This window comes from Mercurialis annua, linkage group LG2 (assembly GCF_937616625.2).
Source record: "Mercurialis annua linkage group LG2, ddMerAnnu1.2, whole genome shotgun sequence".
Lineage (NCBI taxonomy): Eukaryota > Viridiplantae > Streptophyta > Magnoliopsida > Malpighiales > Euphorbiaceae > Mercurialis > Mercurialis annua.
The window spans coordinates 6,027,001-6,095,017 of record NC_065571.1 but is presented as its reverse complement, the minus strand read 5'-3'; the positions used below and the strand labels follow the sequence as shown (position 1 = coordinate 6,095,017).

Genomic DNA, 68,017 nt, shown 5'->3' with positions numbered 1-68,017 from the left:
AAACAAAAAAATCTCCCTAAAGCGACAACTAATTCAGAATGGAGGGAGTATATAGTACCCATTTGCAAGTTTTGGTATAGTTGCCATTAATGTTGAAGAAGAAGATGTTAATCTATGGTCAAAATCCACGTGTCTAATCAAGTCCATATTGCCCTATTAAAGCATAACAATATAAGGTCCTATTATCTTATCTCGAGAGCAAAGTGTATCAAAGATAAGATCTTTCATTTGAAGATAATTCCAAATGTGGACCTCTTAACTAAAACTTTGATTGAAACTTTGATTTAATTTCTTCTTTCTACTAAACACTTTCTTTTTCCATGCACTTAAATGACAAACAATTTGGTCCATTAAAAATATACTCCCTCCGTCCCAAATTGATAGGCAGTTTAGGACAAACACAAATCTTAAGAAATTGTACTTATCAAGATAAAGTGAGTAAATTTATAAACAAATACCACACTTACCCTCATTTATTATAGTAGCAATTTTGTCTTTTAACATCTTTTGTGTTATTTTCAATGCATTCAACTGTAATTAATGAGGGTATATATGACAATTTTAAACATTCAAACAATAAATTACTGCCTATAATTTGGGACAAAGAAAATGCAAATAGTGCCTATTAATTTGAGACGGAGGGAGTAATTAATTAACAGTTGAGACCAATAGAGTACATACACATGGATATCATGTTTTTGTTAACCAATTGCATGCAATCAACAAGGACAACTCAAGTAACTTAGCTTTTAGCTAGAGACAGCTAAATTGAATTATTGGAATTTTGTGGTTAATTATTTGATTAATATCTAACATACCGAAGGCAGTGGCGGATCTAACTATTTTTAAGTTGAAAAAAAATTAAAGAATAATACATGTGGCAGCGAATGAATTTTTTTACGATGAGTAAAATTATAATATAAAATTCATATTCATAGCATTGTTGAAAATTTAAATTTATAAAGTGAATAAGTACCGATCATATGTTCTGTGTAGGTCTGCTCATGACTAATGCGAGATATTGAAAAGTAGAAAATTCCAAGCAGGTGGGGAGTGTTTGATCTGTTGCAGCACCTGCTTGAAAGAAAAAAAAGGTGCAATAATTTAAGATGTTGATATGCAGTTCAAGATAACGACCATCTGAAACACCACAATCACAAACATTCCCTTTTAATAAGAAACATCTATAAATATTATATAATATTTTTAAATTCTTTGGCTACTATATTCGAAACAAGAAATTAAAATGCAGCTAGATTTTGTAAATAAAGCAAATATACATAAACAATAGTACAGCATTATAATAATATTATTCCATGTTCATTTCAAAAAATAAATAAATATACTATTCCATGCAAACTGTTATAGTAATTTATTAATTTTACGTTTGATGAGAAACAAAATTAAATTAGATTAAAGTGGTGGACTTGTAAACAGCTATGATTTTGTATTTCACAAAAAAGACAGTGTTAATTAAATGGATGGGTTGAGTGTAATGTGTCAAATATTGGTCCATTCATTTGGGTAATCAAGTGATAGATATTTTGGGTTAATTTTGAAATATTTTGTGGATGTTAAAAGAACTAAAAAAGGGAAATGAAATGGTAGTTAGAAAGTGAGTTACATATGGGCAGGTTCTAAAACAAAAAACATAGATAGGGTTATCTCGTAAATTTGATGATAATGATAGTGATGGTGATAAGAAGCTGTTTATATGTCTTTATCACCAACTTTTTCTTTTTGTCAATCACTAGTCTAACCTACAAATTTTATCAAGAATAACCTAGTTTAAACAATGGTTTATTTTTCAGCTTGCAAACCGCTTTTACACCAGCACCATCTTCAGATTAAAGACGAGATTATAACCGTTTTTCTTTAATTAATGAACTTGAAATAGAAATCATGACACACTAAACATTATGTTCAAATTAATGTGGCAGTAAGTTGGCTGTGAGAGGCAGCATATGAGATGAGGAGTAGCATTAGCAATAGCTGTGTTACAAACATAATATGTGCGCATGCATTAGCCGTGTTACATAATGATAGTTATTAGTATAAGAGTCTTAGTTTAAATCATTGTATTGATATAGCACTTGTGTTGCGAGACCATGATGGTAGATGTCTTGGGATAAGAGCTCGTTCGTTGTAAGAATTGCAAGAGCTTTCTGCAGAGGAAGCCATTAGTTTTAAAGAATTTGTGTTCTGGGATAAGGAATTGGCTTCGTATAATGTTCGGTTTGAAACGAATGTGTTGCTTCTTGATCAGGATCGTTCTTATGTTGGTGTGATCATCGCCGAGCGTAGAATCTTTTTAGGGACTATTCTGTTAGTTTATTATGTTATACCAGTACAAAATAAATTATACTCCCTCCGTCCCAATAGAGTTGTCCACTTACCTTTATCACACAGTTTAAGAAAAGCAATTATTACTTGTGGATTTTGTGAACTTTTCCTTACTTTTCTTATCATACCCCTATTTAATATAGGGTCCACTTACAAGTTACTTTCAATTCAATCATTAGTGGATTTTAAATAGGGTTAATAAAGGAAAATTTAGTGGAAAAATTAGTTACTTTTTGGAAGTGGACAAGAGTTTTGGGACAAAAATATATCTCAAAGTGGACAACTCTATTGGGACGGAGGGAGTAGTATTTATCTGCAAAAATAATTAAGCATAACTAATTAGTTGTTTTTTCTAAAAAAAGATTGTTTGTTTTAAAAACAAGTACCTCTAATTTTGTATTTCTTTTACACATAAAATCGATACAAAAAAAAAAAGCAATCTCAAAGTTGTTTTTTTTTTCAATCTCCAGGATTGATTTAATTTAAAAGTAATTTTATCAATATTGTGTGAATCTTTTAACTTATAAATTAATTATATATATCTAAGTGTCGTTTAATTTATCAACCAGTTTTTGTACTTTTTAGAAATGTGAAATTTAAAATTCAAAATCTAAGTTCATATATCCAAACGTACTCTTAACATATACTAGAGAGTGAATTTTACTTTTAACATGCGGAAAGTAAAAAAAGGACAAGTAGTTTGGAGATCATAATAACTTTTGCATGTAATCAATTATCGACATAAAAGTTAGCTTAGAACCCAGTGGGCGAGATGAGGTCTAATAGTCTGCTGAAAGATGATAGGAGCAGACTGTGGATTCTTTCGGTAAGTGGTTGGCTCAAAGCAAATGTTGATGCGGCCATGTTTTTTGGTTCCATTCTTCCAGAGGTTTAGGCATTGGCATTGTTGTTACGGACAACGTTGAGAGAGTCATTAGAGCCTGACAAGTTAAACTGGTTGGCAATTATTCTCCAAGGATAGCTGAAGCGCTTGGAATCCGGAAGTGTTAAGTTGGCTTAAGGGTTGTCGAATCAAATGCGACGAAGGTGGTGGTTAAAATTAGAAATCCGAGTCTTGAGGATTGTGCTAAAAAGTAGTATAGTGATGTCTTATTTTTTTCGTGAGGTAGTGCAAAATGCCTTTTATTTCAAATTATTATGAGTGGTATTGTCACTTTATTGAATATTTCACGTCTGTAAATACTTTGAATTATTAATAAGATTTCGCTATTTAAAAAAAAATAACCAACTTGTGTAGCCAATAATTGATTATGTTTTGAACAAAATAGCAAAAAAGCCAGACCAAAATGGATTTGGCTCAGACTCAAATGTTCAACAGCCCAACTCTAATTTTCATATCCAGGCCCAGACTAGAGAATAAGCCCAAATCAGCTATGAACTCCACTGCAATGCAACAGTAACAAATCAAGGGACCAAAAGTACATGATTAAATTACCCAAGGACTAAAATTGACCATTCTCAAATAACGTACACCTCTCAGCTACCAGTGTTTCTTTGCTCCCATCACCTCCTCGTCGTCGTCTTCTTCTTCTTCCTTCCTATTCAGTACATACTCGAATTCTAGAGAGAGAAACAAACTAGAGAGAGAAACATGTCGTGCTTAGCTTGTTTCGCATCATGCTGTGCAACGATGACTTGCGGACTCTGCACATCAGTAGCTTCAGGCGTCTCCAAGAAATCCGCAAGACTCGCTTACTGTGGACTTTTTGGTCTCTCGTTGATCGTTTCTTGGATTCTCAGAGAATTCGGAGCTCCTATTTTGGAGAAGTTACCTTGTCAGTACCTCTAATTTATTCGTATATCTTTATATTTTATTGTATTTTGCTTATTGTGCCTGTGATCTTTGTTCAAGTTTTGAATTGAGTATGATTAATAGGAGTTGTGTCAATTTTGAAATTGTTTCTTAGGTCTAATTTTTGGATAATTAGTTAATTTTATGAAAAATTATTGCACACAACCGTTGCGCCATGTCATTCGTGCAACAAACCAATTGTGCGTTAGCCATGTGGAAAATTGAATGATAAAAAAAATAAATAATAATTAAAAGATTCCCTATCGCAAATGCTCATTGGCTCGATGTAAAAATGACGTGGCGCAACGGTTGCATGGGATAAACACTCTAATTTTATTCATAATCGAGATTTTTAAATATTTTGATAAACACTCTGCTAATATTGTGATAAATGCGTATTAGTTGTTTGATATTACCAAACATTGATTACTCGAATAATTTCATAATGTTGATCACGTTATTTAGTTCATGAAGTTTTGACTGTTGTTTGATTATTGTTGTGAGACTTTAGAGTTTAGTTTGAAGAATCTTATGTGATGTATGTTTGCAGGGATAAATACTACCGAAACTCATTCCAAGGAGTGGTTTCAGATGCAAGCAGTACTTCGCGTGAGCTTAGGAAATTTCTTGTTTTTTGCTATATTTGCTCTAATAATGATTGGTGTGAAGTACCAAAATGATAGACGTGATCCATGGCACCATGGTGGATGGTATTTAAAGATGGTGATTTGGCTTCTGCTTGTTGTCCTCATGTTTTTCATGCCCAATATTATCATCACAATCTATGGTCAGTTGAGCTCCCTTGAAAAGTAGTAGTGCTTTTGATACTGTAGAAAATGTTTTCGTTCTTTACATATTTCCCTTTTCTTAAATAATGATACTTCTTCAGCTTATATTGTTGTCATTTCTTGACACAGATATGTAATTCACTCTACTAACTTTGGACTGCCGATGTAATTGGCTTTTGTAACAAAACTTGCAGGAACTATTTCGAAGTTTGGGGCAGGCCTATTTTTGATGGTTCAAGTGATTATATTGCTAGACTTCACACACACATGGAATGACGCATGGGTTGAGAAAGATGAACAAAAATGGTTGGTTCAAGCTCAGGCTGTCTTGTAGGTCATAATGTTTTTCACTGTTGGCGATTTCTAAACTTTGAATTGGTTCTGTTTAGGTATGTTGCTTTACTTGCTGTATCAGTTGTGTGCTACCTCGGGGCATTTGCGGTCTCCGGTGTTCTATTCATATGGTTTAACCCGTCTGGCCATGACTGTGGCCTAAATATCTTCTTTCTCATCATGACTATGATTCTTGCACTTGTTTTTGCTATAATCGCGTTGCATCCTGCGGTAAGGATATGATCATATCATAATTTCTTATTGTTTTTGCTATCTCATAAAAGCATGACACATACAATTAATGATGTTATCATTGCTTTAAATATTTTGTTCCATTATTTGCGTTTAGTAACTTATTTTTGATTTGCAATATGGTTGTGGCTGGGAATTTCAAATAGGTCAACGGAAGCCTGTTGCCTGCTTCGGTTATCTCACTGTACTGTGCTTACGTTTGCTATACTGGTCTCTCCAGTGAACCGCGTGACTATGTATGCAATGGTCTTCATAAGAGAACGAAAGCAGTCTCCACAAGCACCCTTATCCTTGGGATGCTTACAACTGTCCTCTCAGTTCTATATTCCGCTGTCCGTGCCGGGTCTTCAACAACATTTCTATCACCACCTTCCTCACCTAGGGCATCAGGTGATCTCTATAACTTGCATCTAAATAAAAAGTTTTAGCAGCTTTTTCTTTTATGTATCATAATGGTAGCAGCGAAAACAAGCATCTTTATTTCTCTGCTAACGGCTATCAAATGGTTATCTGCCTCGCAGACAGCAAGACAATTTTTTCGGTTGTCATATTCTTTAATGGATTCGTGAACATACACATTTTTATAATTGAATTAGGTTTTATAAAAATTGGTAAACATATTCACCAACTACTGTTCTTGGCAAATCGATACATCGATTGATAATTCGGTGAAAATTGATGGTGTGGAAGCATGAGTTCACACATCAAAAGGCGCTGTTTTTGCAATTTCCTGTCCATTGACAAATTCAAATTTTGGAATTTGACGTGGATAAGAACCGATAAGCTTTTACTTTCTTTAATAGCTCGGCTCGATAACCAGTGTAAATTTTGTTACAGTCAAAAGATATAGTAGTAAGTTATAAGATTGTTGCTTCCTGCTGCTGCAGATTCAAAGAAACCGCTTCTAGACGAACAGTTGGAAGAAGGAAACGGAACGAAGGAAACAGAAGGCACACCCGTTACTTACTCCTATACATTCTTCCACCTAGTGTTTGCCCTGGCCAGCATGTACTCAGCTATGCTTCTTTCGGGATGGACTAATGCGTACGAAAGCTCCGACCTGATAGACGTTGGCTGGACGTCAGTTTGGGTTCGTATATGCACCGAATGGGCGACTGCTGGACTCTATGTATGGACTCTCATAGCTCCACTGATTTTCCCTGGGCGCGAGTTCTAACCGTGCTGCTACTTTATGGATATCATGTTTAAGAATTACTATGTTCTGGTATAGTTTGGTTGAGTGTATAAAATGTGTTGATGAATGTTTTGTAATGCTCTTATATTGTAAAATGTAATTGTGAGATAGCAAAGAAAATAAAATAAATATCTGTTTTAGCTTGTTCCATACAGTTTATTTGCATAGCTATTTTATTTCTTTCATCACATAACGATTAACTCTTATTAAAACTGATCAATTACACCTAAATGAGCTAAAAACAAACTGGGTTCTAACTCGGGCTCGTTTTTAGATGCTAAATAAGTAAATTTGAGCTCAGCTTGTATATTTTTCATTTAAGTATTAAACAAGCGGAGTGATCGTTCATCACCTAAACAAATAAAGCACGAATTAAGTTAGATAATCGTTTATATTCTATCTGTTCAAATTAATTATTTTCTTGTAGTTATTATTGGAGTTTATAAATGATTAATTAATTAAAATATAACTATTCAATTTAATCACAGAATCTCAAATTTTGTAACTGTCTGAATGGAATTCCTAGAGTGTTTCAATAATTATAAATATTAATTTTGAAATAATTAATTTGAATGCTCGTTTATAACTTTCCTTAATGAACAGTATCAGAATTTCAGATCTACAGTCTTCAATAGCAGGGTATCAACTGTAAAAAAAAATAACATAACTCAAGAAAAGAATATTTATTTCTTTTCGTTCAATTTTTCCTCCACTCTCAAACACCGCGCGTGTACCTCACCGCCCCACCACCGTTCTCCACCTTTCACGGCGGCTCTGATGCCGTCGAAACAAAAAACTTACAAATGGAGTAAAGTAAAAAAAGGAAAAAAAAAATCAGAAACCTTATTAATAATTTTCACAATTGGCAGTGTATTTTTTGGCATCATTAACATGCACCAACAATTTCTCCATTTCACCACAATGCGCTCTTCTTCTTCCTCATCAAAACCGTTGAAATTACAATCAACAGCAAACCCTAACCCTAACCCTAACAATTCAATTCCTTGTAAACACTCGCCCTCAGCAACCCTAGACATTTTGATCTTAATTCTCGTCTTATTCTCCGGCATTTTCCTCTTAATTTCATATTTCTCCTACATAATCCGCTCTCTTACGCTCCTCCTCTCTTACTCGTCGCTCAATTTTAATCTCACTCTCACTCTCTCTACTCCGATCATCCCCTACCTCTGCGGCTTCTTGTCGCTGTTTCTGATCGTGATTATAGTTATCGAGCTGTGTTGCGGTCCGAGATCTCGGAAATGTGTGAAGCCGGGGTGTAAAGGCTTGAAGAAAGCGATGGAGTTTGATTTGCAGTTACAGACGGAGGATTGTGTGAAATCGTCGTCGGCCAAGGATATTGATAAGTTGCCGTGGAAAGGGGGGAGTGAAGGGAATCCTGATTATGAGTGTTTGAGAGCTGAGTTGAGGAAAATGGCGCCGCTTAATGGGCGGGCTGTTTTGCTTTTTAGGGCGCGGTGTGGATGCCCTGTTGCTAAATTGGAAGGTTGGGGTCCTAAGAAAGGCCGGCGTCATAAAAAGTGAGTTTGTGTTTTATTTTGATTGATTTTGTATTTGGATATGAAGTTGAATTTGTTGTGTATTAAGTGTTTTTTTTTTGTATTGATGCTGTACATGGAAAGAACATTATGTGTTTATCTTGTTGTGATTAATTAGTTAGTTTTCAATATTTTATCACATTGCTGTTCTATGTAGCATAGGCATATACTTTCCTTCTATGCAGGTGGTTTTTTCAGTTGTCTTCTCTTCTGTATTAGTTGAGCTGAGTGATAACTTTTGCTAGGTTTTTTTCTTTCGAATGTGCACTCAAACATTTAGATATTTGAATTTTGGAAGATTTGTGTTTCACTGGATCGGTAAGAGATTGTGTTCTGTATATCTGACCTCTTAAGTTTATATGTATGAATTCCTATGCACTTCTTGTTTAACAAAGCTGAGGAAACATGCTTCGTTAACATCAGTTTTTTGCATTAGTTGTACTGTGCTATGAATTTTCTCAGCGCGGCTAGGCTATAGTTCATCATCCATCTATTTGACTACACTAAGCTTTCAGAAGAAATCTTTGTACCTGTGTCTAAATATTGGATTTTGCTCATAAGCTTAGCTTTTAAGTGTTGAACTAGGCTGTAAATGACCAATAATGTCTAGTAATCTGTATAGCAGCTAATATAATTAAATAACATGCAAGTTTTAGAGAGTAATTCTTAGTACAAGAGCTCACAGGACAACATCAAACAATTGTTTTGTTCTGGAAACACATGGAGTATGCGTGCGGCGTGCCTGCTTGGATTGTTTTTAATACATTAATCAATGTTTATATTACTACTGCGCCCCAGTGACCGTTATTTTGTATTTTGTATGCTATTTGTTCATGAACATGAGTGCGTGTCTTGAATTTATAAGATTATATGAAGACTTATAATGCACTTAGCTTAACTGTATATTCTATTTATGAATCAATTTAAAGCACTACTAATAGACAATCATATATGCATGCACATGTTAGTGAGTGAGTGTCTAAACACATGGAGGCAAAGATTGTTTTGACAGGGTGGGTCTGAGCTAAGTTGTAATTTTGTAACTTTTGAATAATTATTCCTGTTTTTGATCTTTTCCTTCTCCAAATTTACAAAGTTCTTAGAAAAGTAATGCACAAATTAGGAAAAGGAAAAAAACCCATCAATGTTGACAGAATGAATCTTTTTTCTGTTGACTGTATGTACGTCACTAAAGGGCCAGATTCAAAATATAATCTGCTATAAAAAGATTTATGCCGACTTACATATGAAATGAAAAGAATCTCATGCTTACTAATGGTATATGATATAAGTGGGTGAATGTGTAATTCAAATAGTGGAAACCGGAAAGGTTTAAACTTTAAATCTGTGATCAACATGGGTCATATCTGCTGTTCTAAAGTAACGACATATTCGCTCCGACCAATTAATTGATGTCAGTTAAACCATTATTTATTGTCAATTAACAGTCTCAAAATATCCACTTCAATTCCCTTTGTCCGTCTCGCATACATATATTAAAGAATCACATGCTGATTGATGAATAACCTGTCTGGCTCCTCCTGTCATTGCTCTCATTTATGTTGTTTACTAATTACCTGGTGATTATCCTTCCACTTTGTGACAAAGAAATGAGTATGCAAAAAAATGGATTAGTCTAAAGCATAACAATGGTTCCATTTAGTTAGACATTTGAATGCAAGTGGGCTGAAGTAGGACATGATGGGGATATGGCATCATACTTAAACTTCCCACACAACATCTGTTTGCTAAATGTTCACAGCCTAGTCCAGGCTTTATTACTAGTCGGACATTGCGTTATGCAATTAGTTTTAGTCTTGTTGCCGTAAATATTTAAGATTGGGATGCTTCCTTATAGACAAAATTTCAAGAATGAGAAGTTGGTTTAGGCTGTATTCAATTACATAAACCATGCATGTATTCGCATTTCATATGACGAGAGTACTTTTTATCATTGCGCTGTGCATTGTAGATACTGTATTAAGTCACTGTGATTATAATTCTCAATTCGATTGGCACTGTGCAGGGCTTTGGCAAATGTGACTGCTAATGGAGGAGGAGATCATCGCTAATCAATTGTGACGATTCAAGTGTTGAAGCACACTTTTAAAGTCTCCCCTTTTACTTACTATCTTGTTTACATTCCAGATTTTGATTGTTATTTCATTTTCTTTAGAAAATTACACTTTTCAGTGGAACAATTATATGATCCCTTGATCTGGCAGAGGCTGTCCGTCAATTTATCTGTACTGTACCTGCACATTTTCTGGGACATTGTTCTCATTTCTGGAAAGATACATCAAACTCAATAGACACTGTTTCTCCATATCTGGAAGAATATACAAGTTTAATGAATAAATGCATGGGAATATTTACCTTGAATGTGAAAGTTTGTAAGTTCTTCATCCAATGCTTAGCCCATGTCTAAACTCTATATGACCCATTACTCTAAATATAGAGTAATATTATTCTACATTATTTTTATAATTTTATAAATTAAATAAATATTTTTTTTTTTAAATAAGTTACAAATGATTAATTAGTTAGAGAAACTATTTGAATAAATACATTTACAGAAATATATTACAAAATACAATATAAGTGTTAAATATAATGTTTATTCATCAGTCCTCCAATTAAACAAATTACTTTTATATATGTTCAATTCATACATTATGGAGTATAATACGACCATTTTAATTATCTAAATATTAAGAATATAAAATATAAGGCTTAATTACTTAAAAACCACCCACCTTGAACTTTTTTTTCGTTTATACCCTGATCTAGGAAAAAATTCATTTATACCCTGACGTATGTGTTTATGTTTCACCTCTACTCCGAGGCACTAAATTAACCTCTTTTCATTTAAAAAAAAAGTTTAAAATAGTCCTTCATTCAGAGAAAAAATCATTTTTTATTAAACTCTAATTAGTTTAGGTTAAAAATGAAGAACTATTTTAAAGTTTTTTCTTAATGAAAAGAGGTTAATTTAGTGCCTCGGGGTAGAGGTGAAACATAAATACATACGTCAGGGTATAAATGAATTTTTTCCTAGGTCAGGGTATAAACGAAAAAAAAGTTCAAGGTGAGTGGTTTTTAAGTAATTAAGCCAAAATATAATTATAAAACTGCAAAATATAAACTAATTTTTTGATGGTTAGATAAATAATTTACAATTTTTTAAAAAAATATCTTAAAATTATGAATAAAGAAACTTCAAAATTAAACTTTTATTATTCACTATTTCAGGATAGAGGTAGATTAAAAATAATTGGATTAACGCAACCATATACCGCAACCTTTAGCATTTTTCGATTTAAACACAAACTATCAAATGTTTCAACTAATAGCACAACATTTTATTATATGACATATATAATATAAATGTTTAAGACGACGTCATTTTGATCGTTTGTACGATCAAAAACGACGTCATTTTAACAAAAAAATAAAGCATAAAATCTATACCGGGTTACAGAATGAAAAGTTTTGAAAGGTTATGCTAATTAATGAGACAGTTTTATAGTTTGTACTGAAATTGAAAAAATCGCGAAATGTTGTGCTATATAGTGATATTAATCAAAGATAATTTTACACCAAATTTTAGCGGGTTACTCTATTTTGAAGCTTTGGTCGGAGGTGCCTGAAGTCCATATTCTTTCTACTTCTTGCAGCTCTTCGATCATTAAGGTCGGAAGATTGTCTAAAGTTTTCATGGTATCGTTTAATGTCTTCAGCACTCGTTCTCAAATGGGTATCCACAAAAACTCTTCGAATCCCCCGCTTTATCCTCAATCGAAAAACAGACCAAAAAGACTTCAACTACGAACTGGGTTTAGTCTCAGCTCTAAAATTCTGCACAACCAATTTATTTCTCTCGCAAGGCAAACAAATCCATGGTCTCGTTTTAAAATCCGGTCTTCATTCCAACAATTTCATACAGAACAGCTTGATTAACATGTACGCTAAATGTGGGCTTTTACTTGATGCTAAATCCATTTTTGATGTCTGTCCTAAGTCTGATCCTGTTTCTTACAATATAATGATCTCTGGGTATGTGAAATCAGGGAGATTAGACGACGCACACAAGGTGTTCGATGAAATGCCTGTGAAAGGTTGTGTCTCGTATACTACTATGATCATGGGGTTTTCGCAAAATGAACATTGGAATGCTGCAGTTGAGCTTTTTAAGCAGATGAGATACGCGGGTGTTGTTCCTAGTGAAGTTACCATTGCAGCTTTGATCTCTGCTTTTTCGCAATTTGGTGGGGTATGGAGCTGTAGAATGCTTCATGGATTGGTTGTCAAGATGTTGTTTGATGAGTTTGTTCTTATTTCTACTAATTTGTTGCGTATGTATTGTAATTGTTCGAGTTTAGTTGAAGCAAGGGCTTTGTTTGGTGAGATGTCTGAGAAGAATTTGGTTACATGGAATGTAATGTTGAATGGTTATTCAAAAGCAGGGTTACTTGATTCGGCTAGAGATGTGTTTGAGAGGATCCCGGATAAGGATATTATTTCGTGGAGCACTATAGTCGATGGTTATGTTCGAGTAGAAAAGTTAGGTGAAGCTTTTATGATTTATCGGTCAATGGTTTCTGCGGGATTGAGACCTAATGATGTTATGATGGTGGATCTAATTTCTGTGTGTGGGAGGACAGCAGCATTTTGTGAAGGTCGGCAATTGCATAGTGATGCAGTGAAGATGGGTTTTGACTGTTATGATTTTATACAGGCAACTATTATCCATCTCTATGCAGCTTGTGGTAGAATTAATGAAGCTTGCTTACAATTCAGAATTGGTAGTAAAGAGAATGTTGCGTCTTGGAACGCCCTCATGGGAGGATTTATACGAAATAGAATGATTGATGAGGCCATCAAATTGTTTGAGGAGATGCCTCAGAGAGACGTATTTTCATGGAGCACAATGATATCTGGTTACACGCAGAATGAGCAACCTAACCTGGCATTAGAACTGTTCCATAAGATGATAGCTATTGGGATACAACCAAATGATGTGACCATGGTTAGTGTTTTCTCTGCAATTGCTGCGTTGGGCACTTTGAAAGACGGAAGATGGGCTCATCAGTATGTGCATAATAACTCCATCGCTATTAGCGACAATTTAAGTGCTGCAATCATTGACATGTATGCCAAATGTGGCAGTATCGACGATGCACTGGAGGTGTTTTGTAAAATCCGGAATAAGGCATCTACAGTTTCGCCATGGAATGCAATTATATGTGGGTTGGCGATGCACGGACATGCGAATCAATCTCTTGAAATATATTCCGACTTGGATAGACGGAAGGTCAAGCTCAATGCAATTACATTCATCGGAGTCCTTGCCGCATGCTGCCATGCCGGGATGGTGGAGTTAGGAAAAAGATACTTTATGAGCATGAAGAGCGAGCATAACATAGATCCTGATATCAAGCACTATGGTTGTATGGTGGATTTGCTGGGTAGAGCAGGGCGTGTGGAAGAAGCTGAGGAAATGATAAGGAGCATGCCGATGAAAGCCGATGTGGTGACATGGGGTACATTATTAGCAGCATGTAGAACACATGGGAAGTGGGAGGTAGGAGAAGAAGCTGCACAAAATTTGGCAAGATTGGACCCATCTCATGGGGCAAGCAGAGTTCTTTTATCCAACATATATGCAAATGCAGGCAAATGGGACGATGCATTTTCAGTGAGAAAAGCAATGCAAAGCCACAGAATGCGGAGATTGCCTGGCTATAGCGGTGTTACGTGAAAGGAAATCCTGATTCCGCTACTGTAGGTGATATAGAAAAGAAACTCGAGCAATATTTCAACCTGAGAACACTTCTCTATTTCATAAGATAACCCAATTGAGATTTTGCAAAAATTATAACTGAATTACTTCTTTTGTATAGTTGGCAAGAAGAATTCAGTCATTTTACTGTTATTCTGAACGTTAACGAAGTTACTGTTAGTACGATGTTTCTGGCTTCATCATGGCCTAATACACTTATATTGAATCAAACAAGCATCTTTATGCTGCCTATCTTTTTCTATTTGTACAAAAAACTGCATTTTGGGTTTGTGGCTGCACAAAAATGCGGCATCTAACTATATGCTATGCAGTACAATTGAGAAAATAACTGGAAATCATTGGTCGGCAATTATGAGTTCAGCAGCCGCACCCATTGTCTGAGATCCACCAATTCCGAGCAATGCAAGGGCAAGCTCACCCTCGTTCCACTGCCTTAACCCCTTGCTTAGTCTCTTGAGAACATTTGCGTCCACCTCCAACACCCAACAAGGTGTGCAACTTACCATTACACTCACGAATCCCGAGACATAAGACCGCCAAGTTGCCCAATCGCAACCTACTGAAATTTTCCCGTCAAGTGCACTTGCTAGCAGTTCCATGTGTGCACTAATAACTTTAGGACGCCGCTTTGATGCTGAAGATGAAGAGTCAACTCCCCAAGCAAAAGCTCCGCAAAGTACCACAAAGTAGGCGAGTGCATATCCCTGAAGCATGGCAACCATTCCTTTAGGCCCTTCTTCCTGCTCCGACCTGTGAACGGCAATAAACCAAGAAGGCAAAGTTTCTTTGAACAATGAGTGAACCAATCCTACACCACCAGATAACCATATTAAAGAAGCTCCAAGCGAACCGGCGAGTTTCACTCTGGCCATTGCTTGAGTAAGCGAAACTTGTCCAGATCTAAGTCCGTTCTTTGTTCTTTTCAATTTCTCTAATGTTTCACTGGGAAGCCCACTGCAAGCTATTTCTCTCACAGAAAGCATTATGAGAGAGATAATTTCCTCGGTGACGGACACGATTTCTCTTATGGATCGATGAACACGCAGATAAAGAATACCGGGGGCAACAGGAGAGATCCCACCGCAAAAATGAGAGCCAAATCCATGGCCGAGAAGTGCCCCGACACCACCAATGCTCGTGATAGCTGCAGGACCCAGACCGAGTGTGGCAGCAAAGCAACTCTTGAGAAGCTGAAACACTGCATTGCTGTCTTGGAGGAAGACAGTGCGAGATGCAGAAAAGACAAGGAAGTCAAACCATCGCTTTGCCTTTTGGGTCCATAGGGATGCCACTATTGGCATGCAAGGCCATGGGCAACCAGCTGCAAGACACTCCAAGGCTGGACCAGCCAAATTGAGAAATCTTTCTGAGGCTTTGTCAATTTTGTAGGTTATGGTTAGGCTCACAAAAGCAGCCAGCGGCAAGGGAAGCGTAGCTTGAGAGCTTCCACCTGCGAAAATAATACTCTCAACTAAATTACTAAAGAAAATCTTCGAAGAATGTAATGCAAATGGCATTGATTTTCTACCCTAACCATGACTATATGTCATGACCCAAATTGAATGTAAATTTTTTTTTGAACCTTCTCATTTTTCTGTATTGGTAATAAAACAAACCTGTGGCGAGGCTTGGTACATCAACACCAGTAGCAGCTAAAATTTTCTTGATCTTTTCCTCAACGTTGGATAAATTTGCTGCAGGACTCGGCCAATCTGTACCATTCATAAAGACTGGCTTCCAAACACCTCGACTTACTTCAGCAGAGAAGTAGCTGACAATAGTTGCCAAAGATGCTGGAAGAAAGTCCGCCAAATCTTTAAGCCCTGTGAGTGTAACAGATTTCACATTAACATAACACAATGTACAAGAGCTATAAATAGAAGTAGAATACTATCATATGAAAAGCAATGTAGGACAAACCTGTAGCCAATTCACGAGGTGAAAGCCGTCCATGAGCACAGGCTGTCAATGCTGCATCGACAACAAAAGGAACTGCTTCCAATATGTCCCAGGCAGGCAATTTAGGCCTTAGAGAAAAATCGTCATTTACAGATCCAGAGGAGCCGCTACTTCCAGAAGTAACAGTAGTTAAAGATTGAGCTGTTCTGATGATCTTCCGGAACATCATGTTGAGAAGCACATTGACAATCTGATGAACAGGAGTTCCCTGGACAAGCCCAGATAGGGTAGAAGCTATACACTTTTGATGTTGCCGATACCAGACTTTTAATTTCGGAAATGAATCCACAAATATCGGATGTAGAGATGATGAAGTCGCAACAGCAGAGAGTCTCTTTTTGTTTCGATCCTTGTGGGTGTTTCCAGAAGAGACTAGGTGAGAGTTTCGTACAGACAGGAGGTATTCGGGAGTTAGCTGAGAACCAACTGTGGGCACATCTCCAACACCATGCTCAAGCGGAGGATGATTAAACCTCCATAGCTTCAAAAGAAGTGCAAATGCATTTGAAAACACAGAATGGGCAGAGAAAACTTCCCCTGTAGGCAGAGTCCAAGAGACATCTGGCACACATGACCCAAAAACCTCACAGATTGGCATCAAAGAACATGCTAGTTGAGGAACCTGGTTAGAAAAGATAAAAATAAGAGAGGGAGTCAGTTAGTGGAGTCGGTAAAAGCATCCCCATTACTGACAAAAGTTCTAAATTGTTATTGTTTTGCGTCGATACGGAAAAAAATTAGATAGTAACCCACCTTCACGATGAAACGCATAAAATTAATTAAGCATACAGTATTATCATGATTGGCAGAATATACAAAATCAAATTATTCTTGATGAAGTATTGGGGAACTATGCATAACTAAAAGGAAGCATACCAGGCCATGGAGTGAGAAGATCTGGACACAGTCAACAGATGCTAGTCCGACAATAAGCACATTCAGGATTGGAGCATAGCTTATTAAATGGCTGTCACCCTCCGAGAAATCTACAGGAACTGGAGGCGAAAATAACCTAGTAATGAAATGAACAGTGTGCTCCTGACAAGAAACATGTTTATATATCAAATGCTAATATATTTCTAATGGTTGACCATTTGAAACAGGTAAAAAAAGAAGAAGAGAAGAATGGTTCATTAAAAAATCGAGACATGCAGCAACTATTGCTTTGCATATTAAAGCGCTTGGATATAAATAATAAGCAGGCTGTTTAAAATGTCTTCCTCATTACCTGTATGTTCCAACCCCGAAGAAGAGAAGCCCCACAAAGAATAGTAGCAGCAGAGATCTTTTCATCATCTGACCCTCGGACTGCAAGCTCATATACTTTCTCGAGCTCTGCTAAACTTCCATCAAATCCATGAGCTTAAATTCAGTTGCTTTATCCTTGGTTAGTTTACAAAAAAGAAGCATCTGATATACCTGGCTTCAGGAAAGAAAAAGGAGTAGCTGAAGACCAGGCTAAAGTTTAAGAATTCAGATAATAACTGAAATTTATTCTACCAGCCTCAAGTTATTGTGATCGGAGGCTTTTTAGATATAGGATTTCACCAACTAGTTTTCCAAACCGGAATGTCCTGCCTAAAAATTAACTACTGCCTTAAGCATGTCATATGGAATTTACGTGTAGGCCTCACATGGTATTGGACTGGTGAAACAATCCTGACCTCACAATCTATAAAGTTTAAACACCTATACGAAGACAAACATGTTCCAGAATTCAAGCGGAGAGCTTAAGAAATTTAAAAATTTGAACTCAATCTTGAATGACGCTGAAAGTAGAGTAAATTGTAGTCATAAGACCACGAATAGGGGAAACCCCAGCATAACAATTCTGTCTTTGAGGAATGGAAATTTCACCCAGAGCAATATGGTATAGATTACTTAATTGCACTAAGTTTAGGAAGAGTAAGATTACCATGAAGCAGGACTTGAAACAAGAAAACTGATCATTGCTGGGCTAAGTGAGGCTCCCTTCATGAATGATGACCAGCTAGGAACCTGGGCAGGTACGTTGTGAGGTATCTGGTTGATGCAGCCATTCACATACCCAGGCCAGAAATATGCTGATGTGTCCAATAGGTTTCTAGCAATACAAGCCTCAACAATCAGATGGCGCATGTTTCCAGCTGAGAGCAACAGCATGAAACTAAGATCAACAAGCACCATAAACCAATTGAAATGCTCATGGAGAATCTAAGCGGACTCAAGTAGGATAAAACTACATAAAGGAAACTTTCATGAAATCCATCTTGATGAAAAGGAAATAAAGTGACTTACAGCAATTGATCGGCATGTCTTTCATGTTAATACACTCAAAATAAGAACTCCCGGCAGTGATTCCTGAAACGTGTAATATTGCTTTTGTGGCAGCCTGATTGGCGGCTGAAACAACAGACTGGGGTGGACTCAGCAAGCCATGGTGATCCCCCAGTAACTGTAAGCTGGAAACTAAATCATTTCGGCAGTTTCCAGGAATCTTTCTTGCCTTATAATGATTGGTGGAGTTACTTTCTGATTCTTCAGTTGGTGCATTTTCCTCTCCCTCAATAAGATCAGCAATAACAAGAGGTATGATAGACAGCAATATGCATAAGCGAGTGTCGAGGCGAGGAATAGGGCCCTCGATTGGATCTCTTTCCTGACAATGAAGAAGCATTAAGTTGACTTGCTGAAAAAGACTTTTGAAATGAACAAGAATCTCAATAACCTACAAAATATACACTTTTTATGACAAAAAAAATGAAGGCACTGAGGTAATTCAAACATTAGTGACACAAATCAGCTGAACAACAAAAGTAAACCAAACAATATAGCAAGAATTCATATACTTGCTCTCCCTTAAAAGTACTAGTTTGAATAACATGCATTACTTTTCAGTTACTTTAGTTCTCAATTTCAGTGCCTTTAGAAACATCACATATTCTTAAAAGATTTTTCCCCCTTTAAATTGCTTCCTAGAGAGAACTTCAAAATTCAGTGTGATGAATTCTAACCCTTTGAATAAGACGTAGAGCTGCAATCCAAAGGCCTAAAAAGGTCTCATGCCAAGTGGTGCTGTTTATTGCTTGAAGTGTCTTAGTTAAACCTGCAGAATAACAAATATTGGCTTACTAAGAATTGAAATCACATGATTCTGATTAAAAGAATTACTTTTCAGCACCAAAAAAATAAACAAAATCTCAGGCCTTACCTGATATGATTTCGATGGAACTTGTTGCATTAACTTGATACCCATCCATGGCATCTTCTAATGCAAGATCAAGAGGAAGCCAAAGAGACGAACGGTTAGATCCATGACAAAGACCAGCAGAAGATAGTAAAGATCCTAAAGCCATATCTTCATGATACTTTCTAGATGAACTTGTTTTGGATTCTCGAGTGAATACTACACGCGTTTCTGAAGTCAATTGCATAAGATCCTCAGCAGATACAGTTTTAGAATTTCTTAATGCTGATGACTTTGCTCCAAGTAGCTGTAATCTTTGGACAAATCTTACCCAATGTGTAGGCCTGGAAAAGGCAAAAAGGAACATAAGAAAAAATTCGCAAAACTACAGTACTTGTGAGAGACATCATATGACTAAACTTCAAAATTCAGCTTTTAAGAAGCAATTGTTAGAGTAGAAATACATACAAGTTCTTTTGTGCCAAGTAAAGAATCCTTGAAGTCAATTTATGTTTTAGAAATAGACCAATTATCTCAATAGCCATTTCTATATTAAGATACCGCAATTTCTCATGATGCTCACTCATCTTCTGATCATAATTATCGTGACCGTCTATTTCAATTTCCGAAGCTTTTGCTCCCCATCTAGATTTCTTCTCTGGGGTAAGTTCCAACAGGCCTTCATCATCCAGCGACGCATCTAACAACTGCCACACAATTGAAAAGATGAACTCAACCATGAGGATCCCACTATCACTGCCTTGCAGACCAAAATTCTGAGATAGATGGAGAACACCATCTATTGATTTCATGATCCTGTAAGGAAAAAAAAAAGGAAATTGCAAATGAAAAATTATACTAGTCAGAAAACTCAGAACTAACTCCATGATTTATCATAATAAAAACTCACTTTTCAAAATTTGGCCCATTAGTTTGACACTTTAGTGTAAAAGCATATCTTTTAAGAAGCTCCATATAAAGCCTATAGGCCACTGGTCTGTAATGTCGACATGGAACAACTCTGTGGAATGGAAGAACAAAAAAAACATCAGCAATTCCAAAAGGTAAAACTAAATGTAAAAATCACCTGCAATTTTTCCTGAGAAGAAACTAATTAAAAACACGGTGCCATATTACTAACACTTGAATTAGTAGGGTTCATAGTTTCAAAAAAAAAAAAAAGAATTAGTAGGGTTCATTAATTATTAGTACTATTAACAAAACATTGACTAAACATATTAAACCAAAAACTTTACATGAGGTGACAAAACATACAAATGTCAAACTGAAGAAAAAACAAATCAAATATTTTTCAACACATTGAGTAACCTACAGGTATAGGTCCTATAAACTGACTTTTTTAGAGCTTCATCTCCTGATTAGCTAAGTTCAGGTAATTAACAGTAAATACAATATACATGAAAACAGCAAAAAAAAAATTCAATCTTTACAAACTTCAACTGCAAGTAACTAAAAAAAAATACCCAGAAAAAGAAAAACCAACCTATGAGAGAGAAGAGCAAGAATCATTAAAGAAGGAACAATCTTTAGAACAACTGCTTTTTCAAGAAATTTCCAAAGAATGGGGACATTATTATCCCAACAAATGTAAGAGACAAGAACATGCGCAAGCTCTGGAGAAGGTAATAAAACAGCCTTGGAGCTTAAATTTGAGGATATTTGGAGAGCCCAGAGGAGAGGATCAGTGCCCTTTTGTTGGTTGATTTTGGTTATTTCTATGACATGATCCCACAAGCTGCTTCCGGCGGTGGAAACAGCCATTTTTGGCTGAGAAAGAGCGGCGGAGTGGGAAATGAGGCGGTTGTTTCAGTTGAAAGTCATGGAATTCGGAGTTGTGTTAGACAGAGAGACAGTGTGGTGTGGCTTTTCTTCTTCTTGAAAATTGAAATGGGCTTGCTTTCTTTTTTGTGTCTGGTGTGTGACTGTTAAACGTTTTTAAGCGGTGTTTTAAAAACGGAAAACCGATGTAGTTTTCGGTTCACGGTTTTGATTATATCAGTTAAATAAAAACAAGTCACTGTTTGGTTTGATGGTTTCACTTAGGTATTGTTTAGTTCAATTCTAGCATGGAATTCATTTTATTTTTAAATGAATTCGATTTAAAGTTTATTTAAAAATGAATTTTTATTTTTAATATTGTGAAATTTAAATATGAATTTTTATTCTATATTACATAATTTGTATTTTTAATATTTTAAATTCCATTAGCATATACCAACACATATTTCATGAAAAATATGAAATTTATTTGAACCAAACATACTCTTAAATTTATGGGTTTTAAAATTCTTAAAATGTGAAAAATTTATGAATTTAAAAATTCCACAATTTGAATTGAATATAAATCTATAAAAGATAGATATCTTTTAGAATAGTGAAAGTTTACTACAATCCGTCATTGTTTCAAAATAATAGATTTTACTTTTTTAAAAATAAATTAATTTCAACTTTCTCACTTTTTAGATGGAAAATCAAATATGAAATTTTGAAGTATGAGAGATTTTAAAAGTTCATAAATTTTTATAATTTTTTATCATATGTTAAACGATGAATTTTGAAGAAATTCATGAATTGTATAAAATTCAGACTTTTTTTTGTAGAATCTTTTAATTCAAATGCTGCTTAAAAGATATTTATATTAACTAGATTTAATTCTAACCAATAAATAAATAGTTTATAATTTTTATGTTTTACTCAGTTTGATGATTTTCAATTTTTTAGAAAGAAACAACTCAAACAAGCTAAATTGTTTGACGGTTTTCGTCCTAATCAGTTGAACTGACCAGTCGGTTTGGTTCTTAAAATACTGGTTTAAAGAAACACTAATTCCAACCAGGCATGTGATCTGGTCCATGAAAGAATCTCTGAACCACATTGGATCTAACTGCTTCCACTTTTCAATTTTAATAGTCATGGCAAATTAGTAACTTTGTTACTGGTTATTCTCTAAAAAAAAAGTCTAAAAAAAAAAGGCTTAATTACTTAAAAACCACTCACTTTGAATTTTTTTTCGTTTATACTCTGATCTAGGAAAAAATTCATTTATACCCTGACGTATGTATTTATTTTTCACCTCTACCCCGAGGCACTAAATTAACCTCTTTTTATTAAGAAAAAAATTTAAAATAGTTCTTCATTTTTAACCTAAGCTAATTAAAGATTAATTAGAAATGATTTTTTCTCTAAATGAAGGACTATTTTAGACTTTTTTTTAAATGAAAAGAGGTTAATTTAATGTCTCGGGGTAGAGGTGAAACATAAACACATACGTCAGGGTATAAATGAACTTTTTCCTAGGTTAGGATATAAACGAAAAAAAATTCAAGGTGGATGGTTTTTTTTAAGTAATTAAGCCAAAAAAAAACTTTGTTACTGGTTAAGGAGTTCGATGCCAATGGAAAAAAATTATAAATTATATATAAAAAAAATTACAATGTCAAAAAAATATTCTCAAATCGAATTATAACATGCTTCTGCGTATGCTAGTAAAGAAAAAAAAATTGTTAAATTATGAATATTGCAATTAATATATTAGTAGTCTGAAAAGAAATTATACAATATATTAAGTTTACTTTAAATTCCAATCTTCCCAACTTGATCGGTAAAAGTGAATTCAATATTAAGTATAGTTTCACCTTTTTAAATGATTTTCATTGAAAAACAATAAAGATATATAATCACCAACGACAACGTGATAGAATTCAAGTGATATAAGTTAAAAAATTGCTAATTCACAGGTTCAATTTTTCCACAAGTGTTTTTTTTTTCAATTATCAAAAAATAAGGACATATAAGCATAATATATATGCTATGCAAATTTATAAAGAATTGCTATATCATGTCAAAATAAGTGTCACATAATTAGCCACTTATAATTTTCATATATCGGTCCATTAGTTTGGCTCATTTCTTGAACAATTTTTTTCATACTAATAATGTGCTTCAGATAATAAATCCTTCAAAAAAAGAATCAATCTAGTTATGATATTTTAATTTCTAAATTTTCATTAATTGCTAAAAAAATTTAAACTTTCCGCTAATTATCAGCCACCAAATAGGAGAGGGTATGTAATTTGTGGCAAAAAAATTCTCCCGTTTTTGTAATGAGAGTTTTGGTTGTGAAAAAGGATAAAAAGAATAGTGGGTAGGAGTTGGTGGAGACGATGACAGGAGGCAATGGGCAATGTGACCACAACCCAAAAAGGGTTGGTTGGTGAGTGCATTATGGAATTGAAATTAATACTTTTTCCGAATATACACTCATTTTGTTACTTACTATCTTATAAACCGATATCGTATAAATTTAATTTTTTAAATTTATGATTTTTAAAATAAAATTAATTTTATAGCCAATTGCGAACCGAACCGGAAAAATTATCATGTCACTCGCTTCGACGTGGCGAGTGACATGACAATTTTTTCTGTTTGATTCGGCAATGACCACAAAAAGTTCCGAATATTTTAAAATGGGTTACATCAGCCGATTTTAAAAAGTTCGGCTATAAATGACGATACAAGCAAATGTTTGGTATTAAAAAAAAAGAATAGCCCTTAAATTTAAGTATATATCATTTTATAAAACGATTGAATTTCATATTGATTATATGCATCAAATCTGATAATTTTCTAATAATTATTTTTATTTTTTTATTAAATTTGAATCGAGTTCGAAGTCGAGTAGCTCAAATGTTATTCGAACTTAAACTCGAGTTTAAAAATTTAATGATATTCGAATTCAAATTCAAATTTGTATCGCACATTCGAGCTCGAGTCAAGTTGAGCTCCTGAGTTGTGCCAACCTCGAGCTCAACTTGGCTCGTATGCGGTCCTACCAGTAAGTACCATCAGGGAAGGTTGTTTTTATCTCCTATCTATTTTTTGTTTTGTGTACTATATATCTCCTCATAATATTTAGGCTTAATTATTTGGCGAACATTAGCATGTTTTGTAATTTTCACCCGAATTTTTAATTTTATCAATTTAGAAAATAAACTATTTTTTATTACAATTCAAAGCACGTGCAGTTTTTTATTAAAAAAATGTTAATATGGCCATGGAGATATACATTGTTCCGTCATCAACTTCTCAATATAAAATTTCTCGATATTTCCAAATTAAAAATAATTGGTACCCGACATTATAAAAATTTAAGCTTCATGTTAAATTTATAAAACTATGCTAAAATTTATAATTTTAAAAGCTTCTTTATTATATTTTGTATTGCAAAATAGTTCAAGGTAGGTAAGCACTATAGTAGTGGTTTGATCAGTTAGGGTTTCTGCTCAATTGAAAAGGATGTTTATGGCACAATCTTTATCTCTCCATATTCTCATAAGTTATGGTTCAACTTCCCCCACCAAATATGCTTCACCACATTTTTTTAAGAAAACCCAATTTCCTTTCGTTATATATTTTGAGTTCTTGATAAAACTTTTACATCATATTAAATAACCGTTAGTTCGAAAATAAAAAGTTTGTGACACTGAAATAGACCCTAATAGAATAATTAAATTTTTCAATTACATGCTAATCTCAGCAAATCAATATGATATAAAACTTGTTTTTTATTGTGCATGAATATTAATCCATATGATTATAAGAAAGTGCGGTAGGTCAAATGGATTAATATTAATTAACATCCAATTAAGGTGGCACCATCTGATTGGAGGTGGATTGACAAGGTCCCTCAAATTAGACAGAAAAAGTTTAACTATATGGATTTAGAATATGCATATTTTAAGCATTTATTTCATGTAATTTATAGTTATATACTTGTTCCTTATCAATTATTAATTATATATTTCATTGTCAACAAATATAGAATATGCATTGTATCTTTACCAAACTGGACCAATAGAAGACGGCTAAGGCAAGCAATGATGATTAACATTTCACCTAAGAAAATAACAACAAAATATTTATAAATATTGCCAAAAAAATATATCCAATTGGTGCATGCAAGCTGATGGATTACACCTGATTTCCTTTAAAAAAGCAAGAAACTGAGCAAAAATAGTGTTTCATTTGAATCATTTCTTAAGAGGGGCTCAAAAGTAGCCTCAACCACGGTCTATTGTTCCTACAAAATGGAACTTATCGGTTCCGGTCTACGATGCTGGTTCTGACTGCTGAAAAAACACTTAAATTTTTTAATATAAAAATTAAAATCACAAAATGCGGAACAACTCCAAAACAGACAGTCACATTTATGGTTAGTTGCTTCTAACAATCATTTTAGTTTTTTTTAGCAAATGTATTTTTTAAGGTTTGAAATCGGGACAGACGTTTTCGGTTTCACCAACTAAAAAATGATCCAAAATCAATTCCCCTCTATTTTGGGCACGTTCACGGGTTTGACCGGCTATAAGCTAATTTTGACCGGTCTGATTTTAGATTTGAACTAACCTGTGGCCCAATTATTCAATAGTAATACTCACACGATCAATTTTTTTTAGGACTAAAATACGATAATTGTTCAGTTTATGTATTATATTTTAAGAGACAATATAATATATATTTTCTTAATAGAATTGTTTTTTTTTATCAAAGCTCCTACACATTTTTAATAAATAACAATTTTCAGAGTTAAAGTTTTTTTCGTATTTTTATTTCAAATTCACTAAAAACTATTAGTATTTGTTGCTATCTATCGAAATACAAAGATATAGTGAGAATTTTTTTTTGAAAATGTAGAAATTTATAATAATAATAATTTCTTTTTTAATAGCGTAATAATAAAGAAGTGTAAATTCTATTAAAAGGGGTTAAAATGTATATTCTCACACCATTGGAGGGCTATGACTCTTCCAGCTCATGCCAACATGTGGTAGACACACAATTGAAAAGAAAATGGACAAAACACATACCCACTTAAAAAGTTGAATTAGAATAATAACTTGATTATTTAATTAGTTTAAACATTGCTTATAGATTACACATAATGCCCTAGATAGCATTGTCCACATCATTACATGAAAATGGGATAGGGCCATTTTTACTTTTTTAGAATGTTGCTAGGAACATAACTATAACCCTATTATATATTCCACAAAAACATAACTAGGAGATAATAATAATCTAATTAGGTTAATTTGCAAGTATTTAGTGGTAGATTAAGGTAGGAGTAATGAGTTCCAGAGATCAGAATAAAAGAAGCAAACGTTAATCTCTATAGCCGATGGGTAATAATATAGTCAAAGCCAAGCCGAGCCCAACAAATGTTTTGCTTTTTTTAAAAAAAATAATCATACCAAATCGAATTTTAAAGAAGTTAAAAATTCCAAAACCGAACTGAAGCAGTTAACTCGACTAGATTTTTTTGGTTCAATTTGTATCACTTTCATTTCAAATCAAACCGAGCCAAACTAATATATCCAAATACATTTTATAATGTCAAATCAAACCGAACCAAATTTATTAGATTGTTCGGTTTTTGAACACCCCAAGTTCATATAGTTTGCATGTGAATTGGCCGAGGCAAAGACTATCATTTTGTTGAAACAATAGGGTAAAACATAGTGGTGAGTAAACCATCAGTTCGGTTAAAAACTGACCGATTTAACCCAAAATGAATTAACTGAATTATTTGATATCTTTAACCGAATCGACCAAATTACCAAATTAACCAAAATCTTAAAGATACAAAACTGAACCAACCAAATCAATAGGTTAATTTGATTAAACCGATAAAAACATAAAGAATAATTATCATAAATAAAAAAGATACTCGGTAATTCAGTTAACCAAATTTGTAAAACTCTTCACCATAATTGAATCTAATTTTTTTATAAAACAAACCGACCAAACTACCGAATTAATCAAAAACCTTTAACCATATTAACCGAAATAGATTAACCTAAACAGACTAGTTAACTTGGTTTAACCGAATTTTGGCTTACCTCTAGCAAGGAAAGAGGAGCAAAGAAACATAGAACATGACAGTGCTTTGTGTGTAAGCATAGAAGCAAATGGGTTGAATTGAATGAATTGCATTGAGGTAGGGCAAAGAGAAATGATAACTTTGTTGATAAATTTTGGCTAAACTCATCTAGAGGCCCTTGTACTATATCATTTTTGTTCAAAAAGCCTCTGTACTATTTTTTTGTTCTTCAGATCCCTCTACTTACATAATTTTTGATTTTTAGGTCCTTTTTTAGTTTTTTTTCAGTCCCTCTACTTATAATTTTTTTATTCCTCCAGTCCCTCAAAAGGACCTGAAAATCGGAATTTTGCCAAGTACAAGGACCTGAAGAACAAAAAAATAGTAAAAGGGCTTTTTGAACATAAATGATATAGTACAAGTGTCTCTAGCTGGGTTTAGCCATAAATTTTCTTTACACCTCCTTTTGTTGTCTCTTTCCTATTGTGGAAATGTCAACTGACATAAAGGATTAAACAAGTTATACTTTAACTTAAGGCATGCCAATGAACCATTTATTTCACCACCCACACCAACTAAAAGTAGATTTTTTTTTGCATCACATGGCCTATTTTAATAGAGTGGTTCGGTTTTAACCGAACCAAACCGATTGGTTGAGTTCGGGTTGACTTCAAAGAAACTTAAAAACCACAGAATTCCTGCGAGCGAACTGATGCTCACTCCCTAGGTCTACTCACCTTTTTTCCTCTCCTTCCTCTAGGCCAAGCTATCATGTGATATTTCATCAAAGCAAGTTATTAGCAAAACAAACATTCTCATATATGCATTGATGAACCATGGAAATTGAGCTTAAAACATGACAAAAGAAGATGATTTCAAAAGTGATAAATAATGAGTATGAAGACTTTTAAGCTTATGACAAGAAAACACTAATTTGATTCATCATTAGCATGTACCAGCCTCAACTTAAAAAAATGTTTGATTGTAAAGCTCCTAGTTGGGTTATATGAGCCCTGTGGATGACATATTTCTACTTTCTAGCTACTCAAATAAACTTCGTGGTATCAAAAATTTGTTTTATAAATATATATATATATATATATATATATATATATATATATATATATATATATATAAAGCCTTATAAACCTAGAAGTAACAGATATAACATAGCAGCAGCCAGAATGCTTGTATATACTGCTGGCTTAAAGGTTGGCTCGACAGTAATGAATTATTACGCGAGCTTGAGATTGCTTACGAATGTTGTTATAGGCGAATGCACCACAAAAGTTTAGTAGCAAAATTTGATGCTACCTTTTGAGATATATGCGATACTTGGAGTTACGTTATCTTAGATTGACTAGAAGTCTTCATCCAATTTGAAAACGTAATTCTTCCCGTCCTCCTGAAGGCTTGGCATAACAGATGCCTTCTGATAATCTCCGACCCTTCTCTCGAAGAAATTTGCTTTCCCTCTGCATATGAAGGGCGAAAGAAAAAACTTAGAAAGCTGGAAAATCAAGTCCTAATTACACCTATTACTCCTACAAGTGAAAACATCCTAATCTGATCTGAATTCTGACCTAATACTCCAAAAGTCTAAACCCAATATGTCAAAGAATTAGCTTCTATTTACAAAATGCCTCCCAACTCATAAGTCCCCGGTGACATTTAATATGATGGAGAATTCTAAAGACTCGAATTTGCAACAAGAACCCCAATCTTAGCAAGCGCATTTAGCTAGTAATAGCCCAGATCATCAACCACTTCTCAATTTTCTATGAGGTCAAGCTTCAGAAATTTTCTCGCTTTACAATTTAATGTGATGAAGAAAACAAAAACAAAGGACCACATTTTCATGGAACTTTGTTACTCACATATTCCTACATGGGTATACTATGTACACCAATAGGATTTGTACTAAAAAGGTTTCTTAAAGAGTTGTTCATCAAGTCCAGCTCAAACCCGATCCCATATTAGGCCCGCTTTTTTATGTGTGATCTTGGACTTTCATTTTTGACTAAAATTCTATGTAGGCCCGAAAAAGCACAACTTGAGTCCGCATGAATCTAATTATGAGCGGGCTTGGGTAATAAATATTAACCCTACACAAAGCTTTAATTTTCATATAAAAGAGTCAGACCCGGTTGGACCAAGCCCGGCTCATGAACAGGTACCTCCTTATCTAACTGAAATTCACAAGCACAGACCCAATCTTTTTCTTGGGGCCTGGAACGATGAATGCCTATTATTACTTAAGCAGGCTGTAGGTGACAATCTGAAGCAAGGCCTTCACCTTTGCCAGAAACCAACCATATCTGAAGTTTGGTCAGGTTCATTTAGGGGTAAATGCTACATGTAGAGAAGGAATTTGCCTACCTTAAGGTCTAAAATACTAAAGATGGACACTCATTACAGGTTAAGGTAATAAAAAGAACTTCAAGAAAGTAGAGGTGTATACTTACTGCAAAGATATAAATTCCATCCAATCAAAAGGATTTTCAACATTGTACTTCCTCTGATACCCTAAGGCAACCTGAACATAAAGCATAAGCAAAAAAAGAACTTGTTGATTCTATTTTCTTCCAGTAGATTAAAGAAAAATAAAGCAACCAATTAAGGAACACAAACCAGTAAACGGTCAGCGACAAACTTAATGTACTGGCTCATGAGTGTCGAATTCATGCCGATTAATCCACATGGGAGGGCATCACACACAAACTCAATTTCAATTTCCACAGCTTCATCGACAATTTGCTGAACCTTTTCCCACTGAAGTTGCTTTTGCAAGAAGCTGCAAGACAAATCATAGGTAAAAAACATTCCGAGATCCGAGCGACAATATACATGTAAAAAAAAACATTAAAATCGAAAAAAGGAGAAAAATATCTCACCTGTACAGAAGGCAAGCGAAGTCACAATGCAACCCTTCATCTCTAGATATTAGCTCATTTGAAAATGTCAAACCAGGCATCAAGCCTCTCTTTTTTAGCCAGAAAATTGCACAGAAGCTGTGAGCATTAGGTTCAAAATGAATAAAAAAATAAAATTCAAATTGTAATATGAATAACATTAAGAAAAAAGAAGATTAACTAGGGAAATATTCTACCAAACATAAAAAAGCCACTATATTGTTAGAAGAAGATTACCTTCCTGAAAAAAAAATTCCTTCAACACAAGAAAAAGCAACAAGTCTCTCTGCAAACGACGAGGCGCTGCACAAGAGATGAATAAAGATTATTGATAGCAACAAGACTGACAACTTGAGGCCTAATTATCTCCTTATGTGAACCCGGTGGCAGGCAAGATTGTTGCTAGCAACTAACTAAAATGTTCTCTAAACTAATAGAAAGGAAAGAAAAGAATTGATGTATCCGAAATTCTGAACGGTTTAAGATAAGACTTAGTTAGATTGAGTAGTAAGCTACACAAACACACCTATTAATCCAATCCAATGCCCACTTTGCTTTCCTAGCCACACAAGGTATCTTTTCAATAGCATTGAACAACTTGTGTTTCTCCCTTGAATCCTTGATGTATGTCTCCAAAAGCAAGCTGTACATTTCTGATGACGGGAAGAAAAACTTCCTCAATCAGATAGCCTACCGTACATGATGACAATAAAAACCTACTAACATGACTTACAAAGCTCTACCAGAATGAATATTTTCCATTGCAATTTGAAATGCATAGAATGCACGCGCCTGCAATTAAGAGAAAATCTTGTTAGATGATCAACGATGAAAAGAAAAAACCTAAAGCTGGTTCCGTGAATGACTGATCTTTGAATAAACTTGTATTACAGGAAAAGGCATCTAAATAAACATGAAATCTGATATAAGAATGACTTAAGCATTGAGCATGAGCAATTTTTTAGTAATAAATAAATTAATTAAGCATAGGCGCTTATCCAACAAAATCACCTCTGGAATTTGAATATCGTTTAGAAATCTTGCTGCTAGGTTCTCCAGAACAATCCCATCCGATGCAGCAAAGAATGCTAATACATGGCTGATGAAGTGTTTCTCTGAAACAGAGAGGGTGTTCCAATGCTGCACATCTTGAGAAAGGTCAACCTCCTCAGCTGTGAGCAAAAATATAGAGAGAAGAAAAAAGTAAAATTCAGCAAACACCGAAGAAAGGAACAAATTTTACCATCTTAGAGTAAGAGTTGATAAACACAGTAAAGTTCCAAATGTGCAATTAGAAATAGAAACCAATGTTTCAATCAAGGGAAACTATGAAATTAGATATTAGATATTAGCCATTAAAAGTGACAAAAGTACGCTAAGAGTGAATTGGAAGATCGAGAAAAAGTAACCTCTTATCTATACAAGCTATGCCATAAAGGAGCTATTTTGAAAATGAACTGATCTCAATGCATCATCAAATCATGTAGTTTCCTTAGTTAATCATTTTGAAAATGAAATGATCTCAATAATTAGAACTTCTCAAAGAAAATTACAATTGACTATGCTAGCATAACTCGTATTACCCTTGACTTTGCAAACCTAACTCCAATTACAATCAAAATTCAGATACTGCATATCACACTCACCTAAAATATTCAAGTCAGCATCAACCAATTGTGTATCATTAAGCAAAAGACATTAAAATATTGTGTTATGCACCCAAAGGCAGTTGCTTAAAAAACCAAACAAATAAGTGTCCAGACAGAATTGAATAGAAACAGAGTACCTTAAGATGTTAAAGAACAAGATATCATCACACTGCTTATCTAGAGAAAGAAAGAGTCACAAATTTTGAAATTGAAATAGACAAATTTCAAATTTCATAATAAAAGATAGTACAATTTTCCAAACAAAAACATCCATAGAAAGAAACCCAAACATCTAAATTATAAACAGAAGATAATAGTTCAACTACACGAATTTCAAATTTCAAAACCAAGATAGAAAAACTGAGAGCTAGATGAATTACCAGTCCAAAAACTGGCCTGAGCCTTCTTGTACATCTCCCAAATTGGCTTATATCTAATGGGAAACATACAAAATCTCTGGTTCTCCTCCTTAAGTATTGCCTCTTCTTCATCATTTACGCCCCTTCCATTTCTTGAAGAATCCATTTCCTTATCCTTCAAAATTTGCTTCTTTTCCTTACCTGTTTCATAGATTTTTTATTAGTTTTCGTGGAGAAGGAGAAACACAAACCCTGCAAAAACCCTTCAGCAAAGGGACACCGATAAATCTAGTTCTGGGGATTAATTTATTTATTAATACCAAATAAAATAAGTGGTGAAAATTGACTGATTGTCACCTTTTTGTTCCGTCTTTGGTTTCTTTCGCTGCATGCATTTTTTTTCTTATTTTTGAATAATGCTACGTCGTTTCATGCTTTTTATTTTTTGGTTCGGACACAAGAAGATACACAGTAATAAGAAAAAGTGACATAAGTAATGGAGAAATTCTTAGGTAGACTCGGTCTACCATATTATCATGGACTAAACCTATCATATTATAACACGTCATTAAAATAATAGCACTATCGTAATATCACTATTTAAAAGTGTAAATAAGTAATAAACAAAATTACGATAATGCCATTATTTTAATGACGTGTCATAATAAGGTTTAGTTCACGAATAACGTGATAGACTAAGTCTACCTAAAAATCTATCTGATGGATGACGATTTGTCATGAATCAGAAAATTGTTCTTTTTTGTCTTTTTACAGTTATAATTTTTTTAAGCCAAATTTTTACAGTAATAATTTATAAATCATTCTGATTAGTTGCCATTTATGCACCTTAAACATAGCCCTAATTATTGCCGGAGAAGACATGTCAAGTTCCCAATGTTTGGAGAACCCGCCAGTTCTGAACCCAAACTCTGGATTGGGCAGAGTTGAAGAGATCACGAGCGGTCTCAAATCTTATATAACTGGCTCCCCCACTTCCAAGCTCGCTATCGTTCTAGCTTGTGACGCCTTTGGTAATCACCCATTTCTTTTTTCCTCACAATTCTTTGTTTTTATGCTTCTGTTCTTCACTGTTTTCTTTATCAATCAATGATTTTTCTGATGCATGGAAGTGCGGGTTTGATAGGATTTTGCAGTATGTTTTTGTCTTAGAAGGTCAGCTTGTCTTATTGGTTCTTGTAAATTTTAATTTCTTGGTGTTTGAACATTTTGCAGGATATGAAGCTCCTAAATTAAGGTATGTATGTGTTCATTGATGTTGATTAGCTTGATTAGGTTTATTTGCTACTTAGATTCGAGAATTAATAACATGACAAATATCAAATTAGCTCATTCAGACAATTTATCAGATAGACTACAGGGTTGACCATATATTGGAATTTTATGGAATTATTGGTTTTGCATTTGTTTTGTTGTTAAGGAAGCTAGCAGATAAAATTGCAGAAGCTGGATTCCTTGTTGTAGTTCCTGACTTTCTCTATGGTGATCCTTATCAACTGAATAATCCGCAATTTGATCGTGATTCCTGGATGAAAAAGCATGACACGGTGAGTTGCTTGACTACATTGTGCATTATTTCTGAAGTAAGTATAAGGCAGGTTCACTTGAATTAATTAATAGAATATTGCGTCAGAATTTCAGTGCTAGGATATTTTGCTTTTTTAAAGTACAACCGAAATTGTTCTGCTGGAGTTATGTAGTATAGGATGCTTGAGCAAGTAAGCAGTTTTACCTTTGAATGTATCTGACTTGCAGGTTAAAGGATGTGATGATGCTAAAAAAGTGATTGCTGCACTTAAAAGCAGAGGCATTTCCGCAGTAGGAGCTGCAGGATTTTGCTGGGGTGGTAAGTTCTTCGAGTTCCACGCCATCATTGTTAGGCTAATGAATTACACTTGCACAGAAAACTTTTATATGCTGATCAGTGATTGCTCATTGAACTAAACTACTTCGCAATTGGCTTTGCGTGTAATTGTTTCAGGCATGGTGGTTGTAAAACTAGCAGGCTCTGATGATATTCAGGCTGCAGTTATATTGCATCCTGGCTGGATTACAGCTGATGAGATTAATGGTTAGTTCCGTCTTAGGATTTCTACTTCATTTGTATGGTTGCATCACTGTTATATGTTGCACGAAATTTTTTCCAGTGGCGCATTTCTGGTTTTGTTTCCATTTCCATAAACAGGGAACATGAAACATCAAAACGCTATATTTATAATATATTCTTGTGTAAAATGTCGCCATTTTCTGTTTCAGTATTTCTGCTTTCGTGTTACATAATAACTGATTGACGAAATGATGATTGTTTCAGCTGTGAAGGTTCCAACTGCTATATTGGGTGCTGAGACAGATCAAATTTCCCCACCAGAACAAATGAAACAATTCGGAGAGATATTAGCAGCGAAATCTGAGGTAATTAATTTAACTCTTCGAAAAGTTTAGGCAGTCTCAGCTTAATTTGTATTGGCTAAATGGTTCTAGCTGTGGATTTTGCAGTTTGAGAGTTACGTAAAGATATTCGATGGAGCCGTTCATGGATGGACACTGAGGTATGATGATGAGGATGATTCGGCTGTCAAGAAAGCCGAGGAAGCTCATTCAGACATGTTGAAGTGGTTTACCAAGTTTGTCAAGTGATGTTTGCAGATTGAGAACTGAAGTTGAGAACACCAGGGAATGGGATTAGGTGCAATGAAACTGCTTATTACTTATTGTAGAAACCGAAAAAAATAAATATTTGAACATTTTTACTAAATGAAGACCATATATTAGATACTTCTATTGATAAATGTGATATTATTAGTGAGTGGTAATCCAAATCATTAATATTAATTTCTTTTATATGACAAACAATTTAAAATGTTAAAATTTGTTCAAAATCATAGGTACTTTGAGTCGAATCTAATCTAATAAATTCTGTTCATTTAGACATAATATACTGATTGAAATTTCTTATTCCTGTAATCTCATATTAGTCTATAAAAGTATTAGAGTATTTTGACCAGTATTAATTGGCTGATTAACCAGACTTGTGGAAATAATGTGAGATGCGTGGCTGCCAAACAATCAAAGTTGTAGGAAACTTTTGTTCTATACTAAAGAATGACGTAAGAGATGATGCAAAAGAGTTCTTCAAGATCCTATTTCTGTGATTTCATCAGAACCAAATCTCCTGATTTTGCAGACAAAAACACGCCAAACTATTTGAAGTAGAAAATGTCAGGACCTCAATGCTGTGATAACCCGCCAACACTTAACCGAGCTAGCGGTTCTGGCCACGTTGAGGAACTGGGTGGACTCGATTCCTATGTCACTGGCCCTTCTGACTCAAACAGCGCCATTCTTCTCGTCTCTGATGTATTTGGTAATAATATTTCATTTTGCCCTGATGTTTTTTGTTTCCTGTAACTGTTTGGGAGCTTTCGTAATTTCTTTTATAAGTTGTTTTTAGTTTTTTTGCAATGGTAGCCTGATGAATGTTTGATAGTTATTGATTTTGAGTTTTGAATTTTGATTTTTATTCGCTTATGTATGTCGGGATCCTGCAGGATATGAAGCTCCAAACTTGAGGTATGGGTGTCACTCTCTTTTTATTTGTTAAGGATGTGAATATCCTTTCTGTATTTATCAGTACCGTAATTTTGGAAGCCCGTGCCTGTTATTTTGTATTGCAAGGAAGCTTGCAGATAAGGTTGCAGCTGATGGATTCTGTGTTGTAGTTCCTGACTTCATACGCGGAGATCCTTATGCCCCTGATGATAAAGAGAGACCCATACAAGTTTGGCTAAAGGATCATGAACCGGTAAGTTAGATTGTCGCTGCATCATTATACAGCCACCTAAGTAGCACAAACACCAAAATTATGGTATTGAGGTGTTTGACTATGTGTACATTGTTTCTGAAGTATGTGTAGTAAAAGGCCGGTTCACTTGAATTAATTAACAGAATATTGGTCAAAATTTCAGTGCTAAATAACCGAAATTATTTCTACTGGCGTGACGTGTGCTTGAGAAAGTAAGCATTTTCACCTTTGAATGTATCTTACTTGCAGGTTAAAGGATCTGAAGATGCTAAAAAGGTGATTGCTGCACTTAAAAGCAGAGGCATTTCTGCAGTTGGAGCTGCAGGATTTTGCTGGGGTGGTAAGTTCTTCGAGTTCCATGCTATTATTGTTATGAATTGTTCTTGTGCCAAAAACCTTTATATGCTGATCAGTGATCAAAAGTTGTGCTACTACTTCGTACTTGGCTTTTTCTGTAAATGTTTTAGGCATGGTGGTTGTAAAACTAGCAAGCTCTGATGATATTCAGGCCGCAGTTATATTGCATCCTGGCTGGATTACAGCTGATGAGATTAATGGTAAGTTAAAGTCTCAGGATTTCCTCTTTATTTGTATGATTGCATCACTATTCTATGTTGCACGGAAAGTCCTCGAGTCTAGTGTTTTGCAGTTTGTATCCATTTCCGCAAACATAAACTCCCAGACTCTATATTTATAACAAATTTCTTATAAAAAATAGCGCCTCGTTTTCCATTTTTGTATTTTCCATTTCAGTATATTTGTATTTCCTTGTCACATAATCATTGATTGACAGAAGACCGGTGATTGTTTCAGCTGTGAGGGTTCCAACTGCTATATTGGGTGCTGAGACAGATCAGATTTCCCCACCAGAACAAATGAAACAATTCGGAGAGATATTAGCAGCGAAACCTGAGGTAATTAATTTAACTCTTCGAAAAGTTTAGGCAGTCTCGGCTTATTTGTTTAGGCTAAATGGTTCTAGCTATGGATTTTGCAGTTTGAGAGTTACGTAAAGATATTCGATGGAGCTGTTCATGGATGGACACTGCGGTATAATGATGACGAGGATTCGGCTATCAAGAAAGCTGAAGAAGCTCATTCAGACTTGTTGAATTGGTTTACCAAGTTTGTCAAGTGACATTTGCAGATTGAGAATTGAAGTTGAGACACTCGGGAATGAGATTAGGTGCAACAGAACTTATCAGATTGTAGAAACCGAAATAAATGTTTGAGCATCGTTACTAAATGAAAACCATATGTTGTATTAAATACTTCTATTGATAAATGTGATATTATTAGAAAATAAATAAGTGGTGAAATTAATATCTAACTCATTCATATTAATATTTTATAGGGTTAATGTCATAAAAATTCACCAACTTTACACGTTTTCTTATTTTAATCACGTAGTTTAAATTTTCTCATTTTCATGCACGAACTACCACTTTTTCTCAAATTCATGCACGGTGCTGAAGTGTCATGGCTCCATTTGGTGTAATTTTCTGAGGTGGAAGTCACTTTACACCAATGAATGAGTGTCATCTCAACACCGTGCATAGGGGTGTAAATGAACCGAGCCGAGTTTTGGAGTGTTCATGTTCGGCTCGTTTAGCGAACAAGGTGTTCATGTTCGGTTCATGTTCAGTCGAACTTTGAATAGAGTGTTCATGTTCGGTTCGTTTAAATTTTATAGTGTTCATGTTCGGTTCGTGTTCAGCTCGTGTTCGTTCGTTTAGCCGCTAAACGAACAAGTTCGTGAACGAGCTCACGAACGAGCTCGATAAGTACTAAACGAGCTCGTTCACGAACAAGCTCGCGAACGAACTCGATAAGTACTAAACGGGCTCGTTCGTGAGCCCGCTCGTTTAGCGGATAAACGAACGAACACGAACTTTTAAACGAACAAACACGAATATGAGCTGAATAAATTAAAAACAATCTAATCGAACTCGTTAACGAATATGAGCTGAATAAATTAGAAAATAATTATACAAATTAATATAAATATGAATTAGTTTGCGAACACCTAATCGAGTTTCTAAACGAGCTTGTTCATGAACTAGATACGAGCTCGTTCATGAACTTGTTTACGAACTCTTAATCGAGCTCGTTCACGAGCTTGTTCATGAACTGTTATTCGAGCTGTTCGTGAACATAAACGAGCCGAACACCACTATGTTCATGTTCGGCTCGTTTATATTAACGAACATAAAATCAAGTTCGAGCTCGGTTCGTTTAGAATACGAACGAACATGAACCGATCTCTTATCGAGCCGAACACCGAGCTGCTCGCGAACGGCTCGGTTCATTTACACCCCTACCATGCATGAATTTGAGAAAAAGTGGTAGTTCGTGTATGAAAATGAAAAAATTTAAACTGTGTGATTAAAATGAGAAAACGTATAAAGTTCGTGATTTATTTTGACATTAACCCTATTTTATATATGACAAATAATTTTAAATCTTCGTATGTAATGTGAGTCAATAAATATATATTTTGTTATCCATAGAGATGCTTAATTTTCAAATTAATAAATGGGAATGCTAATTCAATTATTAAATTTTATTACAAATGAGTTGTAGCTTAAATGATAGTATAAAATTATTTTAATATTATAGGCCTTTTTTCGGTAGACAAAATAAATTAAAAGATTGTTAAATTTAAATTATACTTTTTTTAACGCTAAGATGAATTTTATTTTAAATTTTAAAACGTATACTAAATAAATACTACTTAAAATTAATTTTTTAAAATAAATAAATGATATTTCTAAATAAACATATACCCAAATTATTATCTTCTGCTTATTTCATGTTTATAGGATTATTTTAATAAGCTTAATAATGACGTAAGAGATGACGCAGAAAAGGCACTACAAATCATTGCTCACATAAATATTATCCTTCCTTATTTTTACTCTGTGAAGCAATCTACTTTAGTTCTTGAGCTCAGCAAAAATTCAGAAATAGAAAATGTCAGGACCTCAATGCTGTGATAACCCACCAACACTTAACCCAGCTAGCGGCTCCGGTCACGTTGAGAAACTGGGTGGACTCGATTCCTACGTCACTGGCCCTTCTTACTCCAACCGCGCCATTCTTCTCGTCTCTGATGTTTATGGTAATAATATTTCACTTTGCTTCCAATTATTTGATACATGGTTCATTTTTTTAGGGGCAGTTTGGTTCAACATTAGGAATCGGAATCGGAATGGGAATTGGAATGAGAAGAAATAGGAATGGGAATGATTGTTTTTATTTTTTGTTTGGTTCAAAGTGTAGGAATGAGAATGAAAATGGGTAAAGTTTAATAAAAAAGTTATTTATTATTTATTAAAAATAATTTTTTTATTTTTTAAATATTTTTTATATAAAAAAGTTATTTTTTTAAAATAAAATATTTTTTAAAAAATTATAAAAAAAATATTTAAAAAAAAAACTAAAAAATATTTTTTTAAAATATTAAAAAATATTTTTTTTATTTTAAGTATATTTTTTAAAATTTAAAAATATTTTTTTTAATAATTATATATTTATTATTTATCATTTAAATATTTTGTCAAATTTTGATTCTCATTCCTAAAAGTTTATTCTCATGGGGTAAGGTGGGAATGGGTGATTCTCATTGAAGGGGTAATCACATTCCCATTCCCTAGTGTAATTTGACAAAACAAACACAAATAATGGAAATCATTTCCATTCTCATTCCCCTTTTTTTGGCCAACCAAACGGCCCCTTAGTGTTTTTAGTGATAATCGCGGGTTCAAACCTCCGCTACGTCCTTTGAGCGGTTGAATCTGGACTTCCGCCATTATATCCCGAAATTGCCAGTTATGTGGGGTTGCAGGCGGTCCCACTTAACTGTGATCTGAGCTTCGGCTCGGGGGAGTGAGTCCTCGTCCAAAGAAAAAAGATTGGTTCTTTACTGGGTTAACTAATAACTACATATAAAATTATGTTTTAGTTTGTTTTAAAGACTATATTTGTGGTATTGTGTGTCATTCTAGTGTGTTGGAGGATAATTATCGGTTTTGAATTTTGAATTTTGATTGTTACTGCAGGATATGAAGCTCCAAACTTGAGGTATGAGTGTCACTCTCTCTAGCTTCCTTTTTTGCTGTAAAAGTTGATAGAAATGTTGGATCCTTATAGATTTTTAGGTTTACTTGTCCTTGTCCTGGAAAATATGTTCTGAGTCACTCCTACAAGTCAAAGTTAACACTAAAACAACAAAGATATGATGATTTGCATAGATGAATTATTTTAAATCAATTGGAAGAACATAAAAAGTGAAATCAGGACAAAGAAATAAATATTCTGCGATTTTGTATTCTTAAGGATGTGAATATCCTCTCTGTATATCAGTACCTGGAAGCCAATGCCTACTATTTTGTATTGCGTAGGAAGCTTGCAGATAAGGTTGCTGCTGAAGGATTCTATGTTGTAGTTCCTGACTTCATACATGGAGATCCTTATGCCCCTGATAATAAAGAGAGACCCATACAAGTTTGGATAAAGGATCATGGAACGGTAATTTTGATTGTTGCTGCATCTTTATATGGCCAATTCTGTGCACTTATTCACTACTTTCTTTCAACCAGGAACCATAAGTTTTCCTTTGATTCTGTTGTTCAAGCTATATGAATTTCCGCAGAGAAGTTGCTGTTATCTTGTCCATTTATCAATGAATATCTTTGCATTTTGAATGCTTTGTGTATCTTGACCTTCTTTTGAGGCACTCTAAAAATACTAAGCTAAACTTTTTATGATCTTTTACTTTAGTTTATTTTAGTTGTACAAAGTTAACTTGAGTGTTTTTTCACAATTTTCTTCCAGGATAAGGGTTTTGAAGAGGCGAAATCAGTGGTGGAAGCGCTAAAGGGTAAAGGTGTATCTGCAATTGGAGCTGCAGGCTTCTGTTGGGGCGGTAAGTTGCATATTTTTACTGATATATGTGGTTTTTAAGTGCTAATTGTTATAATCACTCACCCTATAAATAGACAATTTTAACCGAGATCTTCCTTTTTCAAATAGATACAATCGTTCTTTGGTTTTATTCATTTTCAACATATCTATCGACCCTGCTAACGTATTATTATTACTTCTCACTTTCTCAGCTAAGGTGGTGGTTCAACTAGCAAAATCTGGGTTCATCCAAGCTGCTGTCATCTTGCATCCTTCATTTGTCACTGTAGATGATATTAAAGGTAACATATTTACCTAACTATTACAATTCTGCTTTCTAGGTCTTTGGTCTGTTGTTTATTTATTTATTTTTTCAACAGATCTCTTGTAAAAAAAATGCCATTTTATCTTGATGCTATATTAGCTTTAGCCTTAAGCCCTTTTAAGTTGCTCTAAATCCTTGCATGTGAACTCGCTCCAAATTATTTCTCGCTTTTGGCGAGTTTTCTAATCTTAATTTGTAATTAAATACTTTCTAAGATTTTAATTTCTTGCAGCGGTTGAAGTTCCATTTGCAATATTGGGAGCTGAGGTTGACCAACTTTCCCCACCAACCCTCGTGAAACAGTTTGAAGAGGTCCTAAACACTAAACCTGAGGTAGGCAGACTTAACGCATATTATCTAAATTTTAAATCTTTGTATGCAGTTGTCAGTGAATATAGTTAGTGGCCATCATTTTCTAGATGTTTAGGGGAAATTATTCTGAGCAGGCCAAAACCAATTCAATGCCATGTTGCGACATATTGTTGTGTTCCTCTAGTCGAGGTTCTGTTATTACGAACTGGGGAATATAATAAAATTCATTTAATTTGAAATGAATAAGCTAGCATAATTTTAATAAATGAGTTGTAATAAAGCCATAATCAATTGAGATGCTCATTGGAATTTGAATATCATGCATTGGACTGTTTCTGGGTATTAGATATGAATACACAGAATTGAAGATTTTCTGGTCTTTTTTAGTCTTATAGATTTGTTATGATTATTTAGGACTAACACTTGTCAAACATCCGTGTTTCAATTTGGCATTACCAAATGACTTTTTCCGCTTGTTTATAGATCGAACACCATGTCAAGATATTTCCCAAGGTGGTCCATGGGTGGACAGTGAGGTACAATGTTGAAGATGAAAATGCAGTGAAATGCGCAAACGAGGCCCACGCGGACATGATTGAGTGGTTCACCAAGCATGTCAAGTAAAGTGAAGAACTTGTTTGATGACAAAAGCTTATGCAAATCTAGAATATATACTCTACGTATGGTGTCTACGAGACACCATACTACGACTGCATTACTATACCGAGTCCTCTACCTTGAAGTAGGAATTTATGGTTGTTATGGCTATGAATAGGTGGTATGGTGTAAACCATACAGATTTACATAAGATAAAAGTATGTGGGTAGTTTGTGCCCTTGAGCACAAAACAAAGGTTGATTATTGTGGATGGCTTGGTTAAATAAGTAATCTTTTATTATGTTCTCAGTTTGCTTGCATACATTATCTGTAGGATGTGTAGTGAATTTGATCGAATAAATGAATCGAACTGAACTGCTTGGTTTGGTTTGGTTTATTATAATTTTTACTCGTCAGTATAAGTTTTATTACGTATCTTAAATATTTCGTACAAATAGAATATTAATAATTTTTTTTATTTTGTACTTTGAATATTTACTCGCCAATGTATGTTTTATTAATAATAAATTACACAACATAATAATAATATGAGTAAATGAAAACAGAAGCATAATAATGACGTAAGTGATGATGCAATAAAGGTTGCTCATTTAATATACCTACCCTCTCAAGATCCTACTTTTGTCTCTGATTTCATCATAACCAGTCATGCTTCTTGAGCTCAGCTGATTCTCCAGACATAAAAAAGAAATGTCAGGACCTCAATGCTGTGATAACTCACCAACACTTAACCCAGCTGCCGGTTCTGGCCACGTTCAGAAACTGGCTGGACTCGATTCCTATGTCACTGGCTCTTCTCACTCAAACCGTGCCGTAATTCTTGTCTCTGATGTTTTTGGTAAAAATTGGTTCCTTAGAGTATAATAATCAGTTTTAAATTTTGAATTTTTGATTGTTATTCACTTATGTCTGGCGTGATCCTGCAGGATATGAAGCTCCAAACTTGAGGTATGAGAGTCACTCTCTCTTGCTTCTCTTCTTTGTAGTAAATGTTGTGTCTTTATAAATTTTAATGTTTACTTGTCCTGGAAAAATATGTTTTTTCCTTATTGCCACTTAAAAGTCCTGTTACGACTCAGAGTTAACATTGAAACAGCGAAAGATATGTGACAATTTGGAAAAATGGATCATTTTTAATCAATTGGAAGAACATTTAAAGTGAATTCAGGACAAAGAATAAATATTGTGGGATTTTTGATTCAATACCGTATTTTGTTTCGTCTTTAAGAATGACTTATTGCGTGTTATTTGTGTATAATTTGGAAACCGATGCCTGCTGTTTTGTGTTCCGTAGGAAGCTTGCAGATAAGGTTGCAGCTGATGGATTCTATGTTGTAGTTCCTGACTTCTTATATGGAGATCCTTATGCCCCTGAGAAACCCATACAAGCTTGGCTAAACGATCATGGAACGGTAAATTTGATTGCTGCTACATTCAAAATATGGCCTTTTCTGTTTCTCAAGCTATAATAAATATCCATAGTGAAGTTGCTCCTATCTTGTCCATTCCATCAGTGAATTTTTATGATACTATTATTTTGCTATAATTGTACAAATTAAGTTAACTCAAGTTTTTCACAATTTTCTTCCAGGATAAGAGTTTTGAAGATGCGAAATCAGTGGTGGAAGCCCTGAAGGGTAAAGGTGTATCTGCAATTGGTGCTGCAGGCTTCTGTTGGGGCGGTAAGTTGCATATTTTACTCGTTTATGTGATTTTTAAGGGTTAATTATTAGTATAAAACACTCGTCTCATAACTAGACAATTTTAACCGTGAAATTCCTCTTCAACTAGATGCAATAGTTGCTTGGTTTTATTCATTTTTCAACATATATGTCGACCCTTCTAATGTATTGTTGTTACTTCCTCCTGTTTCAGCTAAGGTGGTGGTTCAACTAGCAAAACCTGCGTTCATCAAAGGTGCTGTCATGTTGCATCCTTCACTCGTCACTGTAGATGATATTAATGGTAAAATATTTACCTAACTATTTCAATGCTGCTTTCTAGGTCTTTGGTTAGTTGTTTTATTTATTTATTTGACCGATCTCTCTGCAAAAGAAATGCCATTTTATCTTGATAACATTTATATTAGCTTTAGCCCTTATCTTTCTGCGATATGCTAATCGACACTCATTCCCTAAGTTTCTCTTAATCCTTGAATGTAAACTCTCTGTCAATTGTCTCTTGCTTTTGGGGAGTTCTCTGAATTAGAATAAAGGGGACTGAAATGGAAGATGACTCTTATAAGAACAAATTTTAGTTCATAATCAAATACTTTCTGAGTTTTTAGTTTCTTGCAGCTGTTGAAGTTCCAGTTGCAATACTGGGAGCTGAGATTGACCAACATACCCCACCAGCCCTTGTGAAACAGTTTGAAGAGGTCCTAAACACTAAACCTGAGGTAGGAATAGGAAGACTTGACGCCTTTTATCTTAAATTTTAATTCTCTGTGTGCTGTCAAATTTAGTTAGTGGCCAGCATTTTCTAGATGTTATTCTGAGCAGGCCAAAAACAATTCAATGCCATGTCGCAACATACCGTTGTGTTCCTCTATTAGCAGTTCCCTTATTAGTTATTACCTATGATGCACGGAAACCTTATGTAGGGTGAGTTTCCCCGTTTCGGAAACGTTTCCGTTTCGGAAACTCTCAGAAACTCTTCGGAAACATTTCGGGCCCGTTTCCGTAAATACTAAAAGTTGGAAACTCGTTTCCTAAAAAGAAACCCGTTTCCTATATAAAAAAAATCTTAAATTGTTAAAAAAAACCTTATAAAAGGTTACTTATAGATAAATATATTTCATAGTTATGGAATTTATTAATGTGTTATATTTGTTATATATTTAAATTATATATTTTATGTTTATGGAATTTATAAAAAATTATTTTCATATAAATAAACTATTATAACAATTAATAAAATAAATTATTTGAATATATAACAAATAAATTGTTATAATATGTTTTATATATAACACATATAATATATATTACATAATTTTATAACTTTTAATATTTATAAATATACCCCTATATATTTACTATTTACACGTTTCCCCCACGTTTCCGTTTCCTATATTTTGAAAAAATTCGTTTCGCCGTTTCCGTTTCCGTTTCAGTTTCCGTTTCCCTTTCCGTTTCCGTGCAACTTAGGTTATTACGAACTGGGAAACATTATAGAATTCATTTTGAGTTCGAATTTTGAAATGAATAAGCATAAGTCTGACAGATGAGTTGTAATATAGTTATAAACGGGTTGAGATGCTCGTTGAAATTTGAATATCATGCGTTCGACTGTTTCTGTGTATTGGATATGAATACACAGCAGGATTGAAGATTTTCTGGTCTTTTGTGTAGTCTAATAGATTTTTTATGATTAGTTAGGACTAACACTTATCAGACATCCGTGTTTCGATTTGGCATTACCAAATGACTTTTTTGGCTTGTTTGTAGATCGACCACCTTGTCAAGATATTTCCCAATGTGGTTCATGGGTGGACAATGAGGTACAATGTTGAAGATGAAAATGCAGTGAAATCCGCAAACGAGGCCTACGCAGACATGATCGCATGGTTCACCAAGCATGTCAAGTAAAGTGAAGAACTTGTTTGACTACAATAGATTGCGTAAATTTGGAATGTATACTCTACGTATGGTGTCTAGCAGACTGCAATTGCATTACTATACCGAGTCCTCTGCATTGGAGGAGGAATCTATGGTTTGTTATGGCTCAGAATAGTTGGTATGGTAGTGGACAGTGATTATTTTGATGATTGTTACTGTTATAATTGTAAACCGTGCAGATTTAGGAATGGCTGCATAAAATAAAGGGTTAATTGTAAATTAATACACAAACTTTACCCTAATTTGCAATTACAACACGAACTTTAAAACTTGGCAAATTGGTACACCGATTTTCATTTTTTGGCGAATTGATACACCGAACTGGAAAAACACTAACGTGGACATTGTCATATACAGCCACGTGTTGTTGTATGATTGGTCGGTGTACTAATATGCCAAAAAAATGAAAGTTGGTGTATTAATTTGCCAAGTTTCAAAGTTCGTGTTGTAATTGCAAATTAAGGTAAAGTTCGTGCATTATTTTGCAATTAACCCTAAAATAAAAGTATGTGGATAGTTTTCGTTTTGTGCCCTTGAGCAGAAAACAAAGGTTGATTATTGTGGATGGCTTGGTTAATTTAGCATCTTTTAGTATATTCTCAGTTTGCTTGAAGACATTATGTTAGAGCATCTCCACTCCATGTTCTATATTTTATGCTATTTTTAGCACAAAAAGTAGAACAATTCTAAATATAGTATAAATTATTATATTTTGCTCCATTGCAAAATGCTAAATGAAATGCTAAATCTATATTTTTTTATAGTTAATTTTATTTTAAATTCAATAATCATAAATGTTCAACCAAAGATTTAAATATATCATCCCTAAAATCTATATAGATTTTTTTTTATGAATCTAAAACCTACATAGATGATTTAACTCTTAATTAATCAATAAAAAAAATTGTACTTCTCTTTTCTTTTTTTGTAAATCTTGAAAAATCAACTTGGCCAAAATTTAGCCAAAAAAAAAGCAATCACGGTGAATTCTTTTTTTTTTATCAACAATGAGTAATTTATTCCCCAAATTCTTAATAAGGGAGCTGAATTATGATGCTTCAAAAGAAAAAATAGAACGAGAGGTAGAAGAAGAACGTACAACACGAAACTTCTAAAAGAATAATGGAGAAAAAAATAGGAAAAGTAATTCCTAAATTTTAGAAAAATACACAAGTAAATAAATTTCACACGTGATTATAATTGTTAATGGCAAATCTGTAAATAATATGGATATATATTAAATTTTGGCATATGCTAAACTTCCTAACAAATTTGGCATAAATTTTAGCATATGCTAAATTTAGCACATGAAATAGCATACCAATGGAGATGTATTTTCTATTTTAAATACTAAATTATAGCATTGTGAGTTTGTTTAGCACATGAGTGGAGATGCTCTTATATCTGTAGCAGTGTGCAGCGATTTCGATCAATAAACTGAATCAAACTGAACTAGTTGCTTCGGTTTATTTATTATACAATTTTTAAAAATATTTTGATCAATCTGGATATTAAATTTAAAGCTGATCTTTTTATTAAATCAAACTGCATATATATAAAAATTAATTTTTTTAAATAAAGTTTTCGCTCCAAATTGAAATTAAATCTTTAATTTGTGACATTCATATGTAGGGGTGTCTAAAAATCATATCAAATGGAATTATCGTATCAAACTAAAACAAATTGACTCGGTTCCAATTGATAATATAAACAATTTTTAATATTTTGGTTAGAATGTTAGACATAAAAATGATTTAGTTAATTTTAGTGTAAACAAAATCAAAATTATGAAAGAAAATGGAAAATCAATTAGTTTCGCTTGATAATTATAATTTCATAAAGTTTCTATTAGATTTAGTTTAAAATTTAATTTTCAGGTATGGTTCGGCTTGAACCAAGTACACAACCTCATTCATATTGGAACGTAAACTGAGTCTAGTCAACTAGCGAGTTATTCAAAATTAACTCGAAACAAACTTGATTTATATCGAATTGAGTTCGAGTTCTAGCTAATCGAATTAATTATCGAATCGAGTTTGATCTTTAAAATACTTAACTTGATGAAAAATTCAAGAGTCTAATCGAGTTTTAGTTAATTTATTTGTTTTACCTTTTATATTTACATCTATACTATATATAAAAGCACGGATGGGGGGGGACAGGCAAATTTACTTAATAATCCTTCTTACGTTTTCACTAATTGATTGTTTAAATTACGGTTTTATGGTAATTTATTAATTAATTGATTGTTTAAAGAAGTATTCGATTAGAATAAGGAAACTAGACTTATATATTACTTATACATCTCTTTTAAACAAAAATCATAGGAATATATAGTAAATAACCTTTCTTTAATTAAAGTCCTTAATCATAGGAAACAAAGGTTTTGCAAAATTTCATTTTTTACCGGCAAACTGTACAATATTTGTCAGACAATTATTCCACTTATTTACAACATATTTCATGACTATTATTTCACCTATTATTGTGATCCACAATTCTAATCTAATATATTTATATATACTGTATAAAAGATTACGAATAAAAGCAAATTTTTTTATATTCATATTTCTAATATTGCTTTAACTGATGATATAATTTATAATAGAATTAATAATTTTAATCCAATCTATAATATATTCAAAAACAGAATTACATAATATACATAAATTTATTTCAACTCATCAGATATTATTATATAAACGGATGAGTCACATTATAAAAGCACGGAGAAGGGAAGAGGGAGGGGAGGGGATAGACACATTTACATTAATCTTTTTTTCACTTTATAAAATTTAATTATTAATTAAAAACTATTAAGATAATCATTAAAATTAGAGTACTAACTAAAATAAACTATTATAAAATCTGAGTATCAATTTTAAACAATTAAATAGTTATCTAAAGTATTTAATAGGATAAACTATTTCAAATCAACTACTATTTCATATTTAATTTGATAATTTGATGAGTCACACTACGAGCCACGTGTGAAACACGTAAATCGACACTAGTATAACTAAAATAATATATTTATCTTTCATACTAAAAAATAATTTTTAAATAAATATAAAAATAATCGAGTCAAGTCAAGTTCAAATTTTAATTATTTTACCGAATTCGAACTCAAATTCCTGCGGTCAATTGAATTTTAAATTTTAAAGTCGAGTTCGAATTTTGCAGTATTTCAAATAGACTCGACTCATCTTACATTTTACTAGGGCTCTTTTTGCACTTCAAGAAAATGTATGATATGAGTTCGAAGCACTTTTTCACGGACGCAACATCTTTTCACGCAGGCCACCGCCAGCCAGCCCACAGCCACCACTAATAAGAGTGGGACACCCAGGGCCATGCGTTTCTTAGGAAAGTGGATTTCACGCTCGGCCACTGATTCAACACCAACGCGGCTTGCCAGTTATTCGGTCCCACTTAGGTTAAAAAAAATGGTCAATCACTTGCTTGTATGTATCATTAACAAAGCGCGTGGAATCACATCATATAAATTATTAGTCTTTTCATATTTTTTTCCTTTTTCTTATAGTAATAATATTATTAAATATTAACTGCTTGCCCTTATTCTGCTGAATTACTACAGATATGCCATTTTGGCCATGAAGTGGATAATTTTATGATTTTCTTGCTAAATTCACACTAGTGTAATATTTCATTTTAAATGTAATAAAATCATTTAAATATTAGTGAAAAATGTTAATTAAATTTTTTGTATTATATTTATCTTTTTTTCATCTTAAAGATACTTTTTTCATTTATATAAAAAGTTTCTCATACACTAAAATAAACTAACATATCTTGTTTCTGGCTTGATCTACAGTACCACGGCAGTTTACATACCCGTATACTTTTTGACCTGCTGTAGCCAGTTACCATCCGAACAAGGAGGTAATTTTAACCTTTTATAACATGCGTATAAAATACTTTTTTACAGCAATTTTACCACGGCATCACCGTCCACCACCACAACCATCACCACCACCCAGCAAAGAAAACAACTACGATGTGGCAGTAGAGCAACAAAATTCACCATTTTTCTCATGCCTAAAATTAAGTAGCAACTAATTTTTTTAAAAATTATTAGAGCTATCCAAACTAACAAGTATAACTTCTGCATTGCTCAACCTCTCTTTAGCAATTGGAGGAGAATGTAATTAACTTAATTTACTACGAAGGATATGAAGGATTTAAGACAACTGAGGATGGAGAGTCAAGACCAACTTTTGTTGCGGTTGAGCCAAAATTGGTTAAGGATTTTGAAGAATCGAAATCAAATCTACATTTAATAGATTCAAAAGTTAGAGGTTATTCTCCTACCATCATCCTAGCTTCAAGTTAGGGGTATGATAACATGAAATGTTAAATAAAATCGGAAGTCGGTCCACATGTTCAAGGGACTCGCCTCTTCTGTTACAAATCTTACCATCAATTACTTGGATTAAATTTTTGGGGCTAGATATCTTAAATGAAATCCAATTTTATTTGTAATTGAACTTTACAGTATAGCTTGTGATTTACCCGTGAATCTTGATTTCAGAATTGATAGTAATTCCAAGTTCACAAATATTGAGTAAGCTATATTTATTGCTTATTACAGCCATATTTTAATATGTGCTAGAATTCCAGAGATCATATATTCAGTTTTAAGAGAAGTGAAATTATGGTGTATAGTTTTAGAAGAAATAAAAAGAAAATAATTCCACAAACCCAGTAACATGGAAGTCTAATATTGTAAGGATTTTACAAATTTTCTTAATTTGCAGCTTGTGTTTGTTGCTAATCATTTCGTTATGTGGGTGGAAAGTTTAAACTGAAATCTATGAATCAGAGTTTTTGTAATTCATAGAAACAAAATATAAGGAATTTTTACTTATTAATTAAAGTATAAGGATTGTAATGGAAGAAAAAGTAAAAGTTAGGACTGTAAATAAAATTATCCTTAATATAACTTGCAAATCAGGTAACAGGTAAGAAAATTAATGGTCAGGATTAAAATACAATCATCCAAAGGTGTCAATTACAAATGGTATAGAAGAGCAAGTGGTACTGTAGAATGACCCCTTATTTCTAGAATTTAAGTAAAGATAGCTATATATATAAAATAATTCTATAGCTAAAATTGAATATTCTTGAATAATTTTTAAAATTTATTTATATCAAAAGATATCATTATTTCAAAAATATTAAAAAGGAAAATGCTATTTAACCCACTATATTGTAGCACCTTTATTGTCTCTCCTTAAATGTCAACATTTAATTTGTCAAATCCACCTCTAAAAATGTATATCTTAAATTCCAACTTTTAATTCATCCACTCCTTTAATGACACGTAAGGTGGGTTAAATAAGGTGGGTTAAAAAAGAGGGTTATATAGAAGGTTAGTTTTAATTAAAAGGAAAGTGGATAGAAAATACGGCAATCCTCATATTATGGAAAGATTAATGGACCGCAAGTATTAGTAAGAAGATTCCAAAATCATGCACATGAAATTCATAGACTTTTATACCATTCTGATCTGTTAATGTCTGTTCCATGTATTTTCTTTTATTGCTCTTTCATTTCTAACAAAAAAACTACTTCGAGTATTTTACAATAAAAGATTTTTAATTTTTAATTTTAAAAAAGTATATTACAGATTTTAAAATTAAAACATATTATGGACGGGTCTTGGAGATCCCCAAAACCCGGATCAAAAACCGTATCAAAAAAGTCAAGAATCAAAAAATATTCGTTGACTACTATTTTTCTACGTGCCAACTGAAAATTTTAATCGGTACGGTTTTGGATATTTGGTAAATGTTTGTACCAAATAATTGAAACTAGAACACAATTATATATATCATGGACTTTAACCTGTTTTATATATTTTAACACAAAATTTAAATTTGATAATGTTGAACATAAATTATAATGTTCTTATAATTTATAACAAATCAAAATTAAACAAATTACAATGTCTGTGAACTTATCTTCACCGTCATTACTGACAGAAGAAAGAAAAAACTCTTCCTGGGATTGAAGAGGCATTTTCACTGACGAAAATAAGAAAAGAATAGTAGTTATTTATTTTTATATTAAATCAAATTATAATCTGCTGAAATAAAACATTAATGAGTTGTTGGAATAACATGAGAGCACGTGGCATATGGTATAGCTTGGAAAATCATATGAGGACGAAAACAAAAATATTAAAAAGACAATAATTTAGTTTAACAATGGCACCACAAATGAACATAGTAGGGATCAAATCTCCTTCTTATTATAAACTTAATCATATTTATTTATGCTCTTAACTCAATTTTATAATGCACTAATGACATTGCATAAAAAGCTTCTTGATATTGACTTCTTCAATCATTAAATTATGTCATACTTTTCCTCATTAATTCTATCAGTCTTCTCTTCATCTAACTATAAATGCACAATCAACAATATGTATTACTTCCTCCTCATAGGTAGAATTTATTTTATAGTATAATGATTAAATAATTAAAGTAGTTTTTCATTCATAATTCATCATATTAGATTACTTTTTTTTTTTTTTTTTTATCAAAGGCTAAAATTTCCATTAATAATAACGAAAATTACATGAACGGTTTCTCAACATACTGAGTCAACTATTCTAGAAAAGATGATGAGACCTGTAAAAATACAGTCATCGACTAGGGCTAAACTAACCATCAAGGGTCACCCAATTTACAGGCTAAAACTAGATCTAATAGTTAATCTAGATTTTTGAACGTTCCAAGAAAGCCCAGATCCTGAACGTTCGAGCAAAAGATACTCATTGATTTCGGCGGTCCTGCTCGGCAGGCACCACCATTTGAAAATTGTCGCCATTGATGTAATCCCTCTGTAGAGAAAACTTCTCAATTCCGTTGTCTGTAGCATACTTGCAATCTGTTATATTAGATTACACTATATAGAATTTCAATATCTGAAAGTATCTATTTTTTGACTCTTTTTTTTTCATTTGTGATCCAAACATTTAAGATTGTCAGTTTTATTTTATTTTAATTTTCTATTTCAATTGTAACTATTTGTTTAAATTAGAGTAAAAAAAATCAAACGTATCTTTTATATTTGTAATTCTGATGATAAAAAGACAAATTGAACAATATAAAGAAATAAAAAGCGCATATTTGAATGTAATTTAAATAAATAACTACAATTGAAATTAAAAATTAAAAAATATAATAAAATCAACTATTTTGAATATTTTGGAATAACAAAAAAAATCAAAAAACTGGAATACTTATAGATAATTAAGCATTTCAGATATATCGATAGTATTAATTTATCATTTTAAAAAGGATCAGTTACACAGTAAATCGTCATTTTTATATTATTTTTCAATTTAATCATGTTATTTTGAAATTGTCAAATAAAGACATCGTTTTTAATTTTTTCCAAATCTATCACCTTTTAAAGTCAGACGAATTTGAATTGAATGCGCAAATAGAAATTGATATAGTAGAATATTTTAAAGGAGTAATTACATATTAAATCATCATTTTACACTCATTTTTAGCTTTATCACGACCTTTTATTTTTTTTATATTTATCCCAAAATCTCTCATCAACTTTCATACGTGGCATCATAGGTAGCAAAAAAACAGAAACGGAAACAACACGAAACAGACACGGGGAAATGACAAACTTTTAAAATGAAGGATGTGAAACGTGGGGGGAACATGTAAGTAATAAAAAATATAGGGGTATATTTATAATATTAGAAATTATAAAATATTATATATATTAAATTTTATTTATACATTTATGCTAATTAATAAAATAAATCTAACATAATTAAATCAAATAAAAATAAGAAGACAAGTTTTATTGTAGATAAAGTAAATAACAAAGTTGTGGGTAATTGATTTAAAAAAATTATTAGTTGATAATTTTTTAGGTTTTTTGTAACTATATAATTTTTTTTTTAATATACGGAAACGGCCTGAAATGTTTCGTTAGGAGTTTTCGAGAGTTTATGAGGATTTTCGATTTCCGAAATGTTTTTGAAACAGGACACACAACTTTGTCGAAGTTTCTGTGCTTCTTAGGCGGCATCTGATGCATTATGGCACATCACTTTCTCTTTGCACATTTAGCTCAAGTTCATCAAATATTAAACAAGTGATAGATTTGATTTTTTTTTTAAAAATAATAATTTTATATGAATTTTTTTAAAATATATAATTAAATTAAAAAGTAATATAAAATTATGATTTAATACATAATTAACCTTTTCAAAAATGCAAAAGAAATGTCCAAAGTTCTAATACTAACTTAAAGACTCATAATATAGTATATGAATAAAAATTATAATAGAAAACACAGGTAGTGCTTCTTATATATTTAAAATATTCAATGAGCTGTAATTCAAATGGCACCAGCGTTAGCAAACTGTTAGGTCGTGTGTTCAATTTCTCCTATAAACTCTTTCTTTTATATTTAAAACAAATTAAAACATCAGCTGATTTACTCATTTTTCAATATAATAACCGAAAAAAAAAAACAAGAATGGTAGCAATTAATAAAATGAAATATTGATATTTTAATTTAATAAATTAATTTTAAAATAAGTAAAATAATAAATTTATCAATTTTTATGAGACATCATAAATTATTTATCCTTATATTTTAGTCTATAAAAGATGGAACTAATTTAACCTTTAAAAATCATAAATTATGCTATATAATAACAATTGGTTTTATCTAAATTATGCCTATTATGAACTTTTTTCTACATAAGCTCTAATATCTTTTTTTTCTTCAAAAAAAAAATTGATTCTATTGATGAAGAGTAAATTACAATTGAAAAGTCATATAACAAAATTAATATATGATCTTTCGATTTTGATCTAAATTACTAACAAATCACCTAAAACCAAGTAAAAAATAAATCAAAATTAGACAAATTTGGACATCGATTTCGCATGAAAAGACCAAACGAGAACTTAAAAACGAAATTTCGTTGGAGCAGATCTTCGATTTGTCCTTTCGATTTGACTGGCAATCTGATTGATCCTTTGAATCTTACTATTTTCGATCCTTATCTTCAATTAAATTCTAAAACGTTAGAACAATACCCATCCAAAAATCTTAAATATACAAGAGATTGACTATAAATCTTGAACAATCACTAGAGATTTTTGATAGATCTAAAAAAACACACCATAAAAATATAAATTTTCAAGCAAAAAAATATTAAAATCCATACCGAAAAAACTATCAAACGGATAATTTTATTGAAATAGAGCCTAAACTTATAAAATACTAAATTTTTATGGGCGGATAAGGGTGATTTCTGATTGAGATCGGAAAATCACATCCTCTCACCCTTTAAGAGATGAAGTAGAGAGGAAATTGTCTATAGAGAAGGGAGAGAAAATTTTAGAAAGAAAGAGTTGTAGTGCTTATTTGTAGGAACTTGTTACATAAACTCTAATATCTACAGCTTATAAAATATATTCGGACCGAGATTCTCTTAAGTTAATTTTGAACGTAAAGGAGTTATTTTCATGATTATACCGTTTATTGTAAAATGAACGGTGTAAATTAATTTAATTAAAATTATATTTTTTGATCTACACCGTTTATTTTATAATAAATAGTGTAAATCGTGAACATGAACCGTCAAGTTCAAATTGAGGGAATTTCAATTCAATTTACTCACATATGATAGCCTCAATTTAAATAAAAAAAATTATTAAATAATATAAATAGAATTATATTTTTAATTGTAGATTTGAACCAAACAAAGGGCAAAAATGTCACTCGCCACGAAAATTCTGATTGTGCATATCCATTTACATCCCACTTTAATTACCTTTTCCAAATTAAAAACGATCGATAAATTAAAAAAAAGAAAACAATTTTAGTCCCATTACTGTTCTCTCCCTCTCTGCCGAAAACAAACAAATAAAATAAATAAAGCTTTCGAAATTGAAGTACACCACTTCTTGTTCTTGATTTTCAATTCTCTTTGAGATCCACACGACCAAGAAAATTATTACAAATCATTCCAACTTCCCACTTTTTCTTCAGTTTCTTGCTTCAATCTTCAAAACAAAATTTAAAGTATTAGAATTAGAAAGTATCGCCTTGCTTTTTTTGCTTTAGATTCTCCAAAAAGAAATTAGTTCATTATTATTATTATTATTATACCCATTTGGAATTTGATCCAGCTAACTACATTTTAGTCTCCTCCGCCATTCTTTTTTGTCCTAAAATACACCCTTTTCAATTCTTACTCAGTTTAGTTCAAAGGAAGAACATTTCTTGGATTTGAAGTTGGTTAAATTTCTGGGTTGTTCGTAAAATTTGGTTTGGTTCGCTGTGATCTCAAAGGCTGGTTAAATTTTATTTCTTTTTTGTTATTGGGTAAACTGGGTTAAAAAGCTTGGATCTTTTTCTTGATAAATTAGTTTGGGGATTTTTTTTAATGCTTTATTGATAATATGCAGCCTGATCAGAGAAAGAAGGTAACTTTATTTGTGTATTTATTTACATGCATGTCTGCATGAACTTTATTTGATATTAAATTTTGTAGTTGTTTTTTTTCTTATTTTGGTTTGTTGAGATGCATATATGGATTAGCTTTTGAATTTGATTAATTTGGGGAATTCAAGTTGTTCAATATTGTTATTTAGTTAGTTTTACTGGTTGGTTTAGTATTGGTTATTTGGTTGTTAAAGTGAATTCAGTTATATTTCCTATATTTTTGGAATTGGATGAGAGGAAACAGCTTGTCATGGTCATGTCTTATAGTGTTCAACACATGCTTGTGTCCCCCTGTTGAAAAATTGTGGAAGGTCCCGTTGTAATATAATTTCCATGTAATGCTGATAATGATTAGGGCACATCTTGGTTTAGGGTAATAGAAGGTTATTTTCTGTGTTACTTCCTTTTTATGCTCGAGTCAGGTAAAATTGATGAACTCCTACCAGTATATAGTAAAAAAAGTCCAGATGTGAATGAGAAATGTTTTTGTATAGGTATTTCAGTTCTATTGTGTTTATGATAAGTGGTTGTGATTCTTCAAATGCTTATTGTGATATCTGTTAACATGGTCTTGCAGTCATCTGTTGAATTGGATTTTTTCACTGAATATGGCGAGGGGAGTAGGTATAAAATAGAGGAAGTTATTGGTAAAGGAAGTTACGGTGTTGTGTGTTCAGCATACGATACACATCTTGGAGAAAAGGTTGCAATTAAGAAAATCAATGACATCTTTGAACATGTTTCTGATGCCACCCGCATACTTAGAGAGATTAAACTTCTCAGACTTCTACGTCATCCAGATATAGTGGAGATCAAGCACATTTTATTGCCTCCTTCCAGAAGGGAATTTAAGGACATTTATGTTGTCTTTGAGCTGATGGAATCTGATTTACATCAAGTTATTAAAGCGAATGATGATTTAACACCAGAGCACTATCAGTTCTTTCTTTATCAGCTTCTTAGAGGCATGAAATATATACACACAGGTACTAAGCTTAGTCTTTATTGTTGAACTGTTAATTTTTCTGTGCCTGCTATGAATTTTCTTTTGAGCATTCACTGATTATCATCAAGCACTTACTCTTTTCTTTGTTCCTGAAACTTCTATTGTCTTGTAGCTAATGTCTTTCATCGGGATCTAAAACCAAAAAACATCTTAGCAAATGCTGACTGCAAGTTAAAAGTCTGTGACTTTGGGCTTGCAAGAGTAGCATTTAATGATACCCCCACAGCTATTTTCTGGACGGTAATTTTTATTTTGTTCCAATGCAATACTTTATGTACATGTGGTCCAACAATATATCGAGATCTTATTATTTTTGTTCTTCTTTTGTATTGTTTTCTTTTATAGGACTATGTTGCAACAAGATGGTATAGGGCTCCTGAATTGTGTGGCTCATTTTTCTCAAAGGTTCCAGAACTATTATCCCTGATCATTTACTTCATATTTATTTTAAACTTGTTACTGTTGTAGTGTTTGAAAAAAAAATTCCTAGTAAAAAAATCATTTATTTCAATATTTTTCTGTTATTTAGAAAAGAAATATCATAAAATAGTCACCTTAGATACTTTTATGGCTGAGACACATATCCTCACTGGCCATAAATTTGAAACGCTATTGTATTATACCTACTAAATGCTTAATAATTGTTATGCTATTCTAAATTGCTTGTTGTACATTTTTATTCAACAGTCGGGAAGCTTGGGGGAGGGGAGCCTAATAATTTTTGTATATAGATCAGTTCTGTTAGTATGTATCATCTCCTAGTATGGATGCGTAGTGACGGAGCCAGGATTTCAACTTTAAGGGAGCCAAATTACTATATTTGTTATATGGAGGGACAAATTTTAAAATTAGGGAGGGCCAAATCGTAAAATTTAAAAATTCAAAGTACTAATCTTAACACTTCTAGAAAGTTGGAGGGGGCCATGGCCATCCCATGCCTCTCCCCTCTCTCCGTCATTGTGGATGCGTAACTTGTGACTTGTAGTAACTTGTCCAACCAAATCCTGTAAAGTTATATTATTCTATTATCATATGGCATATGGCATCATTAGTCATAGTCTTTCTTTTATTATATTCAGTATACACCAGCTATAGATATATGGAGCATTGGATGCATTTTTGCTGAACTTTTGACAGGGAAGCCTCTTTTCCCTGGGAAAAACGTAGTCCACCAATTGGATTTAATGACTGATCTGTTGGGAACACCCTCACCTGAAGCCATTGCAAGGGTATGTGATTATTTGCTCTTATTTGGAAATTATTAATTTACCGTTGATCATCTCTTTTGCACATCCTCATCTATATATGATTTATTTGCTAAGTATGATTACAATTATATGGATAGGTACGAAATGAGAAGGCTAGAAGATACTTGAGCAGCATGCGGAAGAAGAAACAAATTCCTTTCTCCCAGAAGTTCCCTAATGCAGATCCCCTTGCACTTCGTTTGCTGGAAAGAATGTTAGCTTTTGAACCCAAGGACCGTCCCACTGCTGAAGAGGTAATTGTTAACACCTCTTTATCTTTATTCAAGTATGTACATGCTTCTCTTAATTGACCTTCTTATGCTGCATCTATTAGGCTCTTGCTGATCCGTACTTTAAGGGTTTGGCCAAAGTCGAGAGAGAGCCGTCCGCCCAACCAGTTACGAAAATGGAATTTGAGTTTGAGAGACGAAGGATAACCAAGGAAGATGTACGAGAGCTTATTTACCGAGAAAGTCTAGAGTACCATCCTAAAATGCTGAAAGAGTACTTAGAAGGTTCCGAGCCAACGAGTTTCATGTATCCAAGGTATTTTGTTATAGAATTGGGATTCTTTTTTATATCAAAGTTGCTTAATGATTTGTGCTGTTTCAGATATTTATTTCTTTCCTTGTATTCCTTTGCCTGCAGTGCTGTTGACCATTTCAAGAAGCAGTTTGCTTACCTTGAGGAGCACTATGGAAGCGGTGCGACTGTTACTCCGCCTGAGAGGCAGCATGCGTCCTTGCCAAGGTATTTCCATATATTATGTCAGTGGTCACCCTGCATTCTTATCTATACAAACTTGCTATCTTGTCCACTGCATTGATGAAATTCTCATGTACAGGCAATGTGTGTTATATTCAGATAATACAGTACAAAACTCTGTACAAGTTGCAAATGATCTATCCAAGTGTTCTATCAAAGAAATGGAGAAGCCCCATGTTGAGCGGAGTGGCGGGATCCCAATGACAAGGCTACCTCTTCAAGTTCCTCAAAGTATCCAAGGTATTAATTCTGGCATTGGTCTGTTATTCCATTCATGGAAATCATTGGCACAACTATAAAGTGTCTCTTTTTATGTTTATAAGATATGATTTAAGTTGCAATTTGCTGAAACTGCTTCTCAAAATAAAAAGCAGGGACAGGCTGCATACTGACACCCTTAGTTTAGTATTTAGTTTCCGTTGATAGTTCCCTTCTTTTATGGTTATGTTATGAGGTATATGTGTGGTTTAAATTTGTTTTATCTCGAGTGAATTTATTTGGACTACATGCGATTTTCCATTAGTTAAGTTTAAGAAATAAGCAATTTCTGTTGAAAATGCTTTTCTATCTGTTTTTAGTTCAAATTCTATATTCTTATTATTAGAAAGAATAAAATGAATTTCAACCATCTCTGGAATCCTCTTTAAATTTATAGATTACTCGCATATGGCTAATACTTCGAGATTAATTCTCTTACACAGCTAGTTTCTGATTTATTTCCTGCATGATGTAATGATGAATTATTTTTAATTTCCCATCTATAGCAAGTGCTGCAAGACCTGGAAAGGTTGTCAGTTCAGTCCTACGTTATAACAATTGTGGGGCAGCAACAACAGTTGAAGCTCTTGAACAGCGAAGGACGGTCAGAAATCCTGCCATTCCAACTCAATATACTGCTGCAAACTCTTCATATCCACGAAGAAATCCAGTTTGTAAGAGTGAAAGGGGAGAAGATGAAGGGGTTGAAGGCTCCAACGGATTGCAGCCAAAGCCTCAATACTTGGCAAGGAAAGTCGCCACTGCTCAAGGCGGATCTGGGAATAACTGGTATTGATGATGTGGCAGGCTTGAACACGTCATAGCCAATGACCGGCCTTGAGTTGAAGTCCATAACATTTGATCTTGCTACCAAAGTGAAATTTGAAGGTTTCTAATGCTGTTCTCTAGCATTGTTTTCTACGAGTTCATGTGCTTGAGAAGATCTTCAGGGCTCCGATAACTTTTGGAGGGTATTTTGTAACTGACTTGGCTAATTTGAGTTGAGTTGGTTTTCGGTGCTTACGGTTCATGACCCTATAGCTTTCTGATTTAGCGCGATGACTAACACAAAAGAGGTGTATGATTTCATGATTAAGGAAAGGCAAACTAATTCGCCATTGTCATTCGTTGCAAAATACTAGTGTTTAATTTGCTTTCTTTCCCCCTCGTATGGGGCTATAATCCTAATATTCATTTGATATATTATTATGCTTCCGTGCTTGTATCTGCTCTAAGGATAATGATATGCTTTTGCTAAATGTGTAGCTAAGGAAAATATTAAGTAGTTTACTTGACCTCAAAGTTTATTCGACAACTAGAGTAGCATTTTGAGTATTACTGCCTTTACTTTTCTTTGGGCTTAAATGCGGAGTAACGAGTTGAGTTATTCGCTAATACTTGAGACCGTCCTGAAAAAAATTTGAATTGAGCTGGAGCTCAAGGCTCTACAAGCTCGTGAGTCCAAATGAGCTTCTTACACATTAAATGATATTTTAATTTTTCAATCATATTGGCTTTTATATCTTTAAATTTAAATTTGGGTGTATGATTTTAATTGTTACTCTGGTTCATAATATTTGTCACATTTTTAGTCTTATTAAGGTATTTATTGTTAGGAATAAATTTGAAATAATAACAATAAATGCTCTTTTGATATCAGAAAGTGACGTATTATGGACCAAGAGAAATTTTTAATTAGATTAGTCTACCACGTCATCCGTGGACTAAGCCTATCACATAATGACAAGTCATTAAAATGATGACAATCTTATAATATTACTATTCAAATAGTATGTAAATAAATAATAAACGAATTTACAAAATTGCCATCATTTTAATGACGTGTCATTATGTGATAGGTTTAGTACACGGATAACGTGGAGGACTGAATCTAAGAATTTCTCTATGAATCAAAATAATTTTTTAAATGCGACAAATATTATGGATCGGAGGTAGTAGAATTTTATGTTCTATAGTGAAAAAATAATAATTGAATGCATTAAATATGATACATTTCAAATAAATTATTTTCTCTACTAAAGTCCAGCTGATCTCGAACTCGAGTTCAAATAGTTAGGATGTCATGTGAGCTCGAGCTTAATTTTTTAACTTATTCAAGCTCGAGCTTGGTATAATTCGAATTTGGCTCAGCTTGCTTACATCCGGAGGCGTAGATATAGTGCAACTAGTGAACCGACTTTGAATCATAATAGCAAAAGCACAAAACTAGGCTGCTAATTTTCCATTCAGAGGGTACAGGCTTAATTCTTGACGATTATGCTTTAATCTCAAGCTAATAATATAGAATGAAGACATGAAAGCTCAAAGATCGCCACAGTTACGATATACTAATAAATAAACCAGCAATCAAATAATAATAAAGTGAAAAGAGATGGCAATAACGATGAATTATAATATTGGGAAATTTTGCATACACAACAAGCTGCTTTCATGGTAACATACGAGTAGAAATTACACCTGGATATTCACATCGACTGCTGCCGAACAGATAAAAAGGGTATTACTTGAGAGTACCTGCTTCTGGTTCCAGTTAATGAAAACAAGAGGACACAAAGACTGCCATTAAATATCTACCATGAATAATGAAATGTTAGTACAACCTCAAAAATGTCTAAGGCTAACAGTGCTCTGTTTTTTGTCCAAAAACCGAGCTATTTGTCGGTTCTATGTCAATGAATCCGTTGCTTTACTCTTCTTCCATTCAAATCACCGTCTAAGATTTCATTCCCATGTCCAGAAGCCATCACAGAATGCTCACTCATTCTTGCCACATATTGCAGAAGCTCTGTGATTACAGGAGGGCAACTTTCCTTTAGGTATTCAAATCCATCTGTTTGCATCACAGCTGAAAACAATTCACCCATAAAACTGTCATTAATTAATTACTAGATGAAGAAATGAGTGAACCATTTGTTTACAAAATTCTAGAAATCAAATATCATACTGCTCTTAATTTTTGTAAGTGCTTTGCTGCACAAGCAAAAGAGAAAACAGAGCAGACACTCAAATTTAGACAACCAACAATGACAGGAAAATTTCACTAGCAAGCCATTTGCTTTTACACACTTAATTTGACACATAAATAGTTGTAACGCACAGATGCAGCAAGCACAAGCTACGGCCTGAGGCAAATCAAATCATCCAAGGATCTGTACAGCATATAAGAACACACGCATGGGAGCCAAAGTATATAGTTGAGCAGCAAGAAAAAAAGAAAGAGTGTGCATACTGTTTACTATAATAATTATGAACAAGTGGGGCATCTTAGGTATTCTTGCACATAGATTCATCCATATAAGCTCTGGCCGTGAAAAATAAAAATAAAAATGATTGTCAGGTAACAATCAGCCCCTATATTTTTCAAGTCCTCAAGCACAAATTTACAATAAAGGCATAAAACAAGTTATCAAGAGAACTTCCTAACCATAGTTATTAAAGGCGAAAGGCGACCCGAGGCGACAGGGGTCCAAAAGCCTTAGGCGCAAGGCGTGGGGCGAGGCGAAAGCCTTTTGGAAAAAAGGCGACCAATTAAAAAAATAAAAAATAAAATATACCTTTACTAATCAACTGATTTTTATGATTTTTATTTTCTATTTACTAATTTAATAGTTTAAATTTTATTTTATGAACTTAAATATATTTTAAATTTACATTTAGAAAGCTAAATTAGCCTTTTTTGCTAAAAAAAGAGTCCTTTGAAAACTTAACCATTATTGATGTTAAAAAAAACCCATTTATTATAGATTAAAGCCTTTCAATGTATAATATAGGTCTTGGGCTGGTTAAAGGAGGCCCAATAAAATATTAGGGGAACCTCTATTCTCTTTCCCTAACCTATTCTAATTTTCCAAACCCTAGACAAAGCAGCCGCATGTCAGTCATGTCTTCTTCTTCTTCCTTCATTTTCTTTTTCGTCTGGGTAACAGAGGTTTTAATATAAAAAAAAAGAAAAAAATGCCTGAAGTCACAAAGGCGCGCGCCTCTGGCCTCTCGCCTCCTGCCTGAGGCGCCAGAGGCGCGCGCCTTTGTGACATCGCCTGCCTTTGGTCAGTTGAGGCGACTCGGCCATCGCCTGAGTCGCCTCTCGCCTGAGGCGCGCCTCAAGCGCGCCTTTAATAACTATGTTCCTAACAATACCAGGAAGTGCAAACAAAATTTACCTTTCAAATTTTCAGGCAGTGCAATAAATTTAAGACAGACAGCTTTCAGTTGGAGACACTGATGCTGCTCTGCCAAGGCAAGTGTTGTTGCAACGGTGTTAATGGCAATATCTTCACAGAGTTTAGCCTCGCACAGCATTCTAAGCCTCTCCAGAGCGTAGCGATCTGCTGCTGCAAGCAGATGCTGTGCCATCATTGTAGACGAACACTTAGAATTCATGCCAACAAGCTCTTCCATGTCTGATAGGGCATCCCAGTAAATGAAATGAAGGAATGCCTAAATTCACCCATGAAAGAAAAAAAAGTTACATTTGTGAAAGCTCATTTACTTACCTAGCTCTAAAATGCATATGGTAAGCTCAAAATCTTCAGATGTTAATCCTTAGATGATTAATTCATTTAGAACATCTCAAAAATCAACGTAACAGGTGATATGGTCAAAAAAATCAGTGGAGACATAAACATGCATAATAAAGCAAAAACAGAGTATTAGAAGATTTCCTCCTTTAATATTTTCCATCAACCTCAGTTCTTTTTGGTGGCCATATCCCATCTTCCAAACCTCAACCGGGCATTTAAGTTGCCCATGCAACAAAAAAGAAAGAATGGTGTTGGAATGTCTAGATCTTCCATTCATCCACCACAATGCATGCATGGAAAATTTTAAAGTGAAAATTCCATAAGCTAATTCAAAAGTCAGAATGATATGTAGTTTTAATACAAAGAATGAGGACAATACACTGTATTATACAAGGTCACTTTGACGATTCAACTAATTAGCCAGAGTACTGCAGCAAAAGTCATAGAAAGATGGTATGTCAAGAAACTTAAAAAAAAAAGGCAGCAAGAATGTAGTCCAACAAAAAACAATAATCCTGCCAACTGGACAAGTTATGTACTAAATGCATAATTCAACAAGCCAATCAGAAAAAGCAGGATTAGTGTAAAACTTAGCTGGATGAGTAAGTTTGTACACAAGGGCAGCCCTTAGGAGAAGAATCCAGATGTACATTCGTGTATGGCACATCACCCTGTATGACACCACAATTACTCACCCAAAAAGGTACCAACCAACATAGCCCACCTAATTCTATAAAAATTACCACTATCACCAAGCACAGGATCACATAAATGCCACACAAATCATCGAGAAAAGCGGTGATTCATTGAAGACACAATATTACAATAACATTCAGTTTTAACCATAATAAAGAAAATTGTTCACTATGATACATACAAATTGTTGAAAAGACATAAATACACAAAAATAAAACAAGTTTTCTATTGGCAGGAATGCGACTTTTACCTCGACAAACTAGAATTCTGGTTAACATAATTAGCACTACAATGAAAAGGCTATAACAGAAAAATTGCAAAGAGAAAGAGAATAAAAATCATTAGCTATGGAGAAGTAATGACAAATGATGCAAAAACATGGAATAGATTAAACAGTGATGAAATCCAAATATCAATAGAGCATTTTTAAAGCCAATAAAATTAAAAAATACTCCATTTGTCCCGTTTAAGAAGAGACGTATCTCATTTTTACTTGTCCAATCTAAGAAGTCCATATCGTGTTTTTAGTGCAATTTTATATGAAATTTCATCTTTTATCCTTTTTTCTCTTTCTAAAATTAATGACTAAAACTCTAAACACATTTTACAGGATCACAATTAATAGGGATAAAATGAGAAAAAGCAATACTAATTATTGTCTTTTTAATCTATGTAAAAAAAGTATATGGCCCTTCTTATGGGACGGAGGGAGTATATAAATTTTAAATTAATAGAAAACTTGGAACATCCTATGTTAATCATAAAAGAATAAAACAACACATGCATTAAGTATGTTCAAATAAGCAAGAATAATTACTAAATATTGTTTTCCAACTAACAGTTATGAACAAAATCATCTCAACATTCAAGTGAACATACAGGAGCATTCGCCATGAAGCAATTGGTTGATATAGGAGAGGAACATGTACCAAAGCAATAAAAACATAAATATGACAGCAACTAATATGGTAGATCTTTATATTAGTTTATATGTCTGGAAAGGACATAATTTCGAACCAGAGTTTGATAGTAATTACAAAACCACAAGAAATAAATATGAATGATTTTCTGCAAATTATAGAGAGGGAGAGAGGGAACCTTAAAAATCGGCGCTTCCATGTCCTCAACTTTTATGCACCGAGTGTTCTGATCTTTCATGGGACCAAAAAGTTGTGCTCTAAACACAGGTGAGCGCGTTGCAAGAACAAGTTTGTGAGCAGCAAAAATTTCACCATCAACTTCAATATGTACATCACTTCCCTTTCCACTCTCTAAAAGCTTTCCAAAATGTTGACCAATATCAGATGGCGGTAATGCAATGTTATATGTCTTAGGACCCTCTGTCCGAGACTTAACAACACCAACACAGCAACGAATTAACAGGGAATCATCTTTGAGGTAGTCAGATGTCTCCAGTTGAGTTCTTTTAAAAAATCGTTTATAACCCCTGCAACATCCAACAGAAGTACACATTAGACTGCGTTCTTCATCCTCTACCATATTCGTACATGTCATGAAGCTTAATTAATCAACAACACTATAGACTAATCCTGCAACTTTACTGCCTTTTCCCATTCCTTACAGTCGTATTCACGGTACTTACCATTCAACCACTAAAACTATATGTGCAGCAGTCGGATCACAAACAAAACAACTACTTTTAAATCAAAAAGCCATTAATAAGTTCTCAAGCTTAACATGGGAGATTCAACCATTCAAGGTAAAGTTTAAATTAGCTCATTTGACATAAATTACTAGCTTCCAATAGGCAACTCACATAAATTATTACACATTACATTAGTATCAAACATTTCTAGCTAATACAACAAAGCTAAGGCATAAAAATAAGAACAGCAACTCTAATTTCAAGATCAAACACAAAAACACTCACCACATACTCCCCCGATATCTAAGCGTGTAAGGCCCACTCTCAAGAGCTCTACCGAAATGGGTATGAACCTTATGATTCTCTTTACCGCTTTGATCAATCAACGAGAGCTCAAACAACGCCTTAACATCAGTACCCTCACTCGCGAGAGCAATAAATAACGATACATAAGCAGCGTTATCCTCAGGGCTTTTACCATCAGGGTAAAAATAGATTGCCCAGGCATAGCCACCAACAAAAAATGTATCAGAAGCTATGTACTTGCCAACTCCCATACCCTTAGATAAAGAGTACCCACCAATCCTAAACTCATGGGATCCATTAATCGTCTCCGTACGCGAAGTGGAGGTCGAGGTTGTTGATGTGGGTTTTGAGATTTCTAAGGCACTATTATGCCTAACTGTGCCCATCAACTAAATGGGAAATAGGTATTCTGAATTTCTATGTATTCAAACTTACTGATGCGTGAATTGAAATGGGTATGATTTGATTTGAATTGGGTAGGACTCGTTTTTGAAATTCTGGGTTTACCAGAGAATTAGGGTTTCAGAATTGATCAAAGATATGAGCTGGTTTGGGAGGTTGCAGATGTAAAATTGAAGATGGGAAAAGGTGAAGGGAGATAAATTAGATCTGGGTGTTGGATCGGGGGAGCAAGGAGAGGGGAAATTTGGTGGATTTGATAATTTGATTGAGAAATGGGAAAGAACAGAGAAAATAGTGAGATTATAATAAAGCAGCTATCTTTGTAATTGTATCTGTTTGTTTGTCCTATTTTTGAGGTGTATAAGATAAGAAATTGAAAAGCAAAGTTGGGAGAGACTCCAAACTGCAATAAATGAGCGTCCTATATGTCCCTACTTGTGTTGGCCTAAAGGAAAGTGCGGTTTTCAAATTTATGCAAATTCTGTACAACAAAGTGCGAGCTTCTTTGTGAGAGAGAGAGACCATTTTTCTAACCGGATTTGGTTGGAGGCGTGGGTCTCCGGTATTTGCCTATCTCTATGTTGGTTTTGTGTATTGACGGAGTCTGGTCTTTGCAGCGGCGGTTAACCTGTAAAACAGAATACATAGCTAATCGAATGGTGGTGGTCCGATCACCGATGTTTAAGTCAGTCCGGATTTAAACGGAGTTTGTGCGTAAGTAGTGCCCATCTGTTTGTAGGCATACATCTAATTCTTTTATAGTGATCAAAGAGTAAGACCTAGTATAGTTGAATTAGGAAAATGATTCCCTAATCTCGAATGCATCCTAATATGAAACTACCTTTTTATTCGTCGAATCCTATTAAGGGAAGACTCCTAAATAGGGTTGGACTTTAAAATAGAAAATTGAATCCAATTAGAAAAATATCTAGTAGATTCGATGAATATGGGTCTTCTAAAATCCTGGGGGATATTTGATTTTCACACGAAATCTCTGATCTTAGCAAAGCGCGTTAGTCCCGAGATTTCCGAAATCTGTCG

At 33.5% G+C, this 68,017-nt stretch overlaps 11 protein-coding genes across 13 annotated transcripts; 8 read left to right on the top strand and 3 right to left on the bottom strand.

Moving 5' to 3' along the window:
* Positions 1-3,819: 3,819 nt before the first annotated feature.
* Positions 3,820-6,874, top strand: LOC126667558 (uncharacterized). Its single transcript, XM_050360545.2, has 6 exons — positions 3,820-4,139; positions 4,707-4,943; positions 5,139-5,250; positions 5,334-5,508; positions 5,676-5,919; positions 6,417-6,874. The coding sequence occupies exons 1-6, from the start codon at positions 3,956-3,958 to the stop codon at positions 6,704-6,706; spliced, it is 1,242 nt and encodes a 413-aa protein (XP_050216502.1). The 5' UTR covers positions 3,820-3,955; the 3' UTR covers positions 6,707-6,874.
* A 677-nt stretch (positions 6,875-7,551) lies between these two features.
* Positions 7,552-10,662, top strand: LOC126667560 (uncharacterized protein At5g19025-like). Its single transcript, XM_050360547.2, has 2 exons — positions 7,552-8,262; positions 10,307-10,662. The coding sequence occupies exons 1-2, from the start codon at positions 7,616-7,618 to the stop codon at positions 10,350-10,352; spliced, it is 693 nt and encodes a 230-aa protein (XP_050216504.1). The 5' UTR covers positions 7,552-7,615; the 3' UTR covers positions 10,353-10,662.
* A 1,162-nt stretch (positions 10,663-11,824) lies between these two features.
* LOC126667557 (pentatricopeptide repeat-containing protein At5g19020, mitochondrial) lies at positions 11,825-14,312 on the top strand. Its single transcript, XM_050360544.2, has one exon. The coding sequence runs from the start codon at positions 12,011-12,013 to the stop codon at positions 14,039-14,041; it is 2,031 nt and encodes a 676-aa protein (XP_050216501.1). The 5' UTR covers positions 11,825-12,010; the 3' UTR covers positions 14,042-14,312.
* LOC126667556 (mediator of RNA polymerase II transcription subunit 33A) lies at positions 14,266-21,155 on the bottom strand. The gene is made up of 12 exons (XM_050360543.2): positions 20,713-21,155; positions 20,119-20,229; positions 19,677-20,024; positions 19,233-19,552; positions 19,036-19,127; positions 18,320-18,680; positions 17,958-18,168; positions 17,271-17,385; positions 16,919-17,080; positions 16,004-16,664; positions 15,700-15,906; positions 14,266-15,533 (listed from the first exon to the last, which is right to left on the bottom strand). Exons 1-12 carry the CDS (start codon positions 20,988-20,990, stop codon positions 14,419-14,421), a joined length of 3,981 nt encoding a protein of 1,326 aa, XP_050216500.1. The 5' UTR covers positions 20,991-21,155; the 3' UTR covers positions 14,266-14,418.
* Positions 21,156-28,228: 7,073 nt separating this feature from the next.
* Positions 28,229-32,300, bottom strand: LOC126667559 (ribonucleoside-diphosphate reductase small chain A). The gene is made up of 9 exons (XM_050360546.2): positions 32,050-32,300; positions 31,032-31,192; positions 30,764-30,812; positions 30,547-30,673; positions 30,258-30,323; positions 30,003-30,119; positions 29,740-29,902; positions 29,574-29,644; positions 28,229-28,583 (listed from the first exon to the last, which is right to left on the bottom strand). The coding sequence occupies exons 1-9, from the start codon at positions 32,192-32,194 to the stop codon at positions 28,469-28,471; spliced, it is 1,014 nt and encodes a 337-aa protein (XP_050216503.1). The 5' UTR covers positions 32,195-32,300; the 3' UTR covers positions 28,229-28,468.
* A 555-nt stretch (positions 32,301-32,855) lies between these two features.
* Positions 32,856-34,732, top strand: LOC126667561 (endo-1,3;1,4-beta-D-glucanase-like). The gene is made up of 7 exons (XM_050360549.2): positions 32,856-33,059; positions 33,262-33,283; positions 33,467-33,593; positions 33,802-33,892; positions 34,028-34,117; positions 34,358-34,458; positions 34,543-34,732. Exons 1-7 carry the CDS (start codon positions 32,909-32,911, stop codon positions 34,681-34,683), a joined length of 723 nt encoding a protein of 240 aa, XP_050216506.1. The 5' UTR covers positions 32,856-32,908; the 3' UTR covers positions 34,684-34,732.
* On the top strand, positions 34,668-37,178 carry LOC126667563 (endo-1,3;1,4-beta-D-glucanase-like). 2 transcript variants are annotated; one of them, XM_056104813.1, is made up of 8 exons: positions 34,668-34,732; positions 35,231-35,410; positions 35,595-35,616; positions 35,722-35,848; positions 36,098-36,188; positions 36,316-36,405; positions 36,662-36,762; positions 36,846-37,178. In XM_056104813.1, the coding sequence occupies exons 2-8, from the start codon at positions 35,263-35,265 to the stop codon at positions 36,984-36,986; spliced, it is 720 nt and encodes a 239-aa protein (XP_055960788.1). In that variant the 5' UTR covers positions 34,668-34,732; positions 35,231-35,262; the 3' UTR covers positions 36,987-37,178. The 2 variants fall into 2 exon arrangements, with proteins under 2 accessions (XP_055960788.1, XP_050216508.1); XM_050360551.2 differs by lacking the exon at positions 34,668-34,732 and adding an exon at positions 35,136-35,153.
* Positions 37,179-38,770: 1,592 nt separating this feature from the next.
* Positions 38,771-42,296, top strand: LOC126667562 (endo-1,3;1,4-beta-D-glucanase-like). Its single transcript, XM_050360550.2, has 7 exons — positions 38,771-38,969; positions 39,910-39,931; positions 40,252-40,378; positions 40,685-40,775; positions 40,966-41,055; positions 41,311-41,411; positions 41,874-42,296. Exons 1-7 carry the CDS (start codon positions 38,822-38,824, stop codon positions 42,012-42,014), a joined length of 720 nt encoding a protein of 239 aa, XP_050216507.1. The 5' UTR covers positions 38,771-38,821; the 3' UTR covers positions 42,015-42,296.
* A 222-nt stretch (positions 42,297-42,518) lies between these two features.
* On the top strand, positions 42,519-46,241 carry LOC126667564 (endo-1,3;1,4-beta-D-glucanase-like). Its single transcript, XM_056104602.1, has 7 exons — positions 42,519-42,846; positions 42,935-42,956; positions 43,303-43,420; positions 43,600-43,690; positions 43,884-43,973; positions 44,306-44,406; positions 45,458-46,241. The coding sequence occupies exons 1-7, from the start codon at positions 42,699-42,701 to the stop codon at positions 45,596-45,598; spliced, it is 711 nt and encodes a 236-aa protein (XP_055960577.1). The 5' UTR covers positions 42,519-42,698; the 3' UTR covers positions 45,599-46,241.
* Positions 46,242-55,510: 9,269 nt separating this feature from the next.
* On the top strand, positions 55,511-60,626 carry LOC126669136 (mitogen-activated protein kinase 16). Of its 2 annotated transcripts, XM_050362492.2 has the most exons (10): positions 55,511-56,130; positions 56,727-57,135; positions 57,268-57,395; positions 57,501-57,560; positions 58,235-58,384; positions 58,501-58,656; positions 58,737-58,948; positions 59,051-59,152; positions 59,247-59,407; positions 59,932-60,626. In XM_050362492.2, exons 1-10 carry the CDS (start codon positions 56,107-56,109, stop codon positions 60,219-60,221), a joined length of 1,692 nt encoding a protein of 563 aa, XP_050218449.1. In that variant the 5' UTR covers positions 55,511-56,106; the 3' UTR covers positions 60,222-60,626. The 2 variants fall into 2 exon arrangements, with proteins under 2 accessions (XP_050218449.1, XP_050218450.1); XM_050362493.2 differs by lacking the exon at positions 59,932-60,626 and having other exon boundaries at positions 59,267-59,405.
* A 1,192-nt stretch (positions 60,627-61,818) lies between these two features.
* On the bottom strand, positions 61,819-67,437 carry LOC126669137 (BTB/POZ and MATH domain-containing protein 2-like). Its single transcript, XM_050362494.2, has 4 exons — positions 66,554-67,437; positions 65,761-66,109; positions 63,607-63,883; positions 61,819-62,291 (listed from the first exon to the last, which is right to left on the bottom strand). Exons 1-4 carry the CDS (start codon positions 66,958-66,960, stop codon positions 62,116-62,118), a joined length of 1,209 nt encoding a protein of 402 aa, XP_050218451.1. The 5' UTR covers positions 66,961-67,437; the 3' UTR covers positions 61,819-62,115.
* Between the last annotated feature and the right edge of the window lie 580 nt (positions 67,438-68,017).

Excerpts from the sequence above, each read along its gene's own strand:
- LOC126667558 (XM_050360545.2), top strand. The coding sequence starts at position 3,956 with ATGTCGTGCTTAGCTTGTTTCGCATCATGCTGTGCAACGATGACTTGC. Across the intron at positions 4,140-4,706 it reads TATTTTGGAGAAGTTACCTT|GGATAAATACTACCGAAACT; the intron begins GTCAGTACCTCT and ends GTATGTTTGCAG. Across the intron at positions 5,251-5,333 it reads GAGAAAGATGAACAAAAATG|GTATGTTGCTTTACTTGCTG; the intron begins GTTGGTTCAAGC and ends GGTTCTGTTTAG.
- LOC126667560 (XM_050360547.2), top strand. The coding sequence starts at position 7,616 with ATGCACCAACAATTTCTCCATTTCACCACAATGCGCTCTTCTTCTTCC. Across the intron at positions 8,263-10,306 it reads AAAGGCCGGCGTCATAAAAA|GGCTTTGGCAAATGTGACTG; the intron begins GTGAGTTTGTGT and ends GGCACTGTGCAG.
- LOC126667557 (XM_050360544.2), top strand. The coding sequence starts at position 12,011 with ATGTCTTCAGCACTCGTTCTCAAATGGGTATCCACAAAAACTCTTCGA.
- LOC126667556 (XM_050360543.2), bottom strand. The coding sequence starts at position 20,990 with ATGGCTGTTTCCACCGCCGGAAGCAGCTTGTGGGATCATGTCATAGAA. Across the intron at positions 20,230-20,712 it reads CTTGCTCTTCTCTCTCATAG|AGTTGTTCCATGTCGACATT; the intron begins GTTGGTTTTTCT and ends TCCATTCCACAG. Across the intron at positions 17,386-17,957 it reads GTTTCAAGTCCTGCTTCATG|TTTAGCAGAGCTCGAGAAAG; the intron begins GTAATCTTACTC and ends ATTTGATGGAAG.
- LOC126667559 (XM_050360546.2), bottom strand. The coding sequence starts at position 32,194 with ATGGATTCTTCAAGAAATGGAAGGGGCGTAAATGATGAAGAAGAGGCA. Across the intron at positions 30,813-31,031 it reads ACGATATTCAAATTCCAGAG|GCGCGTGCATTCTATGCATT; the intron begins GTGATTTTGTTG and ends TCTTAATTGCAG. Across the intron at positions 30,120-30,257 it reads GGAATTTTTTTTTCAGGAAG|CTTCTGTGCAATTTTCTGGC; the intron begins GTAATCTTCTTC and ends TAATGCTCACAG.
- LOC126667561 (XM_050360549.2), top strand. The coding sequence starts at position 32,909 with ATGTCAAGTTCCCAATGTTTGGAGAACCCGCCAGTTCTGAACCCAAAC. Across the intron at positions 34,118-34,357 it reads TACAGCTGATGAGATTAATG|CTGTGAAGGTTCCAACTGCT; the intron begins GTTAGTTCCGTC and ends TGATTGTTTCAG. Across the intron at positions 34,459-34,542 it reads TATTAGCAGCGAAATCTGAG|TTTGAGAGTTACGTAAAGAT; the intron begins GTAATTAATTTA and ends TGGATTTTGCAG.
- LOC126667563 (XM_056104813.1), top strand. The coding sequence starts at position 35,263 with ATGTCAGGACCTCAATGCTGTGATAACCCGCCAACACTTAACCGAGCT. Across the intron at positions 35,617-35,721 it reads TATGAAGCTCCAAACTTGAG|GAAGCTTGCAGATAAGGTTG; the intron begins GTATGGGTGTCA and ends TTGTATTGCAAG. Across the intron at positions 36,763-36,845 it reads TATTAGCAGCGAAACCTGAG|TTTGAGAGTTACGTAAAGAT; the intron begins GTAATTAATTTA and ends TGGATTTTGCAG.
- LOC126667562 (XM_050360550.2), top strand. The coding sequence starts at position 38,822 with ATGTCAGGACCTCAATGCTGTGATAACCCACCAACACTTAACCCAGCT. Across the intron at positions 40,379-40,684 it reads GGATAAAGGATCATGGAACG|GATAAGGGTTTTGAAGAGGC; the intron begins GTAATTTTGATT and ends ATTTTCTTCCAG. Across the intron at positions 40,776-40,965 it reads TGCAGGCTTCTGTTGGGGCG|CTAAGGTGGTGGTTCAACTA; the intron begins GTAAGTTGCATA and ends TCACTTTCTCAG.
- LOC126667564 (XM_056104602.1), top strand. The coding sequence starts at position 42,699 with ATGTCAGGACCTCAATGCTGTGATAACTCACCAACACTTAACCCAGCT. Across the intron at positions 43,974-44,305 it reads CACTGTAGATGATATTAATG|CTGTTGAAGTTCCAGTTGCA; the intron begins GTAAAATATTTA and ends AGTTTCTTGCAG. Across the intron at positions 44,407-45,457 it reads TCCTAAACACTAAACCTGAG|ATCGACCACCTTGTCAAGAT; the intron begins GTAGGAATAGGA and ends GCTTGTTTGTAG.
- LOC126669136 (XM_050362492.2), top strand. The coding sequence starts at position 56,107 with ATGCAGCCTGATCAGAGAAAGAAG. Across the intron at positions 58,657-58,736 it reads ACCGTCCCACTGCTGAAGAG|GCTCTTGCTGATCCGTACTT; the intron begins GTAATTGTTAAC and ends TGCATCTATTAG. Across the intron at positions 58,949-59,050 it reads ACGAGTTTCATGTATCCAAG|TGCTGTTGACCATTTCAAGA; the intron begins GTATTTTGTTAT and ends CTTTGCCTGCAG.
- LOC126669137 (XM_050362494.2), bottom strand. The coding sequence starts at position 66,960 with ATGGGCACAGTTAGGCATAATAGTGCCTTAGAAATCTCAAAACCCACA. Across the intron at positions 63,884-65,760 it reads TGGAAGCGCCGATTTTTAAG|GCATTCCTTCATTTCATTTA; the intron begins GTTCCCTCTCTC and ends GGGTGAATTTAG. Across the intron at positions 62,292-63,606 it reads ACTGCCTGAAAATTTGAAAG|CTGTGATGCAAACAGATGGA; the intron begins GTAAATTTTGTT and ends AATTGTTTTCAG.